The sequence below is a fragment of the Saccostrea cucullata genome, unplaced genomic scaffold (genome assembly GCF_032062105.1).
Source record: "Saccostrea cucullata isolate Sc308-1 unplaced genomic scaffold, CSIRO_AGI_Scuc_v1 ctg69, whole genome shotgun sequence".
In the NCBI taxonomy this organism is placed as follows: domain Eukaryota; kingdom Metazoa; phylum Mollusca; class Bivalvia; order Ostreida; family Ostreidae; genus Saccostrea; species Saccostrea cuccullata.
The window spans coordinates 856,805-916,780 of NW_026939160.1; the positions used below are offsets into that span (position 1 = coordinate 856,805).

Consider the following 59,976-nt stretch of genomic DNA (forward strand, 5'->3'; position numbering starts at 1 on the left):
AGGGCGGGGCAAAATAAGTAGGTAGTGAAAATGCATTATTTCTTTGAAAATCTTCTTCTCTGCTCCTGGGTATTAAATAAACCAACTAAGTACATAGTTATGATGAGCAAGAGTGCCTCTACCATAATTGTGAATTTTATGGCCCCAGGGTCAAGGGTTCTGGTGTTAGGGCGGGGCTCTATTGATTATATAGTGAAAATACATTATTTCTTTGAAAATCTTCTCTGCTCCTGGGTATTAAATAAACTAACTAAGCAAAAAGTTATGATGAGCAAGATTGCCTCTACCAAAATTATGAATTTTATGGCCCCAAGGTCAAGGGTTCTTGTTTTAGGGTGGGGCTCTAATGGTTATATAGTGAAATGCATGAATTCTTTGAACATCTTATCCTTTGCTCCTGGTTAATATGCTAATGATCTAATTACATATTTAAGGCCAGGATTTATTTTATTTTCAGTTTTATAAACCCTCCGCTCAAGGTTTAGAATTTTCAGAAAAAATAAAACAATTTTTTCTTTCCGATGTCAAATTTGAGTCGGGATCGAGATTTCAAATTTAAAAAGTCGCACTTCCGGTTTTAAGATGAAACGGCGGGTAAATAATGCTAGATCTATCTGAGAAGATAGTTTGGTTAAGTGTAAAATTCATCGATTCGAGTGCCATTCAAAACGTTTCACCCGTTCAAAGGACAAATAAAACGCTGACGACTTTGTTGCACAATGACATGCTGGTGAGATTATTATGTGTTAGTTTCAAAAGTATCTGTCTGTAAATTATTTTCCTCCCCCAGGTTTTAAACTGCCAGTGGTAGCTATTGCATATTGTCAGCGACATTGTTTAGATCTCTGTTATAGCTTACAGTCTAAGCATCATTCTTCAGAAAAGGGTTGCTTATGCATCAGATGTAATGAATAAAACTATGGGAGAAGTTTAGTCCATTTGAGGAAGAAATAAACAATAACCTGAAGAAATAAAGAAAAAATTCAACTATTAAAAGGCAAAAATATACAAATATATACAGGCATGAAGTATCATTTGTATCAGCCAGTAAAAAAATTTACACTTAATTGAAAAAATGTTCACCCTACTCTCTAATACTCCCTGTCTGTTTTATGATAGGAATTATATAATTTTAGGCATCAAGTAAATTTTAGAACAATGCCTACACATTCACCGAACACATATCAAAAAAATGAAGATATATTGAAAGACATTTAAAGAATTGATTTTTTTTACATACATATTGACCAACATCACAAAATTTATATAACTGGCCCAAACTGGCAGATGATGAAATAAGCAATGTTCTACTTTCGTATTTGTAAGCATTATGTGTCCAGTGGTAAGGAGCCTATTAGAATGGCATAAAAAAAGAATGTACAAATGTTAATAATTGATTTATCAAAAAAAAAAAAAATTATTTTCTTCTCATTCGGGACATTTTTATTCTCATGTTCATAACTAAACCTAAACATAAAAAAAATGCTGGCCTTGTAATGAAGAAAGGGGCCTCTTTCAAAATAGATAATTTCAGGGCTGCTGGGTCAGGGGTACCAGGGGGGTACTTTGACTAAAAATAAATTAATGCTTTGAAATCTGCCCTTTGATAAGCAATGGTGCCTCTTTACAAATTTGTGAATTTCATGGCTTTTGGATTAAAACACGAACCAAATACAATCACTGGAAAGTTGTTGCATGATACTCAGGTGACCTATAAGGCCCGTGGGCCTCTTGTTAATGTCAAACTAGCACTTCACACATGTTGACTTTTTCGCGCCATATTTCATAGTCAAAATTTATTGTCCATCAATTTAAGGCTGTTTACTTATGTTTCTTTTATGTTTTTTGTAGCTTTCACTATATATATATGTATAGATGCCTATACTGTGCATGACGCACTTGAATAAAGCATTTTCAACACAAGTGTACCGACTCGGGCTTTATAAAGGCTGCCTCTTGCAAAATTGTGAATTTTATTGCCCCTGGATCAAGGGTTCTTGTGTTAGGGCGGGGCTATATAGATTATACCCTTGGTATATTGGAAAATTAATGCATAAATTCTGTGAAAATCTTCTTTGCTCCCGGATATTAAACAAACTAACCAAGTACATAGTTATGATGAGCAAGAATGTCTCTTTCAAAATTGTGAATTCATAGCCCCAGGGTCAAGGGTTCTTAGGTCTAGGACAAGGCTATATAGATTATAGAGTGAAAATGCATTTTATTTCTTTGAAAATCTTCTTTTCTGCTCCTGCGTATTAAATAGACTAACCATGTACATACATGTAGTTATGTTGAATAAGGCTGTATCTACCAAAATTATGACTTTCATAGCCCCAGATTCAGGGGTTCAGGTGTTAGGGCGGGGCTCTTGATTGTATAGTGAAAATGCATTATTTCTTTGAAAGTCTTTTCCTCTGCTCCTGGGTATAAAACCAATGAACTATGTACATAGATATGATGAGGAAGGATGCCTTTTCCAGATTTGTGAATTTCAGGGTCATGGGTGAGGGGTTCTTGTGTTAGAGCGGGGCTCTAATGATTATATAGTGAAAATGCATGAATTCTTTGAAAATCTTTTTCCTTGTCTCTGGGCATTACGACAATGATCTAAGTACATATTTATGATGAAGAAAGCTGCCTCTTCCAAAATGGTCAATTTCAGGACCCCTGGGTCAGGGGTACTTAGGTGAGGGGGGGGGGTATATACATATTAGTCTGAAAATTAATATTTGGAAATCTGCTCCTTGGTGTATTAATCAACAATTTATGATGAAATAACATTTACGATAAAAGTTTCAAAATTTTGAAATATGTGGGCCCAGGGTCAGTAGTTCCTGTGGTGTGCACAACTGGTTATAAAGTACAAATGCATTTTCTCTTTGTCACTCTGGGTATTAAGTAACCAAAGTACTTGTAAGCATGCTTAGTGTATGGTTATGATAAGCATTTAATTTGAATTTCATGGACTCTGGTTTAAAACACGATCCAAATTCATTTGTTGAAAAGTTGTTAGATGATTCTCAGGTGACCTATAAGGCCCGTGGGCCTCTCGTTTCATCGGCCCACCAATTTCTGTCCGTATAGGACCCAGGTGTATACCTTTGTTCAGCGTCGGTGGCAATTTTTTTTCAGTTTTTCGTAAATGTCGATCGACGAAGAAAATCAAACTCTGCTGGATGATCGACCAATTTTGAAATCATGCTCTGCGTCAGTACCAGTAGTTTTAATTGCATGTCGAGATCTATCGGCTTGAATTTGACCTAGGCATACCACTAACCGCAATTTTACGCTGATATATTGTGTATCAGTTATCAAAAAATGTATGCCACAAATGTATCTGACATTACAAATCTAGATTGAATAACTGAGACGGAGATAAAGCAATGTAAACTTCACCTTACTTCCCCCAGTTCGTTAACTTTTGTTGAAAATGCACCATAATATACACTTCATGTTCAAAGAAAATTTATGGTTCTAACTTTCATGTATAGTGAGAAGCTGAGAGGAAACCATTTGAACCAGTCTGCTGCTTTGTTTTCTGCACATCGGCCATTTTATGATACTTTGATAATTAGAGCAGAATATCGTTCAGCACACGAATAAATTGTAAAAGGACATTCTCTTTTACCATTAATTAATCTGCAGGATGTTTTAAAAAGCTGATTTAATGTATGAATAAACAAAAGAATAAAGTTCTCTAAAAAGCCTTGAAATTGTTGCTAAAGTTGGAATGACTATGTTTACTGTATTACAGCTTAAAAGGTGGATCTACTAGACTAAGTATATATTAGCGTGTTCATACATTCTTTGAATTCATCTCTTCATCTTTTTACTTTTGTCTGTTCACAAGATGTACAGATTTACGGGGACACAAGTTTCTCTTGGTTTTGATGTGTATACGATATTTCATCCCCCAGGAAATTAATAAATCTTCCATTGAACCCTGTGTTTAAGATTTCATTTAAACAAAATTGGTCAAAAAAGATACAAATTACTTCAAGATTTCAGAATTTTGTGAAAATTATAATCATGCTGATCAATTTTCATGGAACGTGAGTAAAGACAGAAACATGTATATCCAACTCCACCTTATCTTCGTTTATGATGAATTTTGAAATGAAATTAAAACGGCATTCGCTGTTCAAAATAAGGCAAGGTGAGTACATTGACATGTGTATAAATTATAATTATCACTCATTACCATACAAACCACTGAACCAATTTCAACCAAATGTGGTATACAGCTCCTATGGGTGAAGGGGAACAAATATTGTGAATTTTATGGTCCCTGCCCCCCTGGGGCCTGAGGGGTGGGGCAAATCAAGCAGTCAAACTGTTGGCATGAATGTAATGAGCATTGAGACCTCTAGCAAAATTGTGAAATTCGTGGCCCCAGGGTCAGGGGTTCTAGTGCTAGGGCGGGGCTATATAGATTATATAGTGAAAATGCATCATTTTTGTAAAAATCATACACTGATACAGTGTAGTATTTGTTGAACTGTTAGTGAAAATTTGGCCTTACCCTTATCAAGAGAGAAATTAAGGTTCTTAGGAAGCATACGTGTACATATATGCCTTGAAGTTCTAGGTATTTTATAAGTTTTCTTCCACATCATTATTTGAACCTTCATTGTTGTCTCTAGGACCATTTTATTTGAATAAACAGTGAAATCTATTAATTGAGGGAGACTAAGCGTTTTATTTTTTTTTTCCTGATGCATTTCCTAACCTAGGGATACTGTCTTGTGCCAAGTTTTGTTAAAATTGGTTCAGCATTTTGAAAAGGAAGCTAAAATATGAATTACTTTTATTATTACAAAGGCAACGAGAGGAAAAAATTGAAGAGGAACTAGGTATTTTATGCATTTATTAAGGTAAGAAATTGTATTCCAGTACTATTCTGCAAGTTTGTAACTATTACATGTACCTTCAAATATCCAGCGTCTAATATAATATTACATGAATATTATACTTTACCTACATTATCACATAGGTTGATTCCTAAGAATAATCAAAACTATCACATATACATTGTTCGATGTTTCTATATGATATACTAGTAATATCTTTACTATTGCCTTGTTTTTTATAATGGAAAGAGACTCGATGGAATGTTTGGACAAACGTCATCAATCGATGTTCACTCAATATGTCACTACCGGTGCATCTATCAGCCCCCTTTTCATATGAAAGGTCATGACCTTGAAAAGTTGCACCCATGCAGATTCCATTTCCTGTGTCCACCTGTCGCCAAAATGAGGCTTAATGGCAATGACAAATTGATTTCCAACCAGCTGAAAAAAATGACAAAATTTAAACTTTTATTCCAATGAAAATACCTGGTATATGATTTCTTTTGCTCCTCCTATTAAAATTTATAATTTTATGTACATGTACGATACAAAATATCATCAACAAGGTACATTATGATTGTACAACTTTGTAGAATTCTGTTTCATATTCTTACCATGTGTGTACGACAAAGAAATATCTTTGGTGAGTGTTAATGAAAAGTTCACATACGTTAAATAATGAAATTATTGCTAATTGAACTAAAGGGTCCTAGCCATCCACTCGACTTTCTGACCACGAAGTAAACACTGTCGTCACCAACCTCTTAATCACCTCATGCTCAGAGCAGTTTACAAAATGAAATGTAATTCCCACAGCTGTATTTTTCACTCAGTTTCCCGAAAATGAATTTTCTTCATTTCCATTAGGGACATTTCTTACATTGACTTCCATTACAAGATGTTTTAACTCTAACAGTAAATATAGACTTCTTTTCCATCTATCTGCATTTAAATTTGAATACGGCCGAGTAGAATAAAATTTCAAAAAATACCGTCTAAAATAATAAATCAAAATTTTGATAAATTTATCAATTTAATCTGTCCCGACTTACAGTTACATATATTCAATAAAAGCATTGAATTTAGTTCGTTCTGGAAATAGAATACTTGATATAAAGATCAGACACTACAAAAGAATGACCTTAAGTTTTCTTTGCGGAGGTAATATTTCACTGTATAAAGGTCACTTATATTGATGATAATTAATGTATTAACGACATGTAGAGATATTGGAAGAAAAATCTGACGCGTGTTGGATTATTATTATATTTCCTCCCTCTTATGTAGCAAATGTTTTCAATCAGCTTCGTGAGCATTTAAAGCAAAATTACGTGATAAAATTCAGGAATAGTGCTTTAAAAATTGATCAAGATGGTCCTTAGCACATACTTGAATTGAACCAGGCAATTAAAAATTACTCATTGCTATTAATTTAACAGTAAATTAATCCGTCTATGCTGATCAATGCAGGTATTTTAAGTGACAATGAACAGGTGTGATACGAGTTTTTATTTAAAAGATATGGACATCCGAAGTACAGAGGAGGTATAAATGTAGCTCATCAGTTGGCTAGCTTTCTGTATATACATAGAGCTGTAATGTCTTTTTCAGACGAAATCATCAAAACTGTTTGACGGAATAAAAATTACTGACACGTTAGTGCACATAATAAAATGTAATGCTTACATCGACAAAGTCGTATCGTGCATTGTAATGTGTATGCCTCTCTCCAAGTTCGTGCATGAGGTTATGTAATTTTTCGGGAGTTTTTATTCTGCCTATGCACTTTTCGACAGTTCCCATAACCCTCAGAGCATGAGACCGTAGAATGGCGCTATGTTCCATGTCCTCTTTGGAAAGTTGCTGGAATGGCAAAAAGGCATCTTGTACTTCTGGGTGGGTTTGAAATAAACTGAAAAGATACAAAGATATTTCTATTTGAAAATGACATAATTCTTTTTATTATGGGAAGAATTTTTGGAACTGAAAAGGGGCAACCAGTTTTCGGTGTTAGAGAATTAACTGGACGGATTTACATGATTGTACATACACATGTATACACCGAGCAATGCATATAAATCCAATACATTGTGATATGCCTGATGTCACAGTAGGTGTCTGATTACAGAACAGCGGGGATTTATATCACACCCTCTATAGATTAAAACCTTCAAAACAAAATTTATGATAATAGACCTTTTTACCGCTAACATTCTCTGGAAAAAATGCATATAATTTTATTGAATGTTTATACAAAACTCTAGTCTGTATACTCTTTAGGAATGTAAAAAAAAACCCACATTAACCTGAATATGAAAAATGGCCAAATTATTTCTTGCTAATTTCTAGTATACAATTTTGCGAAGTTAGAGATACATGTAACACGTAAAAATAAGAATGTTTTATACATGTCGCCATCGTAATTTTACTTCAATTATGCTTAAGACATGAAAATAAGCGATCCTTGTTGCATGCGTAATAGCTCATCTACAAAGTAATACATGTCTATTTTATTACATTTAAGTTATAACTCATTGTAAAATTTCGAAGTGATATTATAATAGTGTTCAGCTTGTAAGTAATTACACCTAAGTGCAATAGAGTATAGATGAAGAGCATAACGATTTGAATTTTAAAAAAAAAAGTACAATCCCTTTTCTAAGATCTTGATGCAAATATTTCGTGTTATTATTGAAAAAAGCACAATAATCTTTTTTTTAAACCTCAGCGTTAAACAAAAGGATCTAAAATGAAATCCACCACGCAATTCTTTTTCTGATGTTTGTTTCTCTCGTTAAACATTTTTGAAATGCATATGTCAGACAGTAAATGGCATTTATCAAAAGTGTAGGCTTTAAGACACCTAGATGCCATTAAAGTTCTTTGAGATGATTATATCTCTCTGAAATGAAACAATTTTATGCTGTTTTTAGACATTTTTACGTATCCCGTTATAAATAAAACGCTTTATTTCTTTCGTTTTTTTAAAGAATGCATTTGTATTCCTTTTATTTTTACATAATCACCTTGGCACTTTCGACAAATGATTTTTTTGTATGAAAATGTTTGAAAACCTTGGGGCCAATTACAGATCACATACAAGTTATGGCATAAAAGACAGATGCGACAAAAATCAATGCAAAGAGCAGAAGATTTTGGAACAGATCCTCGTCAGAAAGAACATAAACTGGCTCGTACGAAAGATGAAGGTAGTATGAACGTCATATTTTAAAATATCAAGGAATTGGTTAAGCATGAAAAAACACGAAAGAATTATGTGCGGAATAACAATGTCGTAAAAAGCTACAAAACGACAATGCATTCATCCTCTTTACAACTTCTCTCTTGTTTTGTATATAAGAAACCATGACATAATTACTCAAAATTAAAGATGTTTAAAATATTTGTTGAAAGAATGTGTGAAGTCAACTTATTTAATCTTAGGGGACTGACGATACATTTCATTTTATATGCTTTCTAAGTGTAAGTTCGTGTTCGTGCAGAGGAATTATGATCAAAATGCTGTAAAATTCATAACTAAGGGTGATATCTTCCCCTTTAAATGATTTGCACAGCACACAACGTAATTATGTACCTTTACCTTTAATAATTTAATTCACGATTCGAAAGATAAATTCAGCTTTCCCGACTTTTGAAAAAAAAAGGGCATGTGCTGCTTGGCAAAAAAGAGTGTAGTTATTACTAGTATTCAAGAATTTAATGCATTAAATGCACGTACATCCATGTATGTTTTTGAACAAGGAATGTAAGGACTTAATTAAATAAAAGCCATCGTTCTTCATCTTCTTAACGTCTTATTTTGTGTGAACTGAGGTGAAGCTACAATACCTGGGAGGTTGCTGTTTTGTGTGAACTGAGGTGAAGCTACAATATCTGGGAAGTTGCTGTTACATCGCTCTAATCGTTTAAAGAAACGTATATAGTATACTATTTTCTATTCTACTCCTATATTAAAGATATATATGCCGTGTTAAACAGTATTTTTGCACAGCTGAAGCCCAACAAACATTTCTGAAGTATGATGAGCTATAAAAAATGAAGCATTCTTGCAAATTCGACGAAATATTCGTTATTAACAAAGTACTGGTCAGGAAAAGAACATTATATTCTAATGCATATTTATGGACTGACGTTTATGCTGGATCTGCGTATGTGCGCGGGAAAAGTATCGCGAGAATCATCAGGTCGAGGAAACTATTTTCAATGAGTTGGATTATAGGTTACTACATAAAATACATGTACTACATGCGTTTTTCGAAAAGGCTAGTTTTTAGCTCTACTGGTCAGAGACCAGAAGAGCTTATGCGATAGTAATGCGTCCGGCGTCCGTCCGTCTGTCTGTCTGTCTGTCCGTCTGTCTGTAAACAATTTTTCAAAATGCTACTCCTCCTACAATTTTAGTCTGATTTCAATATCACTTGGCACACAAGTAGACTACACTAAGATACATAGAATAGTGCATCGGTTTTTTATTTCGATGAACGATGTTGCCATGGTTACTAAAAATAGAATTTTCTGTGAAATTCCTTTAAAACGCTACTCCTTCTACAATTTTGGTCTGATTTCAATATAACTTGGCACACAAGTAGACTACACTAAGATACATAGAATAGTGCATCGGTTTTTGATTTCGATGAACGATGTTGCCATGGTTACTAAAAATAGAATTTTCTGTGAAATTCCTTTAAAACGCTACTCCTTCTACAATTTTGGTCTGATTTCAATATAACTTGGCACAAAAGTAGACTACACTAAGATACATAGAATAGTGCATCGGTTTTTGATTTCGATGAACGATGTTGCCATGGTTACTAAAAATAGAATTTTCTGTGAAATTCCTTTAAAACGCTACTCCTTCTACAATTTTGGTCTGATTTCAATATAACTTGGCACAAAAGTAGACGACACAAAGGTACATAGAATAGTGCATCGGTTTTTGATTTCGATGAACGGTGTTGCCATGGTTACTAAAAATAGAATTTTCTGTGAAATTCCTTTAAAACGCTACTCCTTCTACAGTTTTGGTCCGATTTCAATATAACTTGGCACACAAGTAGACTACACTAAGATACATAGAATAGTGCATCGGTTTTTGATTTCGATGAACGGTGTTGCCATGGTTACTAAAAATAGAATTTTCTGTGAAATTCCTTTAAAACGCTACTCCTTCTACAATTTTGGTCTGATTTCAATATAACTTGGCACAAAAGTAGACTACACAAAGATACATAAAATAGTGCAATGGTTTTTGATAAGTACAAACCAGTAGAGCTACAGTCTCGACAGAGACTTCTGGTTTAAATCGCTCTCGGAAAGACGTGATGCATTTTTCCAAACATTTTACACGCTTAATGCATTATGTACATTATTATCTACTAATCCCATGCTCACATATGCATACAAATGTTTAACAATGGTTAAAAATTAGGGTTTTCCCACTCCATTGCACAAGTCCGTTTGTTTACAGCTTTCCCAGCGCTGCACTGTCAGTGAAAAGTCAATTTCACGTGACTATTCCTCAGTACAAAAAGCAACCAACGTATACAACTTCGAAAGTTCTACGATCAATGCCCATGAGAATTAATACAGAGAGGATTTTTTTTAAAAAAACGTGCAACTTAAGTCTTTTTTAAACCAGAAGTCTCTGTCGAGACTGTAGCTCTACTGGTTTGTACTTATAACAAAGGATGAGAAAAGAAGCCATTGCCATCAGATCAAAACTGTAGAGCGTTTTAAAGGAATTTCACAGACATTTCTACTTTTAGTAACAATAGCAACACTGTTCATCAAAATCACAAAACCGATGCACTATGTATCTTAGTGTAGTCTACTTGTGCGCCAAGTAATATTGAAATCAGACCAAAACTGTAGAAGGAGTAGCATTTTTAAGGAATTTCACAGAAAATTCTATTTTTAGTGACCATGGAAACACTGTTCATCGAAATCAAAATCCGATGCACTATTTTATGTATCTTAGTGTAGTCTACTTGTGTGCCAAGTTATATTGAAATCAGACCAAAACTGTAGAAGGAGTAGCGTTTTAAGGAATTTCACAAAAAATTCTTTTTTAGTAACCATGGCAACACCAATCATCGAAATCAAAAACCAATGCACTATTTTATGCATCTTAGTGTAGTCTACTTGTGTGCCAAGTTATATTGAAATCAGACCAAAACTGTAGAAGGAATAGCGTTTTAAAGGAATTTCACAAAAAATTCTTTTTTAGTAACCATGACAACACCAATCATCGAAATCAAAAACCAATGCACTATTTTATGTATCTTAGTATAGTCTACTAGTGTGCCAAGTAATATTGAAATCAGACCAAAACTGTAAAAGGAGTAGCGTTTTTACGAAATTTCACAGAAAATTCTATTTTTAGTAACCATGGCAACACCGTTCATCAAAATCAAAATCCGATGCACTATTTTATGTATCTTAGTGTAGTGTACTTGTGTGCCAAGTTATATAAAAATCAGACCAAAACTGTAGGAGGAGTAGCAATTTTGAAAAATTGTTTACGGACAGACAGACAGACAGACAGACGGACGGACACCTTACTATTGCATAAGCTCTTCTGGTCTCTGACCAGTAGAGCTAAAAATGCAATAACTTTAAATTTTTATTAACAAATAACTGAGGAACAACTAATTCAACCAGTTACACTGCAAATTTACGAATATCGAGTTTAAAAACTGGAGTCTTATTTACTTGTGGAGACTTTGTGAGCGGTATTTCAAAGTACTTTTTAACAAGGAAAACTGAATTTGTTCGTTAATATGAGCATGGGAATTCTTAATTATCTATTCTTCGTATTTTTTTTTCTTAAGCACGCTTCAAAAAATTGTAAATTGGCTTTCCAGCAGTCATTTGAAATCGCATCCTATATTTCCCTAACCCACGTGTTTGTAGTAAAAATAAACATGTAGTAGACTATCATGCTTTTCGGCTCGTTTATGAGATTGGACCATTGTTTGCTGTGAGTATGAATATTTCAATAAGAGGCGGTTTAACATCCGACTCGGAGAGAAAATGATTTTTACCAAATAATATTTCATAACTTTTTAAAGTGATGGAGTGGGATTGTCTTATTTGCAGAAAGTATATAACTTATATAACTTGATATGATACCACATATACTAGTATTTATTTCTTTAAAAATAAAACACTAATACGGCATATATATCTTTAATTATGTAAAACATAAATTATAAAACACTCATTTTTATTAGTTGGGGGGGGGGGTTCAATGTTGTTTCATGCGGCGTAGTTTATTTAAATAATCCATAAACGAATACATTTTAATTTTGGAATTATGTTAACTTAATATAATGAAGTAAAGGTAATCAGAAAACCCAACAAGGGGCCCATGGGCCACAAAGCTCACCGAAGTCAATGTCACAATGTAAATGTGATATTTACACAAAAAAATGTATTAACAATATCAATTGTGCTGGAAAAAAACAAACAAGGAAAGATGTTCTGAAAGATGGAGTGAAATATATGCAACCATCTGCTAACCATCTTTTTGTAATGTATTGAAGTTCGGAATTTAATGCTTATGGTCTTCCAACAAATGATTAACGTGTATTATCCGTGAATAATCTTTGGCTCATTTTCCAATCAGAATATGATCTTGAAAGGTCTTTGATAAAATATTTCAAAAGTCCATGTGCCACAAAGCTGTTCTAAATTGATCGGTTCTATCTGACACGAATTTCCAATAAATTTTATCCCATGCCCCATCCCGGAGAAGTGATTAGAACAAATTGAACATATATAGAAAGAATGGTTGCGTAAGTATGTCCCACGGTTCCTACGTCATCCCTTTATATCTCAAATTACATAAGCTCCTTGGCCTTCAACTAGGTTCAATCAATATTTCTTTTATTCTGCTTTTAAGGAAACCCTCTAGTTCAACAAGTACGTGGACAATTTCGCAATTTTGTTGAAGAGCCCATTAGGTATTACATTAATATAATTTCTTTCTATTTTCACTAAAAAAAATTGTTACATCCAGTTATATACTAATTACAATTCATTAACCCCTTCACTTCCGTATCGGTCAAATTGACCGGTGGCGCGTTAAAACACGACTTCGCGAAACTAAGATCTCCGTATCTTTTTTATGGTACCATGAAGGTATATAAACTATATATCATCTTTTTGGAAATTTTCTCTACTTTTAAAATATCTAAAAAGATTATGTCTTGATTGCCGGTATTTAATCGATTTTACGTTGTGAAGACAAACGTGACTTTTTGAAAATGGCGTTATTTTTCAAAGCAATTGCCTATTTTTCAGACGATTGACATTTTTTTCCTGATTAACTTTATAAAGAAAGTATGGTATATTCTTAAAGCATATTTTCTCTGCTTTTAAAATATGTAAAAATTATTGTTATTACTTTAAAGTATATTTTAAAAACAAGAATTTTCTTGCACTTATGTGTTTTTTCTCGATTTTATTCGTAATGTTTAAACAAAGCTCAGTTTTACGTTCATTTCTGTGTTGAAATAGGGAAAACAAAATAAAGCTGGTAAAAGTAGAGAAAATTTCCTTTCCAACAAACCCGTACAGGCCTTCTTACGCTCAGTATTTTCTTAATTACGATAATTTGAATTTGTGACCTTCGCATAGTTTTTATGGAAAAATCGGTCAATATTAACATGTAACGTCAAGGTCGATATTGTTGCGTCTTACTCGAAACAACAAATTCTTTTATAAGACTTTTTTGACCATTTAAATATATTTTTCACTGAAATAAATGCATAATACAAAAAAAAATATATAGATTTCAAAAAATAAATATAGATCTATACTATCGTTCTGCCTTTTGTGAAGTGAATGTTAATTTCTTCATCTACATGTAATGATGTACATATATTTCATGTATACAGTGATATACAATGTTGATAAAAATTGTAGATTCCCAAAACGTCGATCTTTACTAAAAAAAATCAATCAGATTTTTAATATTGTTGTATCTTGTTATACTGTATACTTATTAATTTGCAATTTAATTAGATCTACATTGGCACGAAATTTAACAATACAAAAACTCGCATTTATAAATAAATACGACTCAACACTGTATGAGTTGATACGAATTGAAAAAAAACACGTGTTTCCGCTGTGGTGTAAACAACAACATGATCCGAAATCTGAACTTTCATGATTATTTCACGACGAAGATCATCACATCAATGAATCAAATAATACGGACATACCTTTGGTATTAACAGGTGAGAATACGTGTATATTGACTGAAAAGTTTAAGTTTAAAAGGCATTAGTTCTCGTTCTAAAGAAAACTAAATGTACACATGTACAAGATCTTTATGTTTCAGTGTGCTTATTTCGTATTGTTCAGCCAATTTTGTGTTGCTTTTGAACTTTTATGCTTTTGATAATCACTCGTAAGTTCAAAGTAAAATCAAAGTTGCCATAATAATGGATAGTTGTTTTAAGTATGTGTGTACCAGTGTGTACATGTACCACTTTCACATTGAATTTTTAGGGTGCTTTCACCATATGCAACAATAGTTTCATCCGTGAATACCCACTTTCTAAGCCCACCATGAACTACGAAGGTCAATTAATATGTAAGGACACCAATGAACAGGTAAATTTTGTTTGTGTTTGTTTTGTAAAATTTAAAAAAAATAAAGTCTAATTTTATTTGTGTCATTCTCATGATATTGCATTCATACAAATTGATAAACATTTGATTTATATTTTGAAAAATAAGTGTTTGAAACACATAATACTTATGATGCTTAATTATTCATACAGACACATTATTTAAACATGTAATATCTATTTGAATGAATGCCAAGATATGGAACAAGCTGTTTTTATAGACTGCTGTTGCATTTCCAATCTGCATAAAGTATGTGGTTAGAATTTCCATTTTCTCAATTTTTCAGACACTTTCCAATTATGGTACATCATATACATGGGTGGTCAAACTCACTGGATGGTTTATCAACACTCCCATGCTCACAAACAGCCTTGCCCCAGGAATTTTGCCCTGAAGTAACATTGCAGTCTATTGTCTCCCTTCCTTTTACAACCCTGTCAGCCATGCAGGTATGCAATCTATGAAAGCCATGAAGGGACATAGAATTTTTAAAAATTTATAAAAGTAAACCGAGTTCTCGATATATACAATCCGTTCTCTCGGATTGACAATCTGTTATAACAAATTGCCAATTCATTCTCACAGATTATCAATTTGTTCCCTCAAATTACACAATCCGTTATCTCAGATTGTATAATTCATTCTCTTAGTTTAAATGATTTGTTCCCTCGGAATGTAAACCCTTCCCATGATTTCAATAAAATTATTTATCTGTACATATCGGATATGGTAATACATGTTTAAAGAATAGAATATTGTAGTATTTTACATCCTACCATTTATTACCTATTATGGTCCAAAATGAGAAGAATACATGAACATTTTCAAATCAATATGCTAGTACTGATATTTGTACAACAAAAAATCTTTGAGGTTTTTGTGTTACGTGTATATTAGAATAATTGAAAGTCCTAAATCGTAAAAATGAATATGGATCCTGTGTAATCATAATTTTTCTAAAATAAATATACGTTGAATTAGTTATGAAAGAGGCTGGAAATGACCAGTTGCTGAAACAAAATAAATAGAACGCACATATTGATTAAAATGGTTGGATGTATCTGTACATATATGTGATGAAATTCAAGAGCACAGAGAAAATCAGAAGACTGATGTTGTAACAAATTGAGATTTCGAATTATTAATCTGTGAAAACGAATTACCAGTATGTAATTCGAGATCTCAAATTATGAATCAAGGGGGCAAATTAGTAATCTGTAAGATTGGATTGTGTAATTCGAGATCTCGAATTAAAATCGAGGGAACAATTTAGTAATTCGTGGGATTTGATTGTCTAATTCGATATCTCAATTTTTACTTTTTTGAAAAATTGGTGTGTCCCTTCATGGCATTTGTAGCAATCTAATTAAAATTAGATCTTCCATCCACTGCCAGATTTTTTTTTGATATTTTGCGATAGCGTAAACAGAGGCTTTAGTCAGATTGCCATATATGCTATTTGTTTTAGTTCAGTAATTTTACCATGATGGTTTACTACAAGGTTGTTGAATTATCAGTCCTGATACATTGACTTAGCAATATCATTTAACTACTTGAATCACATAATACAATTTTAATTTTAAAAGGAAAATCAAATAAATGTAGTAATTTTAGCATTCTTAATTTAATTTATAAATGTAAATCCATATACACAATGACATGTATCTGTTTCAAAATATTTAAATCTTTTACAGGATAGAAGATGATCACTTGTACTTGACAGCAAATAATAATGTCTTGGACAAGTCAAAGAATTTCCTCCAGTCTTACAGAGAAATGACAGTTGATAAAAGAATGGTGGACACAAAGTAAAACTGCTCTTCAACATTTTGTTGAAGATTTCAGCCTGATTTGGAATTCATCTTGCAATATTTCTGGATTTGTATATTTGGACATAAACGTCACATTTTCAACTTATTGACTAAACAGTTTTGCGTTAAATTTTGCCAATGATATCTATTATTATTATTTCCCTCCAAGATAACATGTCAAGTCTTTATTGTACCCCTTAAGCTCTGTTATACCAGAAAAATCTTGTAAAAAAATCATTTAGTTTTTTTCCTCTTGTTAGATTAAATCCATGAAAATAAAGATTATTTTTAATGGCATCAAGAGAATGGATTTTTTTGTTTAACAAAAAGATTGTATACATGTTTTCCTAGGGGTTTGTAAGAAGCAGACCAGAATTCTTTGCTTGCAAATTTTGTCGTTTGCCATTTTTTATCACGTCAACTATTAGATGATTTATCCATGAAGCATTTCAAAATTGATATTTACTTACAATTTAAAGCAGAATTCTGTACTGATATGACCTTGACCCCCTTAAAAACAAGAGTGTCAAGGTCAATTTTTAACACAAAAATGTTCTTTCATCTTTATGGCTCATATCTTACATACAATATCATAAAATATACAAAAAGTGTCGAGAATGTGTCCAGAATGTGAAATAACAAACATGTATATAGCCAAAAACTTTAAAAAGTTGTTGCTTAGCAACCACTTAAAGGCCATTAAACATATATTTGAATTAAAATGATGCATGGATATTGCATTTCTGATCCCTTCTTGAGAGTATATTCAGAATTTTCCATTTCAGCATCCATTGTGTTAAATCATGGCAAGAATATTGAAAAGTGTTGAAAAAAATTGATGAAACTTTTGCACTTGTTTGACCTTTGACCTCCTTAAAATAGTTCTAATGAGGTCAGACTTTAAGACAATTTATCAGCTGTTCATCCCTTGTACTTTTATGACCTCACATCTAGCTTTTATATGTGCTGGGATGCATAAATGTGTATAGGATGAGTAATAAACGAAATTTCTTGCCTGAAAATTGAAAAATTCTGGGTTGCTAAGCAACCGCTTTTAAGTAGTTATATGCAGAATTGAAAAAAAAGTTTATATGTTTCATGTAGTACAGTATCATGCTCTTTTGTGAGTATATCCAAAATTTCCTATTTCAACATACATCATAGAAAATATTTAGCTTGAAGATTAAAAAGTATCAAAATATCCCATAAAATTTTGCACTTAATTGACCTTTGACCTCCATTTTTACTAATAAGGTCAGTTGTTGAGTATCTGAGTAGTCATAAAATATCATCTCTAAGACATTCCCTATAAAATGATATGCAATATACCTAGCTTTCTCCTTGAATAAAAAAGTTGGAAATAATTTAATAATGTCATATCAAAAAGTCTCCAAAATCACCTAAAATGCGCCGGAAGAGAAAGGGTTAAACATGTTTTAACATGTACTTATGCTAATTTAAAAAAGAATCTCTGCTAAATTTAAAGCTCAAGATTGAACTTCTTTATGTTCAACAATTGCAAGTGTTTATATTCCCATTTGTAATTTTCAACCATATGCACTGATAAATAAATAAAATACGAAGAAATTCCACGAACTTGTGGATCAACCGTCGTACATTGTACTTAGAGAGGTTCAATATAAAGCTTTTGAGTTTTTTTCTGGGCTTTTATTTCAAGATCTAAACTCACTAAAGCGAGGAAATGCAGCGAAGATCACCCCGAAGTACATATACGTGCAAGCCGGAAATAAACCAAAGATATTTTGACATTCCGTGATAATAATAAGAAACAGCTCAGTACGTTACCCAAAATTCATTAAATTTATGATGTCATAACAAAAAACTTTCTAAAGATCCTTCATTTTGATTGAAGGTTTCTGAATTGAAATAATCTGTAATATTGGTCAGTTTGCTTTTTCGTCGGAAACAGATACAAGATTACCACATTTGTTTACATCATTCAGCTCTCCCCCGCACACTTTCTGTGTGTTTCAAATGTTAAATTTCTATCTTTAAAAGTTTATCATCTGCACCTACTTTTTGTACCAGTCGAAGCTTTGTTCTTGGTTCATTAATGCTAGGATTTGTTCAAATTTATTTTATTCTCAAAGTACCTTTTTAAGAAGAAGACGTACAATAGGCACCTAGTCCACAAAATGACACCCGCCTCCCAAATAAATATAATGACAAAGTCCATGTTTTGCTATGGGAGACTAGACATAAATTGTTAGATCAAAAAGTACAGTGGGAGGTAAACAAAGGAACTATGAAATAAAGAAATCTGTCGAAGTATCATTAAATTTTATTAAGTGGTATAGGAGGAGTTGTGGATAAGAGACGGGTATCCCTCAATATTACAGTAAGAATGGCAGTGTCCTTTGTTTTTTCTAAGGGAATCCCAAAAATGCGTGTAAGATCAAAAAATAAAATAGGAGGTGCACAAAGACACCATGTAACAAAGATTCAGTGGATGAAATATATGGAGATAACGAACAGTATTCAAAAGTCCATTAAAGGCAGAGATTTTAAGCACCGCCTTCAAAAATACCTGGTCTGGGTAGCCCTGTCAATCAAGTACGTGAAGGTCCATCATTGGATGCTGGAACTTGATTGACAGTTACTTACTGGTCCCTGTGTATATCCTGTACACCTTGAATGGGACTCGATGTGACCTTCTAATTAACTTTTGATCCTTTGATGTTTACTGAACACGGTATACAGAATTACTGTGATTTTTAGCTCTACTGGTCAGAGACCAGAAGAGCTTATGCGATAGTATGCGTCCGTCGTCCGTCCGTCTGTCTGTCTGTCTGTCTGTCCGTCTGTCTGTCTGTAAACAATTTTTCAAAATGCTACTCCTCCTACAGTTTTGGTCTGATTTCAGTATAATTTGGCACACAAGTAGACTACACTAAGATACATAATTCTGTGTATCGGTTTTTGATTTCGATGAACGGTGTTGCCGTGGTTACTAAAAATAGAAATTTCTGTGAAATTCTTTCAAAATGCTACGCCTCCTACAGTTTTAGTATGATTTCAATTTAACTTTACACACAAGTAGACTACACTAAGATACATAATTCTGTGTATCGGTTTTTGATTTCGATGAACGGTGTTGCCGTGATTACTAAAAATAGAAATTTCTGTGAAATTCTTTCAAAATGCTACTCCTCCTACAGTTTTGGTCTGATTTCAATATATCTTGGCACACAAGTAGACTACACTAAGATACACAATTCTGTGTATCGGTTTTTGATTTCGATGAACGGTGTTGCCGTGGTTACTAAAAATAGAAATTTCTGTGAAATTCTTTCAAATTGTTACTCCTTCTACAGTTTTAGTCTGATTTCAATATAACTTGGCACACAAGTAGACTACAATAAGAAGCATAATTCTATTTATCAGTTTTTGATTTCGATGAACGGTGTTGCCGTGGTTACTAAAAATAGAAATTTCTGTGAAATTCTTTCAAAATGCTACTCCTTCTACAGTTTTAGTCTGATTTCAATATAACTTGGCACACAAGTAGACTACAATAAGATACATAATTCTGTGTATCGGTTTTTGATTTCGATGAACGGTGTTGCCGTGGTTACTAAAAATAGAAATTTCTGTGAAATTCTTTCAAAATGCTACTCCAAATACAATTTTAGTCTGATTATAATATAAATGTGGCATGCAAGTAGACTGCACTAAGAACATAAAGAGACTTAATCAAGGATCATTATTCTATTTATTGCTGTTGAAAAGTTTCAATTTCCAACTGCTTAAGTACTTTTCTCTTCCTTTGCTATAAGTACAAACCAGTAGAGCTTCAGTCTCGACAGAGACTTCTGGTTTTTTTTTAGATTGATAATTTATGAATTAAATATACCTGTAGTATTTGAAAGGATAATAATATGATATGTATTTTTAAAACAAAAAATTAACCTTTGGTACATAAAACTTTTTTTTTCATATGAAATTTCCATTTTATCTTTAATATGTTAAATGGTATAATTTTAAAGTGGAAATGTTATTACTGTGTGAAGTAATTAAATTTAAAAAAAAAAATAAAGTTTCTAATCATGGGTAACTTACATTTTCCCTTTTAATTCAGATAAGAATTTACAAGTAATCTTTTTTAGCATGTTTCATGGTGACGAAGCCATGATAGACCTACATGTATGCAGTGCAGAACTTTTTTTGTGAAATATAGATCATACAGCTCTCTTTCATTAAATAAATAGATGGGATCCGGGGGATGAATGAATTATTAGTCTAATTTGGTTGTTACAAGAGTTGTTTTCTTTAAATTAACACATACAACAACATCTTAAACAGTTTTTGTTTTAATATTTGAATTAATAGTATGATATCATAATAATTTTTTTTAAATAAGTAGGGGTGTTTTCATACAAACAAAAATAAATCAATATATAATTGAAAAAAACTTTTTACTACTAATTTTAAGATTGTTTCAAAATCCCCAACACAGGTAAAGTTTGACATCTGAGTATTTCACCGTGTATTAAATCACTTCCTGTGTATAGGGATTAGGAGACAGATGACTACAGGTAGACTGCTAGCCCCCAAGGCATTTACACACCTGTACAATATAAGCCCCTCCCTCACCTGGAATTTACCACCCGGTAAAAAATCTCTGCCTTTAAACAATATAAAATTGGAGCAGAGCAAGCATTGAGATTGAGCATCCCCTGTCGAACGGCCCCACCCGCCGTGTGCTCCTTGTCATGACCTTGAAATAACGGAAATATCCATTAACAATTCTGTGTGAAACATAGAATGAAAAACATCAGTCAGCATTTGACTTGCATGTAATGAAAATCTCATTAAAATCCATTCCGTGCTTATAACTAAAGGAGTTGTGGATGAGATGGGTTACCCAAACTGTAAAGGACGGACGTATATAGACAGATGGACGGACAATCCCATCACTGTATTCCTCCCTTGCTGAGGAATACCATAAGAGGAAAAAGACAATAATGGTCACCTGAGTATAATTGCCTGACGTCACGGCGTCAGGCTGTATAAGGATTGATATTTTCATAATCCGAAACTATGCAATCATACCTAGATAGCTAGATTTAATACAAGCTGATTTACATTGGAATTCTTTACCTGCATTTTAAAAGAAACAGTTTTCAGAAAAGAGAATAATATAACTGATGCAAAATACTGCAGTGTTTACTTCCTTTACCCTTTTTGCATTGAACAGATTATTGCATGAGATTCACCGTTTCAAAATGTCCGTGCATCCTTTTTTCTTCATTTCTATACTACTGGATCAGTCCATTTATATTCTACGAAAGGGGCGAATCGCTCTTTTTCGCGCCAAATGTCACTACTTTCTTCGCGCCTTTTCCTTGGATTGTTCTATTGTATGAATGGGTGTGTTAGCAACTTCCATGGAATTAAATAAAGTTTATCCTTTAAACCTCCTTCCAGTGCTTCAGAAATTCTCTCTAAAAGTTAATGTTTTATCTCATTCTTTTAAACAACATATCGTATAATATATCAGTATGCGGACATGCGACACTAAAGAAAGGATTTTTCTAATTTGATTCCCGATCCCATGGTTGGTTTATTCCATAAATGGACTAGTCCATTAATAATAAACAAAGCAGTTCAACAAGTCATGGACCACAAACATGATATATTATGTGTCTCTGTTCAGATGCACACAATAAATAAGAAACACTTGCAAATCTAGGATTTTTATTTCCACAAAGGCCTAAGTATTGAATTTACTTACAGTGTATTTCATTCTCAATATATGATAGTGTCACTACCCCCCCCCCCTTTTAAGGAAAAAAAAATTAATGAACAATTACAAACATTACTACTGTTTACTTCAGTGGAGAAAATATACTCCAAAAAATATGTTTTTAATTATATCCATCTTTTAAAATGTTGACAATGCATGATTTAGTAAAAGATCTTATAATAGATGTTACATATACAATGGAGCTCGAAATCAATTTAGATCGAAGGGCAGATCACACCACTTGCAGAAAACCCCCACAGAATAACAACCCCTTAGTATGCAGTGTAGAGATGATTCTTCTAAAAGTTAGATAAAATCAAGATTTCATTTTCACAAGGTTCTCAGAATATTAAGTAAGGAAATATTTTAAACCCAAAAGTATTGCACAAAAGGTTTATCACTCCTCATGCAGATATTGATTGATTAAGTCAGGCAAGCTTCTTAAAAAGCTGTTACTTGTACCAAATTGTAAATGATTTCAGGAAGTGTAAAACTGGAGGATTGTGAGCCAGTCCGATCACAAAATAATGAATTCACCCCGCTGTGATTTTGTAAAATTTGCAAATGTGACCTTGAACTTTCCCAAAACATCTTTATATTTTATTGACAAATTCTCTTGTCAAAAAAAACTGTATGTTACATTATATCAATTTTTAATTTTTCTTTTATGTGTGACCTTGAATTTGTCACAATAAGGTCCGGCAAGATTTGAGCTACCAGGTCTAAAACAATCGTTGTACTAAAAGATTCAGTTGATAGCTATAACCCAGACAAATTCAATACTTTTTCTAGTAGTGATCTTGAAATTGCAAGCTTGACTTTGCAACAAGGTCTTGACACTCTGAGGTCATAAACCACTTTCAATTATTCTCTTTTTAAAGAAATTAAAGCCTAAATAAGAATTGTATTCTGTTACTTTTAGTGCTGTTGTGCTTACCAAAATTACATTTCCTCAAGGTTAGATCGATACACTATTGAGTTGATCTTACACAATCTTTAAACCAAGTTTAAACTTTTAGTGATTCCCATACGAAGTTAAAGTAGGGCGTTAGCTTAAGCGTTGCGGAGTAAGGAGTTGTCCTAATGTGTACAGCAAATATTTTGGCATTGCACATTACTAGTATTACTTCGAGTTCAAGTAATGCATTACCATTACGATTAGCATTACCCCAAGCCTGCTAACGTCACGGGTTCAAATCCCATTATAAGGTGTAGAGACCGGTTCCTCGAATGAGACCGTAAAACCGATGTCCGGTAGGTGCTGGGACGAAAAGAGCACTGCTTAATGGCCCCAAGTACCAACTCTATAGACTATAGGTGAAACAAGAGGCCCACGGGCCTTATAGGTCCCCTGAGTACCATGTAACAACTTCCCAACAATTGAATTTAGTTCGTGTTTTAAATCGGAGGCCATAAAATTCACAATTTAATTTAAGAAAGGGGCACCATTGCTTATCATAATTATACACTTAACATGCTTTCTCCAGTTACTTAATACCCAGAGGTAGATGAGTGTAACAAAGAATAAACCAGTTGTGCACCCCACCCCAAAGGAACCACTGACCCTGGGGCCACAGATATCAAAATTTTGGAAATTTTATCATAAATTTTATTTCACCATATATAGTTGATTAATACCAAAGTGCAGATTTCAAAGCATTAATTTATTTTCAGACTATGGTACCCCCCCCCCCTCCTCCGATACCCCTGACCCAGGGCGCATGAAATTAACCATTTTGCTAGATGCACCTTTCTTCATCTTAAATATATATACTTAGATCATTGGCATAATAAACAGAAGCAAAGGAAAAGATTTTCAAAGAATTAATGTATTTTCACTATATAATCAATAGAGCATCACCCCTTACACCAAATGGCAAAACCCCTGACAGGCGCCATAAATTCACAAATTTGGTTGATGCACTCTTGCTCATTATAACTATATACTAAGTTAGTTTATTTAATACCCAGGAGCAGAGAAGTAGATTTTCAAAGAATTAATGCATTTTCACTATATAATCAATAGAGCCCCGTCCAAACACCAGAACCCCTGACCCTGGGGCCATAAAATTCACAATTTTGGAAGAGGCACTCTTGCTCATCATTACTATTACTTAGTTAGTTTATTTAATACCCAGGAGCAGAGATATTCATAGAAATAATGCATTTTCACTATATAATCAATTGCGCCCCGCACAACATTAGAACCCCTGACCCTGGGACCATAAAATTCACAATTTTGGAAGAGGCACTCTTGCTCATCAGAACTATGTCCTTAGTTTATTTAATACTCAGCAGCAGAGGAGAAGATTTTTGAAGATTTAATGTGTTTTCACTATATAATCAATAGAACCCCACCTTAACACCTGGGCCATAAAATTCACAATTTAGGAAGAGGCGCTCTTGCTTATCATATGTACATGTATGTACTTAGTTAATTTACTTGATTGGTTGATTAATACCAAAGTGCAGATTTCAAAGCATTAATTTATTTTCAGAATATGTACCCCCCCCCCCCTCCTCCGATACCCCTGACCCAGGGGGCATGAAATTAACCATTTTGCTAGCTAGATGCACCTTTCTTCATCATAAATATATATACTTGGATCATTGGCATAGTACACAGAAGCAAAGGAAAAGATTTTCAAAGAATTAATGTATTTTCACTATATAATCAATAGAGCATCACCCCTTACACCAAATGGCAAAACCCCTGACAGGGGCCATAAAATTCACAAATTTGGTTGATGCACTCTTGCTCATTATGACTATATACTAAGTTAGTTTATTTAATACCCATGCAGGAGCAGAGAAGAGGATTTTCAAAGAAATAATGCATTTTCACTATATAATCTATATAGCCCCGCCCTAGCACTAGAACCCCTGACCCTGGAGCCATGAATTTCACAATTTTGGTAGAAGACTCAATGCTCATTACATTCATGCCAACAGTTTGTGATTGATGTCCAGGAGTAAAGAAGATTTTTAAAGATTTCATTAATTTTAGTGATTTTGGCACCACCCCTCAGGTCCAAGGGGAGCCGGGAACCATGACATTCACAATTTTTGTTACCCTTCACCCACAGATGCTGTATACTAAATTTGGTTAAAATTGGTTCAGTGGTTTCAGAGAAGAAGCTGAAAATGTTCAAATGTTAACACACAACACAGGACGAAAACGGATACATGTAGCAATAGGTCACCTAAGTGACTCAGATGACCTATAAAAAAAATCAGCCGCGAAACAGCAAGTGTTGGAGTCTTAATATGAAGGAAAATTTCTTTAAAGGGATGTTAAACAAACACATTATTAACAGATTTTAAGAAATTTTCGAAATGCTTGAAAATTCGACGCACAGCGTACAAAAATATAATGACTAAGGTGACCTAGAAATGCACTAAATTTACTTCATCTTTCATATCGATAATTCAAAATCAGTATTTTTGTCTCATGGTGTCCCTCTTGTGTATATGAGGGAGTATCCGATGGTATGTGGGGGTGTATCGGAGGGTGTGTACATGTGTTACTCTGTATGTCATTCCCGGAATCTCGTGTATAAAAATTAAAATGCAGAAATCAACATTCTCAAAATCATGCAGGGCATGAAACGGTCATGTGCATGTTCGTTTTTTTTTCTTTTTCTTTTTTGTTGTTGCTTTGAATGAGCACTTGTCATGGTGTAAGTTATATTTTTATACTGCAGAAATACATGCGCAGAAGTACATGTGCAATCTGATATTGAATTAAAAGTGCTGAAACATAAAAATTAAAATCAGTTTTGTTTCTCCCATTTCCTCAATTATCATGAGGAACTTTAAATGTTGCACAAAACTGACATAAAAATCATTTAATGGATTAAGGATTCTAATGTGATAGCTGAAAGACGACACTAAACAATAAAAATCTGTTTTATTTCTACACATCGATTGCATTTCTTGCAGCTTTGATAACTAATTCATGATAATACACTCACTTTACTGGATAAAAACAAGGAAACCACCTCTTCGTACATTGATTTACTTTAAGGAAGTGTTAAAATTAAGTTTCCATTCGGTTTTAAGGCTTCCTTTGAATGATTGTGTCATGAAACTTTTAAATTAATCCCAGTTATAGCAGATCAATGAAATCGTGACATTTTTCGCAGTTGAATCTTTTTGTTTCAAGATCTAGAGTGTCGTTAAGTGCATAGACTTAAACTAGAGTGTTAAGTTAATGTTTATCTTTGTTCCTTAATTAACTCGGTTGAAGATGTCGGGAGGAGTGTTCTTTCCCTGTCTATTGATCTGTACGTCCTGCTTTTGAATAGAATGTTTCAGGAAACATGACTCCTTAAATTTAAATACTAATTATGTTATTAATAAATAATCATGTACATAATAAATCAAAATCGTAAAACAAAAAATCATTAACCTAAATATAGATATTTTTATAGCCATGTCTCATGAAAAATTAGAGGCTGATTTTTTTTCTTATTCAGCTGTTTTGGTAAAAAAAAACAACTGCTACCTCCATTAAAAGGCTAATTTTCATACGTATAACTGATTACCTACAAAATAACTAAAATTTTAAAAGGACTTTTTTTCATTATACACACATTGTCAAATACTCTTAGGATTAATATAAAAGAGATACCCGAGTTTTTCGTGGCATTTTCTAGGTAGTCTTTGGATGTTAGGCCCCGGAATCATGAAACGACCTAATACAAGCCTAAGTCAAAATCTTTATTGTACTAAAATGCTGTATTATCCAAGCAGACCAAAACAGAAATGATTTTCCATATTACTTTACAAAAGTCACCTTGTCTTGTCTGCAAATTTAGAGATTAATTCAATAATTAATCAACATTTTACAAGCAATTGTAAATTTGACTTAAGTCTAAATTTGTTTCATGATCTAGGTCCAGGTCTTCCAGCAATCGGTTCGACATCCTACGCTCTTTAACTGTCTTCTTTTATTATCGCACTTTTTTTTCCCAGTATTCCTATAATGCTTAATTTTAATTATTCAAAATTCAAATTCAAAAACTGAAAGATGAGAAAACTGAAAGATGAGAAAAAAAATCTATAATTCCCCTGCTTCAACTTAATATATCAATACATCAACGACGCTGAATCAATGATTAAGATACCGGTAATTTAAATCATTCATACATGTACATACCATGGATGTTTTATGATCGAAAGATCCCGGGGGTATATTGTTTTTGTCCTGTCTTTCTGTCTGTCTGTCTTTAACTTTAACATAGCCCATAACTATTGAGAGGATGGGACTATGGCTTTCATATGTCACAGGTGTATTACTTATGAAAAGACCTTTCCACCAAAATTGACCTCTTGACCTTGGAGTTTGACCTACTTTTGCAAAAAAAAAATAACACACTTTAACTAACCTTGGCCATAACTTTTGAACATGTGGGGCTAGGTCTTTCATACTTCACCTTTGTATTTATTGTGACATAACCTTTCAGCTGGTATAAATATTTGACCTTTGACATAAGAGTTTGACCCACTTTTTAAAAACTTTAACCTTGGTCATAATTGTTGAGCAGTTCGAACTAGGGCTTTCATATTTTACAGGTGAATTCCTTGTGACAAGACCTTTCTTTGGGTATCAACATTGTTGACTTTGACTTTAGGAGTTAAAGAGAATTCAACCCTCGCTATTCCCCATTTTCAAAAGTGAGTTATCTCCCCTCAAAATCGGAACTCTTCTACACCAGCTTAACTTCCGCGGACTACGCAATACGATAATCCAACAAAATAGTGATCAACTTACACGCTGTATTTAAAAATTTTAAAAGAAGAAAACGGTTTGCATTTTTTTTAGATAATAAATTATTTTATAAATTATTTTATAAAGGGTCTGTTAGCCCCCCCCCCCTTTCAAGAAAGCTATACGAATTAGCCAGGCACGTAGCATCGTCTTTAAAAGGGGGGGGGGGTGTAGCCAAAGAAATATTTATTTCTTACCTAGAAAAGTTGACAAGCAAAGAAAAACCTTGCCCAAAGTTGAAAAAGCTACTTATTTCAGTACCAGTTTCTTGGCATACAATACTACATTTCCCTTTAACTTTACCGTAGTATTAACTGTGTGTGCGTGTGTGTGTGGGGGGGGGGGTGGCAACTTGGCTAAAAATTAACATTTTAAATATAAAAAGTAAAATTGGGAAAAAAGTGGGGGTGGGGCTAAGCCACTTGACCCCCCCCCCCCCGTGCGTACAGGTACAGAGAACGAATATGAAAATGGGTTGAACAGTTGAATATGAACCATAGTTGTGAAAATTAAAAATTATTAGAATTATTAATTGTGAATTCAATAAAATTACGGTACATGTATTTTTTCACAGATGCACATGCATGTATGTCAGTTACACAGGGTTACATGAGTCTCTCTCTCTCTCTCTCTCTCTCTCTCTCTCTCTCTCTCTCTGTGATATTGTTTTTTACAAACTTTGCAAAAAAAAAAAAAAAAAAAAAAAAAAACTTATAAAAATAAATACATGCAGTTACACTGAAAGGATTTTAAAAGAATAAATAACACTTGAGAAAAGAATGTTTTCCGTTAATTAACGAGAAATACGCTAGGAAATGATTGTATCAATTTCGTGTTTCTGCTCTCAATTCTCTGATCTTAAACAAAATGTGTATTTTACTCGGGAATATACATGTACATATGCTTAGATCCTACACTAAAACTTTGATTAAATGCAGCTCAGTCTAGCTTTATACGACATATGTAACACGAATTAAGGTCAATGCTATTTTAATTAGTCTTTCTTCGTTACATGAGGACATTAAATTATTCATTTAGAATTCCATTCAAAGTTTTAATACTATAGTGAATCAATTATTTTACAAATAAAAAATTCTAGAAACACTGTTAATTCAAATGAAATAGGCCTTTCACCAAATATGTTCTTGTAAGTAAAAGTTCTACGTTATGACATACAATCGAGCAAAAATGCAGTTTCTTGGTATCGGTCGCGGAAGACGAACTACTGCTGTATATGCAGCAATCTTGGAGGTAAAACTGTAGATGGACATGTCATCAATCTCCAAAAAATTCCTAGAGATGCAGTGAAGAAAATATGGCTGCAGCAGGCTAGATTAATTCGTAAAAACTTTATAACTAAAATTTGTTCCGGACATTTTGTAAATAATGATGATCCGTCTGCAGAACATCCACTACCGCAAATTAGCTTATTAGCTTTTTTTTTTTTTTTTTTTTTTTTAATAGGCCTATTCGAATATGTATCAGCATTTTATCAGTAATTTGTTTCGTTTTTTTTTGTAAGGGGGGAGGGGTCACACAGCACCTTATTATAGTACTACACAGATTAATACAAATCCAGAAAGAGACTATGAGTGGGCAATTTAAAAAAATACGAATCAGTTATGATTTCTTTTTATTCACAAACATAATAACATTTTTCCATATGACTGAGGCATAACACCATAAACATGTTTACATCAAGAACGTCCGCGGAAGTGATTTTATTTATAGCGCATGCATATAGAGTTCCCTTCAGGGGAAATAACTCACCTTTTGAAAATGGGGAATAAGCTGCCATACGGGGGCGTCAGTGTTTCACAAACACTTCTTGTTTTTAAAATCTTAAAGAACGACGGCGTGTTGTGTGTTAGCGCGTCAGCGTGTTGTGGGAACTCGTGACAGCGTGTTGTGTGTTAGCGCGACAGTGTATTTATCTGAACGCGGTGTTGAGCAAATGGCCGGACGCCATACTTTTCCAAAAACTTAGCTCGCATTACAAGCCGCTTAATGGAGTTATTTTTTTAATTCAACGCGTTCAGCGCGTTTTATTCATATTTGGCTCATGTTTCCTTGAAACTGTCTATTCTGAAACCCACTCTTTCTATCTCTTTTCATCTCAGCAATACCGTAAAGACACTTTATCCCCAGGTTTGTTCAAATGATATGCCATATTCAGGCCTACATAGAAGATTATCTGTGTTGAAGATCGCGTAGGCTGTCAACTTGCTTTTTAGAACAACTGCGCCAGACATGCTGCTATAGAGGAATAAGATACCGTTGTTTCCGGAAAGAAGAGCAAAATGCGTTGGCCTCCTGATTAGTTCATTTTGACTCACTGAGTCAAGTTTTGTGACTTGTGTTGCTTATACAGAATTTCTTTTAATTTCCATGAGTGCCAGTTACTTGAGAAAGATTTGGTATAAGATTTATTAGGAACAAGGATGAGACTTATACAAATTGCTTTTAATGACATTTCAGCTTAGGTCTTTAGTTACTTTATATTATGGGAAAAATCTTGGTTACTTTGCATAACCAGACAATATTTCAACATTACGCGGCCAAGTTTACAACAAAAAAAAGTGATGAAAAGATTTGTTTGCACTGATGAAGAGTCGCAGAATAACTATTTTTAGCCTCTAAGTTATAAGAAAAGATTTTTATTTGCCATCCATTTATTTCAGAATAGTCTGGACTTGCAAGTCTGTATTAAAAAACATACTTCAATACATTGCCAAATATTTTTTGGATTAGTAGAATTGGTATAATTTGTAATAAGGTGACACAAGGTTCAGTTATTCATCTTGTTAATATCATTTGTAATGTTGATTGATTGTATATTGTTTAACGTCCCTCTCGAGAATTTTTCACTCATATGGAGACGCCACCACTTGCCGGTGGAGAGCTGCAAATTTTGTCCTATACTCGGCACTCAGGGCCATTGAGCAGGGAGGGATCTTTTTCGTGCCAGCACCTACTGCGACACAGGACCTCGGTCTTTATACGGTCTCATCCGAAGGACCTGTCTCCACGTCCCACAGTGGGATTCGAAACCCCTTCTTAAGGATCAACTCCTTACTTAGCGACTCTAGAGCAAACTCTCTAACCACTGCGCCACGCTCATATGTAATAAAATACCGGGTATTTTCCCAAACCGATAATATATTATACATTCCAAGCAAATTTGAAGATTATGAAGTTTGCTGCATTGTTTCTAATGCTCCGTACTTAGAACGTATACTATCATATTAATTGAATGGTATTTAATAAATTCATTATCACTAAAAAATGTTTACTGGCATATAATGAAATACAAATATTTGTAGAGAAGGAAGACGTATAGATTTTTGGCCTTTGTTAATAATCGCCTTTTAATTGTCTGCAAATCAAGTCCAGCTTACCTAGTATTTTCTCATGGCCTAATAAGTATTTTCTTTAAATACAAGCACAATATTTGCAAACCATTGCCCCGCACCTTTCAACTGAACGTGTGTAACTGCCACGCATTTCGTTACAGATTTTGAGTAAGGTATATTCATTGTAGAACAAAGTGCTAATAAAAGTGGGCAGACAATTTCAAATGAATTTTTACATAAAATTCGAAATTCTTGTGCAGTCTACTCTTAATAGACGTTTTAAGGAAGCAAATTCAGCATTCACAAACGAGCATGATGTATACATGTACACTATGATATGGGAGCGCAATAACAATTTCTCGTAATACTTCTTTATTGTAGATAAAAACATTGTTTATTCGAGGCAATGCAATGCATTTTATTACAAACACGTTCATTCAGAAGTGATCTTGCACGGTAAAAACATATTGCAAAAGAACTTATAACATCTGGCCGCTTGCACTGTTTATTTACTGGATAAGAAGGGGTTTCAATTACGTTTATGCCGAGCGACATGTCTTTCAAGTGATTTATACAGTATCAAATGACGTTTTTCTTCTCCATTATTTTCATTTTCTTCCATAAGGTTCACATTTTTCATCTTCTGTCCCTGTGTATATTGCTTTGGCTTATGCAAAGTGATCTTTGTAATTAAAGTAAAAAATGAAAAACATATGTACCAAATTTTTGCCTTTATATAAAAAATACAACTACACGTTAACTCTTTCACATTAATTCTTTGATTTTGACAATTTTATTAACCGTATGGTAAATCATGAAAGCATAAATGACATCTTGTAGACAAAAAATTGATTTTTCAAAGCTATCCTTGAGACTTAAGAAATAAATCTTGTATAAAGCTGTCGGAAGATATAAATACTCGACTTTAAAATTGCATAAAACATATGTGCAGTTTCCGTGTGGTTGAGAGCATAAAAATGTCAAGAACCAACTAATTCAATTCATAATCCAAATATTATTTTGAAAGTAAACAGTTCTCGCATTGAACCTTCCTAAATTCGTATGGTTTCCTTCACTGTATCGCAGTGACGTAAAGTTGCTAACATAAAATGCACGTAAAACTGCAGAGTGAATCCGTCTAAATAGGATGCATTTTTTAAGTGCGAAATATCGCTATATTTCACACTCTTATATAACGAGATAGCTTTTACAATGTCGACACTGTAATTTCATCGTGCTTGATGCATGAGGACTTGGAAAGTTGAGGGTAACTTGAAAAATCGAAATTTATACATCCCTAGCTAATGCATCAAAATTCAAAGTTCACCAAGAAGATAATGCAACGCAAAGGATTTCTTTTTAAATAAAGCCACAAACTTCATGTTTCTGTTGAAATTACACAATTCACACTGTTCTTCAATGATGATGATGCGTATCAGGAAGCATGTACCATCGAGGTCTCTTATGAATGATTAATAATTCTGGATGAAAAGTCCAACAATGGCAGTCAAAAAACGACACAGTAATAAATTTTGGTTGTATTTATACAGAAAAAGGCCATTATTAATTGTTAAAGCCATGAAACATCAACTAATTTGTTCAGTTTTACCTGTTAGTTACTAAAGAATTCATTATGCTGAAAGAATGTCCAGAATCGGTGGAAACATGAGTAACATATTTATGCAGGTGATACGGTAGTAGAATCTAATTTTAACTACATAAACATAATAAAATTATCGAAACTATATTGTCATTTAGTTTGTCTTTAAGTTAGAATATCCTGTCGACGTGTGAGTGAGCTTTTCAATCAATATTGTTAACTTTTATTCTATCCCTTTGAATGGGGAATTCGAGGCCAAAGCTAGACCTATCTATATATCAAAATAAGGAGATAATGAAAAGTATTCGAGACCAAAGGTCCATGAAACAATAAAAATCAGAAGCAAAGTAGACACGCACCTACAAATTAAACAACAGAAGTTGGATCCGGTGCCATGAAGGAGTGAGCTTCCGTTGCCGACTTGTCACACCCACCGCATGGCCCTTGTTATAAAATAAATAAACAGAAATAATCGGAAAATCCGTCGACAATGCAGTGTTTAAATAATGGTCTAACAATTAGTATGAAAAACGTCAGTCAGCATTTGACTTATAATGCGTTGTATTTGCTGACAAGGTCATTGTATCGACCACAGACTTACGAAATGATAACTTTAAACGAGACTGCTGATATTCTTGTTTATTCAATTTGTTTGTCAATAACTTACCTCTTTTAAAGAAACTGTTCGTATTCTGCTTTAAGATTTGACAAATAATTCGATTAATAAAGGAAAGCAATTATTACCTGTCAAAAGACATACAAGCATTCGCCGTTAGAATTTTCATTGGGATGCATGTCTCTTCACTTTCGGTTTTAAAGAATAAACAAAAAATCGTTACAAATGGGCTGTATTTTCAAAAGTGCAGCTACAATCTGGAAATTTTTTTTTTCGTAATTAAGTAAGCAGAAGAATAACAAAAATAATTTGTTTGAATAAAATCTTAAAAGAGAGGGGCGTGATTGCATCTAACGAACCCCTTCTTTTTACGAACTTCAATGTTAATAACAAGGGAGTACAGAAAAACAAAATACTTAAAATCAGCAAAATTATTTATGCGCCTTTATTTTCAGTACTTTAAAGATTTATATATGTACATTAATTATCCGTCTGTCTTTTATAAGAGGTTTGTCGTTTGTGGTTATATGACTGTAAACCATGAAAAAATTTAATAAATGAAGTTCACTACGTTCTTACAGGAACTGTTACCGAGGACTTGATGACTGACGACACGATGTCTGATTTCAAACTGTCATTCGAGAAGATTGGCGCAATGTTTTGTTAGAATGCTGCACATGTTGGAAAAGTTGATATTTTTTTGTTTTCTAATCAAGCATTAAAGTCGAGATAGCATTTGTTTATTATGTCACATGCAAAAAAAGAAACAGCTTATAGTAAAAGTCTGTGATACTGAATTAGCCTATGGTTATTTCAAGTTTGCTGATTACCACTTATATTTTTTTTAAACTTGTGTATTTTTTTCCCAGAACTCCACTCTCAATTTAAACCGAACTAGCCAACAACACCTTTGGATACACTGTCAGGTGAATCAAACTTTGTCAAAACATCACAATTACTGAAAAAATAAAAGCCTTATCTTCATCCTTCATTTGTATAACACATGTAACATGGAGCACTCACAACATGGAAGGTTACAGTGTTTATTCCTCTGTGCAATGATAGACCTTCTTGGACTTAATACTTTAAAATGAACCTTTTCAGTATAGGGGGTTCTAGTGTTAGGGTGGGGCTCTATTGATTATAGAGTGAAAATGCATAAATTCTTTAAAAAATCTTCTTTACTGCGCCTGGGTATTAAACCAATGAACTATGTACATACATGTAGTTTTGAGGAGGAAGGATGTCTCTTTGAGATTTGTGAATTTCAGGGCCCCTGAGTCAGGGGTTCTTGTGTTTGGGGGGGGGGGGCTCTAATGTTTATATAGTGAAAATGCATGAATTTTCTGAAAAACTTTTCCTTTGCTCCTGGGTATTATGCTAATGATCTAAGTACATATTTCTGACGAAGAAAGGTCCTCTTCCAAAATGGTTAATTTTCAGGCCCCTGGGTCAGGGGTACTTTGAGGTGGGAGGGGGGTACATAGTCTGAAAATAAATTAATGCTTTAAAATCTGCACTTTGGTATTAATCAACAATTTATGATTAAATAAAATTTATGATAAAATTTCCAAAATTTTGAAATATGTGGCCCCTGGGTCAGTGGTTCCTGTGGGATGGGGTGCACAACTGGTTATAGAGCGGAAATGCATTTTCTCTTTATTATGTTCCCCAAACGAAGTTGGGGAACATATTGTTTTTACTCTGTTTCTTATTATTATTATTATTATTATTATTATTATTCTTTTTTCTTCTTATTTCTTCTCCGGTACTTTTTTTGTCCGGAAGTGTTCTCAGAAACTGTTCACCAAACTAAGTTAAAACCTTTTTAGGGTTAGTAGGCATGTTGTGTAGATGTGCCGAACGAAGGTCATTTTGCGCGCATTCGCATGCACGTGCGGGCGCGTGCAATGAGTAAAATGACTGATATATTTAATATGGTTGTAACTTTTATATTTTTTGATAAAATGTTTTGAAACTCATTATATAAAGATATATAAGATGTGTAGATAAGATGACATGGTCAAATTTGCATGAACTCACGCGCATGCACGTGCGCTTTGCTCTGATTGGCTGAAACAGAAATCTCAATATCTTTTTTGTTTTATGATGAAATGCTTTGAAATTTATAACATAGACATGCATTAGGATGTACTACAATATGATATATAAAATTTTTCATGAAATCACGCGCATGCGCGTGCGCTGCAATCTGATTGGCTGAAACTTTAAATGAGTATAACTCCCTTGGTTTTCAATCAAACAGCATGGGATTTACAACATAGATGGACATAAAGGACTCCTACAAGACGGTATAGTCACCATTCACATGCATGCACGTGCGTGCACGTGCGCTTTGCTCTGATCGGCTGAAACAAAAATCTCAATATCTTTTCTGTTTTTTTACAAAATGCTTCGAAATTTAAAACATAAGCATACTTTAAGATGTCCTACAATATGATGTATAATAATTGTCATGAAAATACGCGCATGCACGTGCGCTGCAATCTGATTGGCTTAAACTTTAAATGGCTACAACTCCCTTGTTTTTGAACCAAACAGGATGGGATTAAGAACATAGACATACATAATGGACTCCTACAAGAAGGTATGGTCAACATGCACGTGCGTGCACGTGCAAATGAGTAAAATAGTGTAGACAAGATGATATCGTCATAACGCTCATGCAATCACATGCGCACGCCTGCATTGCTTAAATTTGAAATACTTGGTATACTTTTGGGAAAATGTTGTTTACGTCTTAAATGCATAGATTTTACCTTCTTTAATGAAACTTACAGGGAATATGGCACGAGAAGGGAGTTGGGGAGCGTTTGGGGAACATCTGTAACGGTTCCCGTTACAATTAGCACTAGTTACTTTCTGGGTATTGAGTAACAAAGTAAGCATGCTAAGTGTATAGTTATGATAAGCAATCATGGTGCCTCTTTCCAAATTGTGAATTTCATGGCCTTTGGTTTAAAACACAAATTAAATTCAATGTTTGAAAGTTGTAAAATGATACTCAGGTGACCTACAAGGCCCGTGGGCCTCTTGTTAGTGTCCTTACCGACTGGTTAATACAGCAACTGAAGTTTATCTGCTCCCACTGTAATCGGTAATATATGGAACAACACAAAACTTGAATTAGTTTACTCATACAATCAACGTGATCTCAAAGACTCAACTTAACGAAATACAGATCACATGCAGCATGTTGAGCATGTTTATATAATAACATGCATTATGATTATAATTGGCAAGATCAAAGTTTATCAAACAATAACAGTCCTAGGTGGATTCACTTCACTAGAAATACATCTTTGATCATATACGGCGTCCGAAGCATTACATGACTTTTTGCATAAAATGTAACCCCAAGGGGAAAATCGAGAGTGGTTAAGTAAGATTTAAGTCACATGGGAAGGGATCTGAATACAAAAAAGTTATAAAACATCTACATGTTTATATTAGTGTCAAGGATGAGCATATTAAGTAACTTGGAAATAGACATGCCTCAAAAAGGACTACCTAGAATATGAGAGTCATTAGCAGACTCTCAAAGTTTGGGATGTTTTAATAAAGTGTGGCCCTGCTACTCTTGTAATACTACATTATGTATCTAGAATATGAAAGGCAAAAGTAGAAAACCGAATGTTGGATTTTCGTCATGTGAGGTCCTGCTACTCAAGAAAATAATTTAAGGTTCCTCCACGCTCTTTGAAGAGACTTTCTATGGGGGAAATAACAATTATATACCTTTATGAAATTGTCCCTGGCAGTCAAGATGCCAAAATGTCGAACTTGCAATCCCACGTCTGCATCCAGTATTCTTATGACCCTCTTCTTAAAAATCAAAATAAGCAAATTCAAAGAACCGTGGTACCCCGCTTTCAGTATATCTGTGGGCGATATGTCATTTTTTGGACATATTGTGTCCAATATGAACACCCTATCATATGTCATTGAAAAATTACCACCAAATTTGACTTAAATAAGGTCAGTCGTGTAAGACAAGGTCAAGGGGTCAGAAATCAGAGCATGCTCGGAAATATTCTGTCACAGGCAATATCCATGTCAAATATGAAAGCCCTATATCTTCTAAAACAAAAGTAGTAAGGAAAAATTAGCAATTTTGAAAAAAAGGTCAAACTTCAAGGTCAAGGTCAAATGATCAAACATCAGTGTGTATCTGGAAAGGTCTTGTAACAGGTAATTAATACGCGGTTTTAATATGAAAGCCTTACATGTATTCCTTCTCATTCACAATAGGAGTATTTTACCCTATCTTTGGACTTTAGTAGGGCGTGACTTTCTCGGCGCTACGTAATGGCGAATACTAGTAGATTCTCATTGGTTACGAAATTAACAACATAGGAACTTAAAATTGTTGTTGATAACGATCAGACGACTTATGCCCCACCTCTGTGCCGTGAGAGAACTTTTAATTGGCTATTTACTACACCAGTTGACATTCGGCCGCATTTCTATCATATGTATATTTCAACAGTGAGGGGAAGCTGTGTAAATTTCAGAAGCTAATTAGGTAACGTCGAGAATGCCACGCCTTCAGAGCTGCCAACATTCTGAAATGAAAAATAGTAAGGCGTGGTCTGGGGACCGCCTAGGCCCCCTACCACTGAAGATCGTTTGTTAATAGACATGGAATCTGAGCAATTTAGGCCACGTTTCCATTTTGTTTACTTTAAAACATTCACGTGAATGCGAGCGGTCATCTGAAATTTAAACGACGATACAAACAAGCGTTGGGATCAATCAAGGGATTATGAATATTAAATTATAATATTAGAAACTGTAGACAGCCATTAATGAAAATTCCGGTATTATAAACTTTAATCAAGAAAACCCTAAATCGGAAAATTTGAGAGAGAAATCGTAAGGCGTATTTTGGACGCTAATTTCGTAAGACTTACGCCAAAATCGTAAGGGTTGGCACCTCTGCGCCTTACTGAAAGTCCAAACTAAGCGTGTAATTCTTCTATATGACCAAGGTTTAAGTTTTTTAAAAGTAAGTCAAACTTCAAAGTCAAGGTCACGAGAAATGTTTTATTTTTTAAAATAGGTCACAGGGTTAAAAATCATAGTGTATTTAGAAAGGTCTTGTCAAGGGTAATATACATGCATATGAAAGTCCTAACTCTTCTCATTCAAAAGATATGACCAAGGCTAGAGCTTTTGTGACGGACGGACAGACCCATAAGGTTTAATGTCCTCTCGCTTTGGCGAAAATGGGGACAAAAATCCAAACGTTAAACGAACTGTTACGTAGTTCAGTCGGTAGAGCGCTCACTCCGTGTTCAGGACGTCGTTTATTCGAATTACGACTGCGACTGAAGCCGAAAATAATTAGGTATATAGGACCTACTTTTTCTCCAAACGCTCGGCATTTTGAAGTGAAATTGTGGGTCATCCGGATGAGATTTTTTAAAAAACCCAAGGTCCACTGTCATGGCAGTCAATGGTACGATACAGAACATTAATAATGCTCAGTGGCCCTGAGTGCCGAGTAAAGGTCTAAATTTGAAGCTCTGTACTGATTTGTAGTAACATCTCTGTATGAGTGAAAAAATCTTGAACGGGACGTAAAACAATATACAATCAAGCATACATTAAATAAAGATCCAGCATTGCATGTATACGGTACACTGCATCGATCTAGTCAGTACTTTGTAAATTGCATCACATTTTCTTCTATCTAGCAGAAAAACGTCGATGCAAGGATACATACATGTAAATATATTATGTAAATGCACAACATGTGATTTCAATTTATATTATGAATTCCACATTCAAGATGTTTACATATTGAATGCATTTGAGGGTAAGATTTTTAAGAAAAATTGACAAGCTTTGTACAGAATTTTGTGCCTACGGTTTATTATTATATTGCATATTTGTATGAAACATTCGCATTCAGCAGTCTCGTTTAAAGTCATAATTTTGTACGTTGTATGGTCGATACAATGTTCTTATCAGCCAAAAACAATTCTGTAAGTCAAATGTTGACAAACGTTTTTAATACAAATTGTTAGGCCATTATATAAACACTAAAATGTTGACGGATTTTTACATTATTTCCCGATCTTGACAAGGAGCACAGGGCGAGGTTTGACAGGTCCTCAAGGGGATGCTCACTACTCCATGGCACCTGATCTTACCTCTTACCTCATGTTTTGGAAGTCAATGTTTGCTCTGTTCTAATTTTGAATTAAAATATGGACTTTTGAGCTTGAATACTGTTGCTTATCTTCCTACATTTCATCGGTACTATATATATATGTAATAAATATTGTACATAGTTGAGGGTCTATTGAAGATTTAAACATTGTCAGCTTTCCTTATGAAAAAGTACATGCATACTTCATGGCATAATTTTATCTTCCAGAAATAAAAGGAATTAAAGTTTGTTTGAAACAAATTAATGTTTCTCGACAAATCAAATTCAACTTAATTAGATGAAAATATTTTATATAATATTTCATTATGCTTATGCCTATCAAGACAAATCGGGGCGAAGTGTGCGTGCACGATATACCTCCTAGAAGATACAATGCCCTAATCTTTTAAAAATCGGGGGTTAAAGCAAAATGTGTGGTTACTCTCTCTTCCAATCACAAAGTAAGAAAAAACAAGAGGCTCATAGGCCACAAACGCTCACCTGAATAACTGTTTTAGTCCTGTTTCGCGACATCATCAGGTATTCCCAATATGTATATTATTATACCCCCCGCTTGAAAAGTGAGGGGGTATACTGTAATCGGGATGTCCGTCCGTACGTCCGTCCGTCTGTTACGCTTTTGGGTACCCATCTCTTACCCGCAACTCCTCTCATACCATTGAATGAAATTTGTTGAAACTTTCACAGGATCTTTATCACATATTGCCAATGTGCATCTTCTATTTTACTTTTTGATCGGACATATTTTGGGTTTCCCATAGCAAAACATGGACACTGCCATTTATACACATATGGGAGGCGGGGGGTATCATTTACGATTTAGTGAGCTCATGGTCACAGTACCTCTAGTTGCAGTATAGAATCAAAGTAATCGCGCTTTCTGTCTTTATCATTAATCCAGGGTTAAAGCTTTGAACAAAATAACGTTATAAAAAATGAGACCCAACTTACTCAAACCATTTTGAAAAAACAAAATCACTGGACAAAGTAAATTAAAGACTCCTCTACACAAAGCATCATTGTAGGTTATGTTTCGATTTTATTCATAATGTTTATGTTTTAAATTTGCAAAATGCCCCTCCCCCCCCCCGTCTGCATCACAATAGAAAAACACATAGTTTGTCTGTGGCCGTACATACTATCGTCACATATCGTCGTCCATCGGTACATATTGTCGCTGGCTGAAAAGTCATACATGTACGTAATGTTGCTGTCGATATTACATGTATGTTCATTACCCTCATTGCACACATGATCCCCAGATAGTGTTGTTTAAAATTAAAAAATTGTTGCTGTCCTTTGGTTGTTTTGTGAATGTAATAGGTGTAGATCACACTGATTCTCTCCCGCAAAGATTTCGGTTCAAACTACATGTATCAGTTAATGCTATTTTATTAATTACGTACCGGACATCCAAAAATGAAGCTATACAGTGTACATAAATCGATCCAAAAATAAACAGTACAATCAATATTTCGGTTGATTTTTGTATATGTGAACTTCTCAACTTTAAATTATCCGCCATAATTACATGTATACTATACTTTGATCGAATATACTTTAGAACAATCAATGAGAACTCAGGATCTAGGAATCTATTTAGGTTTTCCCTATAGCTTGAATATGTTAACGAAAGAAATTCCACATGGAATGTTTTAATTATCGTTTTTAAGTGATGTTATATAATATAATTCTTAAATAACACCGATATTAGCTTTATCAAGTTATTCTAAATTTTAAGCGCAAGTCTCAGTACGTTGCACGAGAGCGGCCATGGCTGCTGAGGAGAACGGCTGGTAAACTTACCTGGTTTTCGCGTTTTGTTGTTGACACTGAATAAAACCTGCATCTTATAAAAGTAAAAGAATTTAAAAAAAAAAACAGGATTCATTTTGTCTGAAGTCGTTCGTAATAAGAAAAAAATATTTTGCAGCAGCACAGATATATACTAAAGAATTTTATCCCTCTCCAGAAAATATCAGATTTTAAAAAAGGCTAAACATTATTGATGCTAGATTAATATATATTTCATTTAACTGTTTTAAGTGTTTCAAAGCATTCATGATTACCGATTTAAAACGCAGTAATATTTACAAATGCAAAGATTATCAACTTTTAACACCAAATTATTGTGCTTTAATTGTACATGTACTCAATGTACTTCATGAAAACTCAATACAATGAATTCTTTCTCAACAGGTTTCTATACCTTTCGGAAGTTTAAATATTCTGTAAATAAAAAGAATTAAATGTCTGAAATTTAAATACAATAATAAAACAAAATCTGAACAGAAGAAACTTATGAAAGTATAAAGTTCTCATTACACAGCCCACGTGGTGATTCATGTAAGCAGTAGAAAATATATACAGTAACATGTACATGGCTTATATAACAAAAAGGTTATGAACGCATGGCATATGTCAAGAGTTCCTGCTTTTTCAAAAGCTTGTTTTCTACAGTACGTTCATAGCAACAGAAATTAGGTACAATGTACATCTCAATAATTCATACGCTGATTTTTTTTCTTATATTTTGTTTTACTTGTGGTTTGATAATTTTTCTTAAACATACATCTAGTCAATGAAGCATATACAATGGGATATGGATGTCCTTGCCTGACTTACTTATCAATCGAGATTTACTGATACCACTGCTATTCCCTACTAATTAGAATTAACTGACCGGAACACTTATAAAAAGCCCCCGTGGATATTTACCTGATATTCAGAGCAAAGAAATAGTTCGTAAAAGGAATTATGAACACTTTGTGAAAAATTAAATGGAGATAAAGGGAAGAAGAAAAAACAAATTTAATTCACTAAAGTTCAGGGTCAAAGGTACAAACTACTTTCAACGGAGCAAAAGTTTAAAACTTCCATGTGGTAACGTGGTCTGCTAAACAAGTTGATTTCTTGTTGATAATACAATACATCAAATGTAATGCAATAACATCGTTCTATATATCTGTCTTTGTTTTCAAAAGTATTGCATGTATCTTTTTAAACGCGATTGTTGCATGTAAATAAGCTGGGGTGGAGGAGGATCAACGAATTAAGCATCAGATATACCTTATTTTTATATTTGATATATTAAGCAGTCTACTATCAAATTTTAAAACTAACAAGAGTAAAATTTTACTTACATGATATCTTAAGCTGTCAACTATCAAATTTTAAAACTTAAATGTGTAAAATTAATTTTACTTTGCAGAGGGCAAAGTAAACTTTTACACATTTTAGGTTTAAAATTTCATCATTTTTGTATTATCTTTATAAAGGAGATCAATATACATGTAGTCTAAAAATGGCTACAACCACCCAGCCCTCTTAAAACTTATTTTAAAATTTTGCGAATATGTACATGCAACATGTATAATATATACATGTACAAGTAAAAAAAAAGATATGATCAATACTCACTTCATGAAAGTTATAACTCCAACTTTTGCAATATCATGCTTAAGTGATTCCCATGATTTCTCTAAAATTTCAATCTGTGTGTCTGTTAGTTCTGGCTCTTCCGGCTGGACGTATTTTTCCTTGTTATTGTTGGAAGCAAACCGTGACTTTAAACATCCCATGTTTTATTATCGAAAATTCCACATTATTATATCTCCCCAGAATATCTGTCCCGTATTCTCGCTATCAATAAGAACTATTTCACACACAACCTCATGAACTTTGAAACGAAACACTGCAAGTCATTTACTATTTCCGTATCCTCTTGACTTGAATGCCAGAATTTTAAATTCAAAATCGGTAAATCAGCCTTAAGGCGAAACATTCGATATGCTTTCCGTTTGGTAAATTAAACGTCTCAATACACAAAATGTTTTCAGCACTGTTTAACCGATACGTTCTAGAAGCACAACTACATGTAGTTCTTTGTTCAGGTATTGCTATAACCTGGGTCGACCATGTCATGGATTAAACCTCCCATAACAAGGAACATATGTCCTAATTCGCAAGCACCGAATAAATGAGAAGGAAATATTATATAGCAAATAGTTGTGCAATCACGCTATGTTACGCACTGCTGACCCTATTCAACGGTCAAGAATATGTAGCACGAAAAGTGCTAGTCTCTATTTTAATTATTCATAAACCTTCAAACTTTGTAAACTTCTCTTGTTGATCTTTTGTTGATTGACTATACACGCTATAGTAGTGCATTGTTATCGAACCTATGGAGAGTGTACTTCCACCAGCTGATAGTTTGCGCCTGTTGAATTAATCAATGGGCGCAGATACTGGGAAAGACAACAGAGGGTTTTAGAACGCAAACAGTGCTGCGTACTACTTTGTTTACCGGATAAGCGTTTGAGTATACACACTTAGTCAATCTAATTGATACTTTGCAAACAATTTGTCTCGTCTGGTCGTCTTGAAATCCCTTTAACACGGCAGATAAGACTTTGAAATTTTAAAATTAGTTATCTTGTCGGACTGTTAATGTAATTGAGCATATCGATTTGAAATGGTTGAGAGACCTCAATAATAAGGGCATATATATCATGTATATAGGCTTATAAAGAATGGTTCGTTTATTGATTTTGCGTGAATGAAAAAAGATCATCTTGTTAATTTGGCAATAAAAGCAAAATTTTTATCGATTTTTGTCTGTTCAAGAACTTGTATCAAATTTAAAATTGAAGAATCATGTGGCGGAAACATGCTATTATTAGTTCGTACAGGCATGATTATCATGTTGAAAGATATTGATAAAGTATGATTTTCTCTTAATGTTGAAAAAGTGAAATATAGAGATAATGGAGAGTATTCAAGCTCAAAAGTCCGCGGACCTCTAATACATGAGAGATGCCATGGAGGAGTGAGCATCCCATGCCGATTCCGTGTGCTCCTTATGATCGAAAAAATCCGTAGACAATTAACTAATTGACCAGCAGTATGAAAAAAAGTTGTCAACATTTGCCTCAATGATGGGTTGTATTTGCTGAATGTATATATAGACCAAACAATTGTGAAATGATAACTTCGATATCGATCCTTGTTTCATCTACTTATTTGTCAATACTTTCCCTCGCTCTAGAAATTGTTCATATGTAAATGCATGCTCTTGCAAATCGAATCAACTAAGAGACATAAACCCCTATATGCAGGTGGTAACTACTTTACGTAAGCTCTTGCGAATCGAATCAACTCAGAAACACAAGTTTTACCTTTTAAAAAAGATGTGAGCTAGCACCGTAGCAATTTTTAAACACAGAAAGGAAGGTTCGTGAACAACTGGTTTATTTTGCTGAATTCTTGAATGTTTAATGAGGCTGGAGTCTGATAGTTAGAGTTATATTATTGCAGATTTCAAAACCCCTAAAGGATTACATTGTTTGTGACGAGATGACGCTTTGCTTGTCCAGAACTTTAAATTCTACGTCACATTCTCGCCACTTCAAAGGAAGTAGCCGAGATAACGTCTCCCCCACGCTAAAGTCGGTCAGCTGCAATACATCGCCGACGTTTAACGGGTTTACAAAAGGGGATAGAAAACACAAATCTTATTAAACAGTTTAAAAAAAGAGCATTATTTATATTATATGCATTTTTAGAGTCCATAATAAATTAATGGCCGTGAAAATTTAATTTTATAGCATTTACCATTTGTGTATATGGCACGGTATACATGCGATATAAAATGATGTACATGATCAATTTAAATTGCTGGATTTTAAGTATTTCGTCCTGGTCATTCTCGGATTGTGTATTATTTTTCAAATTGTTAGTACTGTTGATGTGAAATGATTTTTCTGTGGAAAAGAGAAATATTCCGTTTATGTATCAAACCATGAAGTGAAAGACTTGAGAACTAAACTACACTTGTATACGTACATAGATTTTTTTTTCATGTATACCCCAAACAACCGTATTATACCAGTATAATATGTACTTGTACTTTAAGTATCTATACATAAAAGAACATTTCTGTCATGAAGAGAAGTATGCCTATTCACAATTGTCAATAATTATATCAAAATACTAAATTAGAACGGGTGCAGAGTTTTGCTTTAAAAAATAAACACGTATAATAGCTCTCTCTCTCTCTCTTTATCTCTCTCCAGGAAACGTTTCAGTGGCTGCATATATGTATTTCACTCTGTTGCATCAGTGATGTTTAAAATATGATCAGGTATTTTCATTAATTTTGCACTCTGATTTTTTAATTATCAGTAAGCACACATTAAATCCATTCTGATTGCTCATATACGACATGCATGCACTGCTGCAGAATTCTTAAATACTGCGCATTATGTAGAAAAGTACTCAAAAGCACATTTTCGCTATCCTTTATAAAACTGAGATTTCTGTAAGAACATGTAAATACCCATAACAGGGAACCCATACTGAGCACTGCGTATGCAGAGTTTTTGCAAACAGCAACATATCCTCCATATTGGGGGGGGGGGGTAGAATGAAAAACAGGTGCAATTTCAGCAACTGTGGGACAACTTTATCGAATGCTAAGACAACTTTTAATAATTATGCGATGCAATGAATATTTATATTGTACTAACGCAGTGGAACTACAAGAGGCCCATGGGCTACATCGCTTACCTGAGCTCTATGGCTAAGAAAATAGCAGAAATCAGCTCAGTATTGAAAGTTTAAATGCATAAGTGGTCCCAATTTTATCTACCAAGGCCGTAACTACCATTGAAGCAAGTGAGGCAAATGCTTCACCAAATTTTTGGAGTTTTCTAAAAAGTGAAAACTTATGAATTATGTGTGTCTTCGTGCTAAATTAATATTTTCAACTCTTGTTTCAATTTCGTGTAAATCAGTCCTCTCACCGGGTGCCTCATTTTCATTTAGATGGTTTGTAAATTATAATTCAAAATGTTTGTTTTGTAAATATTGTTTGATTGTTTAACATCCCTTCTAAGAATTCACCATTCATATTGAGACATCAATACTTGCCGGTGGAGGGCTGCAAGTTTTAAATTTGTACTGGGCTTTCAGAAAATGATTGAACAGTGAGAGATCTGTTTTGTGTCATCGTTTATTGTGACATAGTCCTTAGTCAGGCGCGTAGCATCGTTTTTGAAAGTGGGGGGGGGGGGGCAGCCAGAGAAATGTTTTTTTTTACTTACCTGAAAAAGTTGACAAGCAAAAAAAAAGGGGGGAAAGTTGCCCAAATTCTATTTCGTGGGGGGGGGGGGGGGGTAGGTTAACTTTTTCTCAGTGTCAACTACCAATTCTAATAATACATTTTCGGTACATCACTAAAAGTGTGGGGGGGGGGGGGGGGCAACCAGGCTTCCTATTAACATTTCATAGTATAAGTAAGGATGGGAAAAAGTGGGGGGCAGAATTATCGCATTGAGAAGTGATATAGAGAGCAATAACATTTGACTTACTATATAATATTCAATTTTTTCTTTAATTCCAATTAAACAGATATGAACTGATACGGAAACAGCAAAAAGTCTAAATATAATCTTTTCTAAGAAGTTCAAATACGTTGGAACCGTCCTATACTGCTCAAGTTGTGTACATGTATATCCAGCCGTAAACCTTTCTTTTCCTGCTTTTCGTTTTCTGTGGGGTTCTTTGCTTTCAGGAGAAATTTATCAATTTTACCACCAAAAACAAATGTTTAATAATGTCCACAAAAATAAAATGCCCCTGACTTAAATCCTTCAAAATGAGATGGCTATTCTCATACAGAAATTTTTGAATCTATAGATATGAACCTGTATCGTGTTTGAAAACTACTCACTGTAAACCGTCACCTGACAGGTAGATTTTACTCCGAGGGTATAATTATCACATCTGGGCCTGTACAAAATGGCAATAGTCAGGGTCAAAACGATTGTTCCTTGTTACAGCAGCTGCCTATATAATATATATACCTTGTAAAAATGAATGTACATACACTGTGTGAGTAAAGGGGCGCCCAGGAGAGGGGTTGGTGAAATTCGTTTCAGATTTTTTTCATATCATCATGTAAGTCAGCGACGGATAACTTTTTCTGCATTTGAAAAAAGTTTGACAAGCCAAGGATAAAGAGAAACTCTGTTTTGGGTGGGGATTGGGGGTTGGGAGTACTATATATCCAAGGACAGCTTATTTATTTTCTTGCTGGTCGAGGATAGATTACTAGTATTTAATTTTAATTTTTTTCGAGAACAGTTTATTTATTTTCAAATCTGCCAGACCCATCTCTAGGAATCAGAAAATGCATGTGTTATAAGATTTTGGCTTTATAGACATAGTATAGACATTGAACATTGCTGCGTAGGCATACGCACGAAATAGGATTTTCGTGTTTGGAAAATACACATCCCTTTTTTTGTTTTGTGTGTGTGTGTGTGTTTTTTTTTTTTTTGCTTCTCAGGTTTTTTTTTGGGAGGTTTAAAAAAATTTTCTTACCCATAGCCCCCCACTTTAATTTGCTTCCGACGCCCATGATAGATATTTTCCGTCGTTTGGTAATAATTACCCTGTACATACAACCTTCGTTAAAACTTAAAAATAAATTGAACTTCAATCGATAAAATTTGAAGGTAAATGGACACGTCTTACCCGGCCTTCCCTCTTTATCTTTTCTCTCGAATATACGCATAAAGAGGGTCTCCATTTTTCACCAGTATATTTTGTACCAAATTGCAACAATCTCAGCATGCATGACTTGGGTTGATAAGCGTAACTAATAAATCCAGTGATCAATGAATCATGCACTACTCGACTTTTATACTTGTACGCAAATATGAAAAAAAAGTAAATTTTGCGATAATAGAATAAAATAATCGACCGATTTAAATATTTGTAATGGACTGAAAAAATCTTAAAATTTTCAAATTCAAGGTTTAAAAAAAACTTTTTTTTTAATTCAAGATTAAAAAAAACTTTTAACTCTGCAGGTTACATTCAAGTAAACGACATCGGGACTGTCTACTCCATTTTTTGAACCCCGAAAACAAGCTGTATGTTGCAGCTGACCGACTTCAGCGTGGGAGAGACGCGATCTCGGCTACTTCCTTTGATGTGGCGAGAACGTGACGTAGTATTAAAAGTTCTCGACAAGCAAAGCGTCAGCTCGTCACAAACAATGTAATCCTTTAGGGGTTTTGAAATCTGCTCTATTTTAAGTGCATTTTGTAGAATTAAAATCATATTAATGTGTGGAACTGCATTGTTTCAATCGCTTTAAACTTTAAAGTGCAAGTTACACAATAAACTTCAGAATCAAACAGGAAAGGTCAGTGTTATTTAATGACACAATGGAATTGTTATCGTACAGTCTATCAGTAGTATTGTAGTTTTCCCAGAATGCTAGACCGTAAAGTTTTCCCAGAATGCTAGACCATGAAGTTTTCCCAGAATGCCCGACCGTGAAGCCGAGCGAGCATGCGTTTTCCAGAAATATGCACTAACGTAGTTGCTAGCGCTATAAACCCCTTTATGCAGGTGGTAACTACTTTACGTAAAAATGGATTTCTGGTGAACTTTCTGTTTACCTTTACTTTAGTTATTATATAAACGTACATGTACCGTACTTTATATTTTACTTTTTCAATTCATCGCGTATATCGCCAGCTAATATTCATTTGATATACAGGTATATGTGTTGTTAATTTCTGATGTTCAATGTAATTTTCTGAGTTATGTTTTGTGTTGTGAGAAAGTATTTAATTTATACTCTAATTTTTTTTTGTCCTATGAAGAACGCAATAAGTGAATTTTGTGCCGAATAAAGTGTTTTATTTTTTCCTTCAAAAGACCATAAAACACGAACATTTTTCACTGAGTGTAAATACAAATATTTGCATATTACCACTCTTTGGGTGAATTTCATTATTCATACAGTTAAAAAAATTGACACAAGAAGACAAACACTTCTCGATAAAGAATACATGTATATTCTTCAGAAGAAAAGCACGGCTTCAATTTGTCGAAGTTCGCAATATTATATTCTACTGAAGAAACTACTAAAAGCTTATACTTAAAACAAGTTAAAAAAATAATGAATATAAAATGAATATTACAGGGACAGTGTAGAAAATACAATTTGAACAAGAGATGTTTGCAAAATCTTATGCCCCCCTCCCCCAAATTGGAATTTTTCCAAGTCCAAGGGGCATAACTATAAAAAATGGCGCGATCGTACCCAAAACAGAACTTGACCTAGATATTCAGCTGATAAATCTGTATACCAAATTTCATTTCAGTATGTGCAGCGGTTGTGAAGAAAATGAACGGAAACTAAATGGACCGACAGACAGCAGCAAAGCAATATCCCCTGCCTTCTTCGAAGGGGGGCATAAAAAATTCATTAAGGCAGAAAGGAAACAAAAATCATTAAAATGAGAAAGAACAATTGTTTTCATTAACTCTTCTAGAGAAAATACACGTATATGCAAAATAAAGTTTTCAACTGCCGGATATCTATTTTGGTCTCACATAATGTTTAGAATGCATGGGTTTATTTTAAATTTTACAGAGCAGATTACAAGTTATTCTATTTCATTTCTAGCTGCAGAACTGTAGCGTTATGTTTTTAGGTCACCTGAGTGTCATTCAGGTGTCCTATTGCCACATGTACCTGTTTTTGTCCGTCGTCGAAAGTTGGTCGTAAACTGTTGAACTTACGATACAAAAATCCCCAAACATTCTAGTTTAGGAAAGAATTAAAAGTATTTAAGGCAAAATATTTTTACCTATTTTCTAATTTAGGGATCCTTTCGAAAAGCTTTTTTTTGATTTGTGTAGCGTTGCCTTTCGTATTAAAGATCAGCTCTACTTTGCAGAGCACGATACATTCGCGTTACAGGCATGTAGCACCCCCCCCCCCAACACACATACACACTTTCTTCCAAGCATAACCTTTACTTTTGAAAATGTTCATTGAAAGGCCTGTTGACGCACCCCCTTCTTCAAAGCGCAAGTTCTTACTTTTGAAAGCTGGTTACATCCCCCCTAGGAAGGGTAGATGGTAGCGCATGACGAAAATTGGTACTAAAAGAAGTTCGACATCACTACCCCCACCGAATATAGGATTTTCGATTTTGGACAATGTTCCCTTTTCTCCATGTCAGTTTTTTTTTACCGGTTTGATTTTTTTCGGCCCCCCCCCCCCTCGTTTTTTTTTTTTTCAAAATCGATGCTACGTCCCTGAGTTAAATTGGTAAATGTCAGTTGCACATGTAGACATCGTATTTTAAATGTTATTTGGGATGGTTTAAAAATATATATTTTTTAAAAGGCATTTGTTGCCATAAGCTTCTTAAAAAGCTGTCTTAACTGATGGATTTATTTTATATTGTTTAACGTCCCTCTCGAAAAATTTTCACCCATATGGAGGCGTCACCGTATGGCAGTGAAGGGGCTTCAAATTTATACTTATACTCGGTACTCAGGGCCATTGAGCAGTGAGGTTTCTTTATCGTGCCAGCGCCTACCGTGACTTGGGACCTACGTTTTTAAGGTCATATCTGAAAGACCCGTGACTTTCACTTCTAATGCCGAGCGCTGGGTGAAGGAACAGTCACTCTTTACGTCTTAGGTTTGACGCGGCGCCGCGAACGAGAATCGAACCTGGGCCTCTCGATCACGAAGCGAACGCTCTACCCCTAGGCTACCGTGACATGTCTTAACTGATGGAAAGGATGCTAATTTTCAATATTTAATAGCAACCGATGCGATATTTTCGGTTTATAACCGGTGCAATACATGCCAAGACGCTGACAGCAACCGTAACTTTAAAATATCGTGTTTCGTCCAAATATCTCTTTCAAAATACACTTTTTGAATATTTTTAATCATTTGCATACCAAAATGAAAGAAAAAGTGAGCAAGCTCACATAACCCACGCTCCCACAAAATTCTAAGTGCTAAAATTCCCAGAAAAAATAAAGGAATCGGAATTTCCCGGTAATATGCACATCTACCCATTGTGTCCTAAATACCTGCAAAGTTTGACGAAATTCTGTGCAACGGTTTATGAGTAGTTGCACTGATAAACTGTTCATATTTATGTTCAAGATATGGCCAAAAATCTAAGATGAAAAGTTCTGAAATCCCCCCCCCCCCCAAAAAAAAAAGGAATCGAAATTTCCTGGTAAATTGCATATCTACAAATTGTGTACTAAATATCTGCAAAGTTTGACGAATTTCTGTGCAGCGGTTTATGAGGAGTTGCGCTTACAAACTGTTCGTCTCTATATTCAGGGTATGGCCAAAAATATAAGTTGTAAAATGCGGAAATTCCCCTAAAAAATAAAGGAATCCGAATTTCCTGCTTATATGCACATCTACAAATTGTGTCCTATATAAATAAATGTGAAGTTTGACAAAATTCTGTGCTGTGGTTTATGAGTAGTTGCGCTGACAAACTGTTCAGCTCTTATTCAAGGTATGGCCAAAAATCTAAGTTGAAATGTGCGGAAATTCCCGGGAAAAAAAAAGGAATCGAAATTTTCTATCTACACATTGTGTCCTAAATACCTGCCAAGTTTTACGAAATTCTGTGCAGCGGTTTATGAGGAGTTGTGCTGATAAAAAACAGGACTGACGGACTGACACACTGACTGACGGAACGGGTCAAAAACATTATACCTCTCGCAACTTGTTGCGTTGGGTATTATAGGGTTATTGAACTTATATTGGTGAATATTAGCACAAGTTGGCTGTTCAAATGCTTGAGCTTGCGAGTGCATTGAACAGCCAACGAGTGCCAAAATTCACAATATAAGTTCAATAACTCCTTTATTATATAGCTAAAACATTTCCACATATTTTATAATAATTATTCCAACTAAAAACACTCACAGTAATGATTTTTTAGTATCGGTATTCAAATTAACGTCTGGACTGTAAGCGTGCAATGTCGCATCATTCCGATGACCCCACTGAGCGATAATATGATTTGCTTATTTAGGTTTTAATGGATCTAATACGTACTAAATTTTTAATAAACTTATTTTGTGAAAAATAAACACATCTTACCTAGATGCCACTTGCTTTCTTTAATTTCGCTCTGAGAATTTAACCAGACGTCTTTTTTTGTTTACAATGGGGCGTCCGATATTGAACGCTCTTATTCGGAATGTTTCGGGCATACTCGTATATGTAATACAAACCTAGCGTTCAATAAAACGTCAAGATAACGCTAAAATTCTCTAGATTTTTGTTGGATTTTATCAGAGACTATTTATTAGCTATATAATAAAAAAAAGATACATCTGCTCATACTTAAAATGCAACACAGAAGACATTCTTATCCCAGAAAGCATCCTCATACAAATTTGTGCAGGTGTTATGGGACTTGGACTGTCGAATTTATGTAAACATGTATGTACCTATCACAGAAATATTTTTGGGCTTCATTGGAAAAGGACCAAAAGAACCTGTTGTCATCCATAACATGATAAAAATAAATCAAGTACGATCGCTCGAGGACTCACTGTTGACCAACGTCGAGAGATATTGCTCAAGTTGAATGTGGTTTTGCCAGTTTGATCTGGTAAGAACATTCTGCATTAAGAGTGCAACGAGATAAACCGTGAGACGGTATATCTCGGTATATTTTGTCACGGTTCGATTCACGATACGTTTAATTTGTATCGCGGTTCGGTTCATTCGATTCGGTTCGGAATTATCCGAACCGTCCGATTTGGGTCCCTATTTATAATTTCAAAATGGCTTCCGGAGATAAAAGCGTGAAGTTAACTTCACATCTAGCATCATTCAGGTCTCAATTTGGAACTTTTTCGGGTTCCGACAAAACCATGGTACAAAGCCAAATGTCATCACCTGTAAGCATTGTTTTACTGATGTTTCTTACAAAACCGGAAATACGTCCAACATGACAACACATATGAAATGACACCATCTGAACGTTGAGATTTCCGTGACTAGAAATAAGCCACTGCCCCATTCGCAGATGCGCTTGCAAGATTCGCTTAAAGTTAAGCTTCCATTGAATTCACCAGTAAGTCTAAGCATCTCCCAAGCTGTGGGGAAATTTATTGCTATTGATATGAGGCCTTATTTCATTGTGGAGAATCCTGGTTTAAAGCAAATGGCACATGTGTTAGAACCTAAATACCAGCTGCCGTCGAGAACGTATTTCAGTGAAAATATTATTCCAGAACTTTATAAAGAAACGCAGGGTATTGTTTTGAATGAACTGAAATCGACAAGTATGGTATCTCTAACAACTGATGGGTGGACTTCAAGAGCTACACAAAGTTATGTGACCATTACGGCCCACTTCATTGACAGTTCCTGGCAATTGAAAAGTTACGTTCTCCAGACAAGGCCCTTGTTTGAGTCGCATACTAGTGAAAATTTGGTTGATGTTCTAAGGAAAGCAGTTGATGAATGGAACATTGCAAATTTAGTATCACACATCAGGATCGTCAGCTGAACCTACACAAAAACCTATTGCCATAACAACAGATAATGCTCCCAATATTGTTAAGGCAATTGACATTGCAGGATGTGTTTTTTCACCCCACATACGCTGTTATGCTCATTGTTTAAATTTAGCTGCATAGAAAGCTATGGAAATCACTTCAGTTTCAAGGCTGCTAGCTAGGACGTATTAGAAGAATTGTTACATTTTCTATTCAAGTTCCACTGCAACCCATATTTTAAAAGAAAAGCAAAAAGCACTCCAGCTCCCTGAACACAAACTTATTCAAGATGTTCGAACAAGATGGAATTCAAGTTATGACATGAGTAGTAGGTATTTAGAACAACAACCAGCAGTGTATGCTACATTTCATCTCAAAGACATTAAAAAATATCAGAGATGTTGTAACACTGACTAACTGGTCCAAATGCTGGGACCATTGAAAAAAATTTCTATATTGTGCAGTGAACATTACCCCACAATATCATGAATACACCCAAAGAAGGAAGCTGAAAGAAATGCCCAGAATACTGCTACTTCACAGATATCTCCTCAGGTATTTTTTCTAAAAAAAAAATCATTTCAAATAAAATAGTTTTTTTTTAAATAAACAGTGAAAAGAAGATATTCAAATGAAATGAATCATATACTGCATGACCATTTTTTTTATTAAAAAAGTTTTTTTAAAAACCCTAAACTTATTCTTATAATGAACTGTAATAACTAATTAAAAGTGTAATAATATTTTGTAGGTGAAAGATGCTATAAGAAAGGACCTCAGCTCCAGGTAAACTGATCCATTTTTTACAAGGGTGCTGGAGATCAGCTGCGCTTTAGACCTAGGTTCAAGTCACTGCCATATCACGATGAAGCATCGAAACAAGATGTATACCAGAGCATTGTTGAACAAATTTAACAACAGAAAATCAGGTGAATGTGTATTTTTATTTATTTAATAATTTATTTTATGTTAAATGCATACAACAAATATAAACACTGATTGAAACACTTAACAACTAATTGAATATTTTTTATTTAGAATTTGAGTTCAATTTTCAAGTTTATTTTTTATTTAATCATTAACCTGAAATTTACTATTCTATTTATTGTTTAATGTTTCTTTTAATAGTTTTCAGTTTGCAACTTTTCCATCTTATATTTCTTAAATTTGGCTGTAAATGTACGGTGGTATATTTAGGACACGCAATCATTTTTTTTTAAATACCAGAAAAAAATTATCTTGTGAAAACGAGAAATTATCTTGTGAAAACGACATAATTATCTTGTGAAAACGAGAAATTATCTTGTGAAAACGACATAATATCTTGTGAAAACGACATATTATTCTTGTGAAAACGACATATTATCTTGTGAAAACGACATATTATCTTGTGAAAACGAGAAATTATCTTGTGAAAACGAGATATTATCTTGTGAAAACGACATATTATCTTGTGAAAACGAGAAATTATCTTGTGAAAACGAAATTATCTTGTGAAAACGAGATATTATCTTGTGAAAACGACATATTATCTTGTGAAAACGACATATCATCTTGTGAAAACGAGAAATTATCTTGTGAAAAAGAGATATTATCTTGTGAAAACGACATATTATCTTGTGAAAATGACATATTATCTTGTGAAAACGACATATTATCTTGTGAAAACGAGAAATTATCTTGTGAAAACGAGATATTATCTTGTGAAAACGACATATTATCTTGTGAAAGCGACATATTATCTTCACAAGATAATATCCCGTTTCCACAAAATAATTTCTCGTTTTCACAAGATATTATCTCGTTTTGAAAAATCATGGGATTTTCTGTGTTTAGGAGATCTGTAACAGAACTTTTCAAATATGAAAAAATAAGATCAAATACCTCATATGTATTATGATACATGTATACTGTGTATTGCATTACTCATTGAACGACCCTCGTAGTTTTCTTTTCCTGAACTGTGCCTGAGACAAAAGATTTTTCTTAGTTCAGAATGCTGCTTTTCAACTAGGACCTTTGATTTGATTTGAACATATTTTATTGTTTAGATATTACAACAAAAGGATTGGAGACAAGTACTTAATATAGGCCTTTCGACTAATTTTTCAAGTTGCACATATGGTAAAAAACATTGCATAGATAGATTTATAGGTACATGAAATTATCAAAAAAGATAATAACTTATGCATACATTTAATTACATCATAAAAAGTTTAATTATTTATAATTGACTTTTCCGATGTTGTGTTTTAAGGATAGGTAACTCAGGTGTGAAAAATGACCAACTTAGTGCCCATTTATGAGTTATCGTTTATAGGAATGACATATAGGCTGCTTCAGCATTGGTATTGTTATGTACACAAAAGGGTTCCTTACATTGTTTTGTACACAAAAGTGTTGACCATGAGAAAGAGAATGCCTTCACTCTACCTGAAATAACAGGGTCAAATAGATGGGGAACAGACTATATTCAACATTTTTAACTCTCTTTGACGATTATTATGAAGAAGAAAATTTCATGCCATGTTTTTTGTTTTCGCGCTTTTTCGCTTCCTATATAAATATATATATTTTTACAAGTAAATGCAGCAATTGATCATCTTACTTGTGTTACTAAGCACGAAGGGGAACGACCGAGTATGTATAAAAATTTAATTAGGTTAGAACTAAGAAGGAGGGTAGATTTCACTTTTTATTTTAATTAAAACTTTTAATTATATGAAGTTAAATGGTGTCCGCAACTTTACAGTAAATAAGTTTAACATTGGTGCTACATTTTAAAACCACTGGATTCTACTGAGAGCAAAGAAACACTTGGGAAAGGCTAAAAACTGCCTTGTGTGTAAACAGTTAGATACCCCGAGCCTACTCTCAACATGTTTCAACAGTGAGTTATCGTTCATAAAACCGACCCCTAGCGGCAGTTGAAAGGCCTACAATACTTAGAACGTCCTCTCCTTACTAGGCCCTTTACAAGTCTCTTTCACCCTAATAAATCTTTTAGTTTGCTAAAAGTGGATCTTTGATATCAATGTTATCAATGGTATCAATGAAACCTTAAGTTGGGTCCATTGTTATATTCTCTAAATGATTGTAAATACACGTGTATATTTTCTGTTTCAGTGAGTGGAAATGATGCAGTTGTAGATCAAAATTTTGAGTCTGAGGTTGCCTTGGGCTTACAGATTCAGGTATCACCCTACACAAATATGGCTTAATTTACTAAATAAGATCAAGTTTCTTGATCGGTGTACTAATACTACAGTCATGGATTATCATCAAACCTGATTGTATTGAATAGGTTGTTTCTTTACAGAGCCTAAAATTTACATGAACTTTTCTGATCAAAGAGTGCCCAACATCCATCTGTCTGTTATGGTGTAATACTTTTTTTTTTACAATTAGAGGGGAAATAATTAAGGAAAGCTTTACAGCATCATTTAAAATCTTCTCAAGCACCAGAAAGAAACATCCCACTATTTAATGGCCCTGTGTGCCAAGTATACAATGTAGGTCTTAATTTGCATCCTTCCTTCAGCAAGTGGTGGCATTTCCAAATGAATGAATTTTTTTTTATAGACGAATGTTGAGCAACAACAACAAAAAAACAAGTAGTACATTCAATTTTATTCAGATAAAGACCCTGGGGGAGGATGGGGCCAAAATAAGGGGGGGGGGCAATATTAATTCATTTATTTTGAAGCATCCCAATGTTGTATGGATTTAAGGTATCCGATCCATAAAAAAGGACAAAATTTCTAACCTTAACTATCCATCCTATATTAAATGCTCCGAAACTCATTCAAATTTTAGAGTAGAAAAGGATTTACCAGGGGAAATTTTCAAAAATATAATTACCCGAGCACTGATTAATTAAAAATGCATTGAGATCCATCGGAAAAAGCAAAATTTTTAAAATAAAAATTTAAATACTATGATTATCAAAAACGCCATGGTGGAAAGATGCATATAATTATTAAGGATTTAGAAACGATTAAAAATAATTTTTCACCAGATAAATGAATTTTATTGATTAAAAGCAAAGGGTGATAACTCTTCAAGGATGGGTCAAAGTCAAAATTTAGGACACATTCCGCTCTTTAACATTGAGACTAAAACATGAAGACTATGTCTACATAAACTGAGTATTCAGCCATTATATATCTATTTTGCATTCAAATTCATTGAATCTGAGGCTATTATGGATCGGATACCTTAAATTTAGTCATGATCCCTTAGGGCTAGGATATAGTCAATTTTTTTTATGGGACTAAAGATGGGAAAACATTATAGACTTCAAGACTTTTTAAGTCACTTGGGCAACTTGGTAGACATACTGATATTTGTTTTCGTTCATTTTTGTTGTCTGTAAACATTTGAACATTATCAGCTCCATCTTTGAAACCGCATAATTAATTTCAATTAATTTTGGCATATGGCATCTACATGTATGGATGGAGGGGAACAAATATTTTGGATTTCGTGACTTCTGACTCTCTGAGACCTAAGAGATGGGGCTAAATGCGAGTGTAATAAGAAATAGAGGTGACTAAGGTGAGAATTGTGACCCATGGTACCTTTATTTCAATGTTGAAATCGATCGGAATGTCATTTAGGACATCATAAACATCACAATTAAGCCCTTTTGTACAAGGGCTTAGATGAAAACTAGTTTTAATAAAATGCCTTCTTCAGATATTGTAAATTTCCATATTAACTTTAAATGTGAAAAAAATCAATCGGTCATTGATTTTACATATTTTTAATTCATACCATCCCAGTCAAAAAGTGCATGTAATTGGTCGAAAGATGAAAGATCTCAAGCGTGAACTGTTCAATCATGCAATGGATATTCTATCAGAGATTACCCCCTTTAAAAGTGCCAGGTTTCTCAGAAATTGGACCAGTTAGGTCCGTGTAACACTTAACAATTCAAATTTCTAAAATGATTTAGAGTTTTAGAATGTTGATATATTAGTTCAAATATCTAACTTTCAAAAACTCAAACTGATTTGGTTTATTGAAATTTAATATTTTAGTTCAAAAATCTAAATTTTCAAATTTCCAAACAGATTTTTACCTTCAATGTTCAAAATTCAAATTTCCAAAAACGATTTTTGTATTTTAAACTTTTGTGTTTTTAGTCTACCGTTTGTTCAGAAAGTTTACACTTAACAAACTATAGTTCAGTAATATTTTTCGTCTTTTGATTATTTAAAATTAACTTCAAACTTCTAAAATCCAACTTTGAAACGTTTTAGATTTTTAGAAATTTCAAATAACCTAAACACTTTGAGTACTAGCTAGAATTTTACTTTAAATATCCAAAATATTAAATTTCCAAACCTATAATTTGAATTTTGAATATCAGTTTAATATTCTAACTATCAAAAAGCTCTTTGGCTTAACCAAAAGTGTTTTTGAAATTGTTTCAAAATTCAAACCAGGTTATTTGTAGTAAATATCTAAAACTCCAAGAGTTTTTTTTTTTTTTGAAGTTTGAATGTTTGAATCAAAGTTCTAAATTTCAAAAAATCTAAAGCGTGTTGAAAGTTGAATTTTAGAAGTTTGATGTAAATTTGGTATATCAAAAGTCGTAAAAACTGTTCTGAACTTTTGATTATTAAGCGTAAACTTTCTAAACAAATGGTAGATTAAAAACCCAGAAGTTTAAAATACAAAATTTGTTTTTGGAAATTTGATTTTTGAATGTTTAAGGTAAAAGTCTAAAAACTTAAAATTCTAAAACCAGTTTGGAAATTTGAAAATTTAGCTTTTTGAACCAAAATATTAAATTTCAATATACCAGATCAGTTTTAATTTTTGAAATTTAGAAATTTGAACTAATATATTAACATTCTAAAACTCTAAATCATTTTAGAAATTTAAATTGTTCAGTGTTACACGGACAAAGTTACAGTACTCTACAAAGAAATTTTACATACGCCAAGCACGTCTGG

The 59,976-nt window shown here is 33.8% G+C and overlaps 1 protein-coding gene and 1 long non-coding RNA gene across 3 annotated transcripts; one reads left to right on the forward strand and one right to left on the reverse strand.

The window, feature by feature from the left end:
* Positions 1 to 4,853: 4,853 nt before the first annotated feature.
* LOC134252377 (neuroglobin-1-like) lies at positions 4,854 to 43,780 on the reverse strand. The gene is made up of 3 exons (XM_062734842.1): positions 43,059 to 43,780; positions 6,543 to 6,768; positions 4,854 to 5,297 (listed from the first exon to the last, which is right to left on the reverse strand). The coding sequence occupies exons 1-3, from the start codon at positions 43,217 to 43,219 to the stop codon at positions 5,148 to 5,150; spliced, it is 537 nt and encodes a 178-aa protein (XP_062590826.1). The 5' UTR covers positions 43,220 to 43,780; the 3' UTR covers positions 4,854 to 5,147.
* LOC134252357 (uncharacterized) lies at positions 14,016 to 16,578 on the forward strand. Of its 2 annotated transcripts, XR_009988956.1 has the most exons (4): positions 14,016 to 14,122; positions 14,397 to 14,501; positions 14,806 to 14,968; positions 16,214 to 16,578. It is a non-coding gene; the product is annotated as an uncharacterized LOC134252357 (long non-coding RNA). The 2 variants fall into 2 exon arrangements; XR_009988955.1 differs by lacking the exon at positions 14,016 to 14,122 and having other exon boundaries at positions 14,243 to 14,501.
* Positions 43,781 to 59,976: the final 16,196 nt, after the last annotated feature.

Excerpts from the sequence above, each read along its gene's own strand:
- LOC134252377 (XM_062734842.1), bottom strand. The coding sequence starts at position 43,219 with ATGGGATGTTTAAAGTCACGGTTTGCTTCCAACAATAACAAGGAAAAA. Across the intron at positions 6,769-43,058 it reads GGAGTTATAACTTTCATGAA|TTTATTTCAAACCCACCCAG; the intron begins GTGAGTATTGAT and ends GTATCTTTTCAG. Across the intron at positions 5,298-6,542 it reads CACGATACGACTTTGTCGAT|CTGGTTGGAAATCAATTTGT; the intron begins GTAAGCATTACA and ends CATTTTTTTCAG.